At 37.2% G+C, this 72089-nt stretch overlaps 1 long non-coding RNA gene across 1 annotated transcript; it reads right to left on the reverse strand.

The window, feature by feature from the left end:
- Positions 1–25390: 25390 nt before the first annotated feature.
- LOC129033464 (uncharacterized) lies at positions 25391–56119 on the reverse strand. Its single transcript, XR_008501586.1, has 3 exons — positions 55697–56119; positions 27741–27801; positions 25391–25466 (listed from the first exon to the last, which is right to left on the reverse strand). It is a non-coding gene; the product is annotated as an uncharacterized LOC129033464 (long non-coding RNA).
- Between the last annotated feature and the right edge of the window lie 15970 nt (positions 56120–72089).

Raw genomic sequence — 72089 nt, forward strand, 5'->3', positions numbered from 1 at the left:
CACACACACTTATGTAACATAAGAAAAGCAACAGCACAAGGGCAGTGCTAATAGAGATGTGTAATTAACCACAGTATTCATGAAGCAATAGGGAGTGATGAGATCTGTAGTCAATCAGAGAGACCATTCACTTTTGTAAGAAAGGTAGTCGCTACTTGTCCCAAGTAATGGTTGACATGCAGAGTTAGAGAAACAGTGTGTAAGATGTCTTGATTAAAAAGGGGGGAAAAAATCAAACTCCAAATTTTTATATGAAATATCCTTATACCTAAAAATTGGTTGAAAACTTTTCTGAATATTACAGACCAATATCAGCATATCAGTGGCCCAGATATATCCCACATACCCTACAAATTACAACTTCCATAATACATTTTTATATAACCATGAAGTCTAGAAACTTGCTTAATAAATATAATTTGAAAACAAGGTGCTTTTGTTTCTGTGACTTTTGATACCCTCATCTTTATCATTCATTGAGCTCTGACTTTGTGTTGACTTTCATTGCTATTTATTTTTCATGTTTATTTTTAATCTTTTCAAAGAGATGAGACCTCCCGAATATCATAAATCATCACTTCAGCATCTTTCTCTCCCCATCCCACAGCATGGTTATTTTTCCTTTGTTTAGGCGCCGTAATAATTATAAAAACTAAAATTCATTAATTGTTTACTACAGGTAAACAATTCATATTATCTCATTTGTTTCCTAAAACAATATTATAAAATAGCTACTGATATTTTGATTCTTACTTACAGATGAAGAATTCAAAGATTGGAAAGATTAAACAATGTGTCCAGGCTTATGTAGTTAGGAAGTTATGGAGCTGGGACTCAAACATGGCAGGCTGGCCCTAGGAGGTACTATTTTACTACTAAAAATGCCAGATGATGGTAGAAGTGATGTTGATGATGTCAGAGAATTTGAAGCAGGTATTTCTTTTGGCTCACTCAAGCTCTATGATTCCTCAAGGCTATTCCTTGAATGTAAGTCATTTCAAATAACTTTCAATGCATAATGTCCCATACAAAAAAAGAAACTGGGGTAATCTTTTGATTTTATGATGACATTTGTCATGTGGTGATTTATAAACCTTGGAAAAGTAGTTTTCCAGCCATGGATTCACAAAGATGTGTCCTGATTCCCTTCATATTTGATTTGAATATAATGGCTTTCATATGCATTCAAATATTTCTAAAACATTAATTAAAAAAAAAAAAAGGCCGGGTGCGGTGGCTTACGCCTGTAATCCCAGCACTTTGGGAGGCCAAGACGGGCAGATCACGAGGTCAGGAGTTCGAGACCAGCCTGGCCAACATGATGAAACCCCGTCTCTACTAAAAATACAAAAATTAGCCGGGTGTGGTGGCATGCGCCTGTAGTCCCGGCTCCTTGGGAGGATGAGGCAGAAGAATCGCTTGAACCCAGGAGGCAGAGGTTGCAGTGAGCTGAGACAGCGCCACTGCACTCCAGCCTGGGTGACAGAGTGAGACCCCATCTCAAAAATAAAAAATAAAAAAAACCCCCAGCAAATTCAAGTGGCAATTCAACCCATTAGCAATCTCCAATGTGCTAACTAGTAGTGTCACTAACCATTTAATAAATACATATATATTTCAACATGAAGTGCATTTATACTAATAAAATACCACTTTTCTCTGCTTTGCATATTGGAGTTCTATGTCAGATTTTGTTTGCATAATGTATTCTGCTTTGTGAAAAAGTTGGAAAGCCTCTTCCCTAAATATAGCTTCTTACTAAGTCAGTCCCCACTCTCCCACCTAATTACACATGCTTGAGCAGTCAGTAGAGGCCGATTAGCATTGTATTATATTTATGGAGTCTAAGACGCAATGAATTGTAAGATGTACTATTATTTTATGTACCAAAAAGAGAGAAAAACACTCCTAATAAAAATATGGTATGCCATCAATTCAGAGATATTACGTTTTTAAAAAATAAGTTCTTGAATAAATAGAATATAGTAATTAAGAGCTTGAACTTTGAGCTCAGATTACCTAAATTTGAATTCCAGGGCATCTTATATTCTGTGACCTTTGGAAAACCATTAAGTACCTTCAGCTGCAAAATAGGAATATTATTACAATCTAACTTAGAGAGCTATTGTGAGAATTAAATAAAAAAGTAAGTGTAAGGTCAGAGGTTTGGGGTATAGTAGGTTCTTCATAAATGTTTGCTATTGTCATTATTATGAACCTTAAGAAAGCCCTTGCTAATGGGTTTTGTGTTCCTGCCAAGATTTATATGCTGAAACCTGATCCCCAACGTGATAATACTTGGAGAGGGAGTCTTTGGGAGGTGATTGGTCGTGAAGATGGAGCTCTCATAAATGGGATTAATGCCCTTATAAAACAGGCCCCAGCCTTGCCTCTTCCAGCCTGTGAGGACATGGTGAGGAGGTGTCATCCTTGATCCAGAAAGTAAGTCCTCACCAGATACTCAATCTGCTTGTGCCTTGATCTTGGAATCCTAGCCTCCAGAACTCTGAGAAATAAATTTATGTTGTTTATAAGGCACCCTGTTTATGGTATTTTGTCATAAACCAAGAAATTCCTTGATCCTATGACTTGACTGTATGAAGACTGTTATAGACTAAGAAATCCCTTAATCCTATGACCTGACTGTATAACGTTTTTCCCATTAGGGGCAGGGGCAGAGTGATCAGACTTGTGTGATACCCAAATAAATGCCGCCAGGAATCTATGCCTCTCCTTTTAATCTCCTTTTCAGAAGCTCTTTTCTCTTAGTCAGAAGGGTGAACACATATCTGATTGAACGGGCTTTTATCACTAGAGGAGGAGGTTTGCCTGATGATATAAAGCTCTGTTCAGATGCCAATTTAATCTTTTCTGATGGAGAGGTTTTAGAAGCTTTTAGCCCTCCTTGGTGACCTCCACATCACACAAATAGATTTCTCCTGATCTTACATCCTACCGTCCCAGAGTTGTAAGGACGGAGTAGATTTTCCTTCTAAAGTTTTGGTCTGGAGTGCAGTGGTGGGGCAGTTTATTTAGATAAATGATGAAATAATGGATATGTTAATTAACTTGATTGTGGTAATCATTTCAGAATACATTCTTACATCAAACCATCATGTTGTATACCTTAAATATATACATTATTTTTATTTATCAAGTATACCTCAATAAAGCTGGGGGTAAAAAAAATAAAAGTAAAACAGTAAAGGATTTTTAGAATATTTTTTAAAAGAATTCTAGTTTTGGAGCTAATTTCAGATGCAGTTTTTATTCAAAGTAAAAAAAAAGTTCTTGGTCCCTTTGAATTGTGCATACTAATTATTTATGTATGGAATTCTTATGTAGATAAATGTGGTGACAACTCTAGTCTTTTTTTTTTTTTTTTTTGAGGCAGGAGGTTGCTCTTTTGCCCAGGCTGGAACACACTGGCATGATCTCGGCTCACTGCAACCTTGACCTCCCAATCAAGGGTCAACCCAACTTAGCCTCTCGAGTTGCTTGGAATACAGGCATGCACCCCCATGCCCGGCTAACTTTTGTACTTTTTGTAGAGACGGGGTTTTACCACGTTGCCCAGGTTGGTCTTGAACTCCTGGACTCAAGCGATCTGCCCACCTTGACCTCCCAAAGAGCTGGGATTACCATCGTGAGCCACCATGCCTGGCCTGACAACTCTAGTCTTAACATATTCCTGAGCTTCAACATGCATTTCCAACTGCCTGATAGGTACTGCTAATGCCTCAGACTGTGGTTTCATCAACTCATCACACTGGAAACCAAACTCATAGACTTCTCCCAAAACAAGTGTATGAGCTAGGCTATGCTTTAGTAACAAATAAGACCAAAACCTCATGTCACAGTCCAGTGGAGTATCTGGGCTCATTCCATTGTGTGGGTACCCCATCTGGTAAGATTTCCAAGGTCATTTCAGAAGGGAAAAGAGGACTTGGAGGTTACCAATCATGTTTAAAAGACCAAGACCATCCGTGGTTTATCTCATTTCTATCCACATTACATTGGCCAGAACTGAGTCATCAGAAACCCCAAACCTGTTGATTCTATCTCAATGGCAACTAAAATTTTTTTCTCTTTTCCACCCCCATTGATATTGTTCTTTCTCAGATATTTTTAATATTTTATCTGTACCACCAAAATAGTTCCTGCAGAGGTATTCTTGACTAATATCTTCTTTCTTCCCACACCTGTAGATATATCCTCTACGCTGCTCCCAGCTTGCCTTTCACAGACCTTATTTATTCCCGTGATTGAAAAGGGTTTTCTTGGAAAGTCTGTGGGGTAGAGCTGTGTTCCTTGCATGATGTTCAGGTGCTGTCAGGTGCCAGTGCACCCCCTCATATATAACACTATTCAGCCTAACCAGATCTCTTGTTTTCCTAGAAATTTTCTTTTTCTATGCATGGTCTAACTAGTCAATATTTTTCTATTTTTTGAAAGCCTACCTATTATGCAAGACTCGACCTAGGTGTATTCCTTTCTCTTTCAAGTATGTCTTCATTCACCTGGTTGGAACGAAATGATAGCTTCAAAGGGGTCCTTAAGCACATTTTAAGAACTCTTTTTTTCAGACTTTTTTTTCCCATTCTGATGGAGACTTAAAGTTAATGACTTATGAACCATCTCCCTGATTTGACTGCTTGCTCCTTACAGGACTGCAGTAGATACTAATCTTCTTATATTTACAGCATTAACCTCAATGCATTAAATATCATAAATACTAAATAAATATTTAGTATATTGACTAACTTTCCAACACTTTTAGCAATTACTAGGACTAAAAGATACTACAAAATTTCAAGTATACGATTATTTGTTTTATTTTCTTCTATAACATGACACAACATTTTTGAAAGAGGAGTTTTGCTGCATTAATGCTTAAATTATGTTCTTTATATTAGATAACTTACACAAGTATGCTCAAGATGGAAAATAATGTAGGTCTTTGTCATTTCCTTTAAAGTCTGAAAGCCCTAATGACTGATGATATCTGGGGCTTTAGGTAAAAAAACATACCAATAGCTTTCACATACAGTGTTTAATCCTGCACCACTCTCTTCATCTACCTCTGCTCTTCTCAATACATTTTCTCTATTCTCTGTTTCTTACCAAAGAAAAACTCTGGTTTTCAAATCTATTGGTTACTTTTGGCTCCATTTATCTTACTCCATTCTTCCAAACTCGCGGCCTTCTCCTTGAGTCCTTAGCAAGATACTTTCTTGTATTTGTCTACCAACCACCTGGCTGTATTTCCTTAATAACTTACTTTTAATTTGGATGCAAATATGTTTTTTGGAACAAAATGAGAGAGAAATTATGGAATAAAGGTGTATCAGAATGTTTTGGCCTGTGACCAGCAGCAAGCTGTAGCTCAGACTGATATAAATAATATGGGGATTTATGAACTCTCATAATAAAAGTCCAAAGGTTAGGATAAGCTCTATAACTGCTTATTAGCAATTATCTTTGCTCAGTTCTTCTCTGTGTTTGCTTGTTTCTTGGGCCAGTAAGAAAATGGATGTGGTAATTCTAGGCATCAAACTAAGCAGAAGGAAACTGTTCTTGTGTTTTCTTTTCAAAGAAAGAAAACCTCTCACAGAAAGTCCCTATAAGACTTTAGTCATGGTTCATTGGCAGGATTGGGTCATATGCTATTTATAAAACCAACCATTGGCAAGGGAAATGGATTACCCTAACTGACTAAAACAAATCATTTGGAATAGGATGAATTATGAGGGGTTAGCCTCAATAAGTACTGCAAAAAGAGAAGGCAAGAAGGAGGGAGAAAAGGAAGGAAAGAGGAAGGAAGGAAGGAAGGAAAGAAGGAAAGAGGAAGGAAGGAAGGAAAGAAGGAAAAGGGAAGGGAAGGGAAGGGAGGGGCAAACTAGAATTAAAACTAGAATTAGTCTTCTCATTTTACAAGCTCACCCTTTGTAAATAATTGTAGTATTTCAAAGATTTCTGTTAGGTCTCTAGATTTCAGTGGATCTTAGTTGCAAAACTTAACTTCTAGGCCCTTCATCAGAGGGGATTATATCTCTGGAGGTTCATCTGGCACTTGAATGCACCAGTCTGTAAGGCATTCATGTCCTCTCTGCTCACAGGTCGTTGACTAGAGCTAGTCATAGGGCTCAACTTAACCATGGATATCAGATGGCAAGACGTTCAAATCTACCACATGCATGGAAGTCAGAAAGCTAAAAATATTTGATGAACAGCATTAATGACTACCATAGTCCACTAAATATTCAGCCCATTCAAACAATCCAAAAATCTTAGTGACTTATCACAACACAAGTTTATTTCTTACTCCAATTGAATGTCCATCATAAGTTGGCAGCAGAATTTTCCTCCTCTGAGTCATTCAAAGGCCAAGCTAACTAAGACATGTATCACAACACAATTTTTCACGATCATCATAGCAGTCGGAAGAGAATGTGCACTAGCTTTTAATGCTTCTGTCTGGAATGACTCTTGTCACTTCCACCCACATTTCATTGGCAAAGAAAGCCATATGATTATGCCAAAAGAGGAAGTGGAAGTGAAATTCTTCTCTGTGCCCAGAAAGCAGAGAACTGAACTCCAAACTCCACCTAGCTTAAAATCTCAGCACATACTCAGTTGTGTCCTGTGCTGGATTCAGAAGACTTCCAGGAGTATGCATATACAAGGGATGGGGGCGTGATTAGATTTTCTCTTTCTGGATAAACTTCCACTTCCACTCATTACTGAGTCATTCTTTGAACAAGTAGCTATTAAGCACCTATTCTACCAGACACTGATCTAGATGCTTGGGATATAGCAACAAACAAAATAGACAAGGGTTTCTATCTTCACTGAGCTTGCATTCTACTAGATAGATAAATTAAATATATGAGACAGATAAGCTCTAGAATAAAGAACATAGTAGGAAAAATGGATGGAAAATATCAGAGAGGTGCTATTTAGGTAGGTGTGTCCGGAGAAGGTAACAGTTAAGTAGAAATGAAGGTAAAGGAGTGGACAAATGGAGGAAGAGTTTCCAGGCCAGAGAATAATAAAAGTAAAAGCTCTAGAGCAGGATGTGGCCTGGCTTATTGAAAAACCGTAAGGAGGACAGTTTGTTTAGACAAGAGTGATAGGTGTGGTATGGGGGGAAGAGAGTAGAAAGACATGAGGCCAAAGAGAAAAGAAAGAGCTAAGATCTAGTGTGGGTTTATCAAGATTTACTGCGAGGCAAAGCACTATGGATTATTCTCTTTAAGCTCCACTCACTTTGAAGCGAAAAGGAAGCATGACTCTTCCCTATTAGTTGGGGGAAAAAGAAACTTGTAGCACATTGAAAATTTCATGAAAAAACGATTCTCCCTACTAACCTCTCCAAATTCTGGTTTATTCCTTGCCTTCTCTTATGCAGGCTGGAAGAGAGTGATGTGTTCATTCTGGAAGAACCCAAAGCTACTCCCGCAGAAATATTTCACTACTTAGCTTTGTGAGACAGACCACCCATCATTTATAACCAGAAACTCCAGGTATTCAGAAAAGTTGGATTTCATAACTTCTTATCATTGCAAGCACAAAGCTGGATCTCGAATAAAGTAAGTGAGGCACCTGGGGCACAAAATTTAAGGAGGCATTCACTTTCAGAGACGTGCAAGCACAAGTTTGAAACTTCGTGACAAAATAGTAAATAATGAGTGCCTTCTCAAATTTTGTGCCTATGTGTTTCAGTCTAGTCCCAATCTTGAAAAGCAAACATAAACCAATGAAAGTTAACTTAAGCAGAAAAGGTATTTGTTAAAAATGAAAATAAAAAGCATTTGTTTGCATAACCCATAGAATCACAAAGAGTGCTAAGAAAACAGGATTGGATAATACACAATGAGGAATAGGCCCTCATTCATGCCACAGATCCAGTGATTGCATCCCAGTTGCCACTGTTGAACAGACATATCCAGCCTTGAGCTTCTCACCACATTAAAACTGAACAGTGTACCAATTTCATCATAACCACAGGCTCTGCAGTTTCTGAAAAATGGATTTAACTGCTGTTGTTGCTGCTGCTGCCACCTCTCTCACCAAAATTCATAAGAACACTAGCTTCTAAGTCAAAGTTCGGGAAAAATGATCTGAATGGTATGGTCTAGGTCATGTGTCTAAGATGCAGAAGACTCTGAGAAAGTCAGTATTTGCATTTGTGACTTCTATATTGAGGATAGGCTTAGATTCATTATATGGGAGAATCTCTAAATATATGGGAATTTAGATCCTGGATGGTCAAAAACTAATGGCAATTGGCAATCGATACTATAAAATAATTGGAAGCTGTGATAAGTTCTGTGAAAAAATAAGGATTAATAAAGAATAAAAGAAGAGGAATCTACTCGAAATACAGTGGTCAGCAAGAGGTGTAAGCTGTGACCTAAGAAAGGGAAGGACCTAGCTATGCAAAGTCTGGTTACAAGTAGAGGAAAGAACAGAGTAAAAGTCCGTAGGATGGGAAGGAGCTTGGTTTGTTCCTGTAACTAATAAGAGCTGGAGCATAAGTGAGGCAATATGGACAGGAGTAAGATCATACTGGGTCTTGTAGGCTGTGGTTAGATATTTGTATTTTACCCCAAACACAATGGGAAGTCATTGTAAGCTTTTAGCAAGGAATACAATTATCTAATTTCAATGTTTTAAAGAAAATCACTTTGCCAATGTCTAGAGAAGGAATTGGTATGGAAAGAGTCAAATCAGAGATATTAGTTGGGAGGCTGTTGTGGTATTCTGGGGAGAGAAGATGGTCTGAAATAAGAAGGTGACAGCAGAGGTCAGGATAAAATTTTGGATCAGATGCATATGTTTGGAGGCAGAATCAATGACTTGAATTTGGTAAGTTGGGGGAAAAGACGAATCATGGACAATTGCTAGATTCCTGGCTTAAGTAATTGAATGAATAGTTGAAACTTTTACTGAAATGGAGAAGTGGAAACCAGGTATGGTAGTAAAAGTTCAAGAGTTCTATTTGGGACATGTTCAGTTGGTAAAGTTAGTATATCATCAAATAGGCAAGGCTTCCACTCAAGCTGTGAAAGTACCTCAAGACTTGTAACAAACCAATTTACAAATATTTCAAGTAAAACTAGTATTAAACATTCCATGACTCTTGGAGTCCAGAAATATTATGTTGGTTTTTCTCTTTTTTTTTCTTTATTTTTAAAAAAATAACCAAATGTTCAGACATACAGAAAAGTACAGGAATAAAAACTTGCAAGACACCTGTATATCCACCATCCAGATTTAACAAATGTTAACATTTTACTATATTCACTTCTGATCTTTTTCTAAATACATAACACAGTACACACACTCTACTCCCTCACCCCATTTCTCTTAACAGTATGATGTCATTTATATAAAATTCCAAAATACTCAAAACAATTCTATGTATTTTCAATGGACCACTGCACATCTAGCAAAATTATAAAAACAAGCATGTCAGGACACGCCAACAGCAAAATATAGTTTTTGTTTTTCTAATTTACATTAAATGTAGTGCATTACCCACACATAGGGGTTCTGAGAAATCACACCTCAGTCATTTTGGAGTGTGGCTTTTCCCCTCACTTGAAATCTTACAAGAAATCTACTGCTATGGCAACCCAGGGACATTGGAGGGAACCTCTAGCTTGCAGTTCATTGGAGTCACAACTGAAATGCTCTTTGCCTGAATTGACAAAGACCCTTTGGGAGCAGAAAGGCTGAATCTTTGCAGTATCTGCTCCCTTATGCCAAATGTGCCTCCAGAACTTGTCACAGCTCTCAGTGCCACCACCACTTGTGTTAAGGCCCGGCATCCACAGCGCCTCCTCATCAGAAGTCCCAGACCTTGGCACACACAATCTCCAACCTCCCAGTTCCAGGAAATGTAATTCTTCCTAAAGTTAGACCTCCCCTTTGCTCCTTCAACATTGCCAACCTCTAGCTTTGGAGCAATACAGTCCTCAGTCACCAGCTTAACAAACTAAAGGCGTCTTATTTCCTCTAGGGTAAGGGAAGCCAGCACTCAGAACAGTAAGCTCTGTCAACCTTCAAAGAAAAAATGCAAAACGATCTCTTTTTTTTTCCCCCCAATGAGCTTATAAGCCACACTTATGGCAAATGCCATTCATTTCTCAGACAAGTTATCTTCTCCCACTGAATGCACTTTCCTTTTTGCACATGGCCCTGCTGACCAGTCTCCAATGGAGCTTACCTAGAGTGTTTCCAGCAGTCACTTCAGTAGGTTCTTTTCTCTACTACTGTTCTTTTGCTCCCTTAGGAGATGGGGTGCAAACACTGGACATTTGACTATTTTCATCACTTACTACTCTGACTTCCTCCGTAGTTTCTTTCTTTCATCTTGATCTCTTAATTCCAATCATTTCCTATTCTTCTCAGAGAGGCTTTCTCTTTTTTCTTCATTTTTCTGCCTTTTATTTCATTGGTAAACCAAAAATATTACTTGATAAATAAAAGGGTATTTCTACCAACATAACAGAATAAAGTAAAGGAAAACAAAATACATTTAAGGTAGGAATCCTATTGTCCACTGATCCCTCACAAAAAGAATATGAAACAAACAAATGCTCTTATCTACTCAAGCCAGTAACAGGGCTGAAAAGTCCATTTCCAAATTTCTGCTGAATTCATATGCACTTATATCCTCATATACTTCCTAATTAAACTTGCTTTCCTCAAGTAACTGTTCACAAGTAACAGTTAAGTAAAAAAAAACACACACGCAAACACACACACACAATGTTTTTTACTTAACTTAAAAACATATCCATTTTGTGGGAAAAAAAAGTACTTAATACATTAAGAAGCTGTATTACAGGATTTTGTGGAATAGATTAGAGACCTAACTACCACTAATAACATTGTTTCTCAGACACAATGAGCTTCAAGTTCCACTTAGAAATTTTAGCAAAGTAACCCATTGGTGACTCTGTACACACACAGTCAGACAATGAAAACAATTCCTATTTTCAGTATAGAAATATTTAATTTTTTATAAATATTTTATTTATTTCAGCACAACTGTTTTATTTCAATTATTACAGAATTATCTAAATGTCTTTCTTTCCCATAAGGTTTTTAAGTATAGGACAAATACTTATTAAGTGCATACTAAGGGTGTCCAGAACTAAGTGAATAAGATAGGCGAAACTTCAGTTTTTTATAAACTGTGTCTTTTCCTTTGTTCCTATTTTCAGGTCCAAAGTTGCTAAATAATAAAAGTAGGGTATTTAATTACTCCTAGATTGAGTTCATAAACTACTGGAATTCTTACATATCTGAAAGCTTTCAAAAAATAGGATAAAATCATTTTTGTACCTCTCATGCTGAAAATATATAAGGCACACAATAGGCTTGCAATAAATATTTGAAAATGGAAAATTATCTATCTAGAATGCTATTAGATGTAGCCCTGCCCAAAGGGGAAAAAAGATAATTCACGATCTCTTTGAATCCTTAGATTGTATTTTCTCAGCATCATGGTGGTATTCCATGTTGCCTTTTTCTCACACTCTCCCAACCCTAAATCCCTAAATGGCTGAATTCAGGGAAGCAGGACTGGACAAATCAAATGCCTCATTAAAGATGCCTGCAGAAATATGCCTAAAGATGAAATTATAGCTCTTAGACCAGCACTCAAAACCCTGGAATAAAAGAAAAGAGAGGAGGAGGGGGTGGGGTAAAATTATGTGATTTGACCGTGGTTACTTATCCAGCAAATGTTTCTGAAAGCTACTAACTACTAATTGTGGTAAAGGTTTTTAAGCCTGGAAATGGTGAGTCTCTCTCTCTTTCCCTGATGCTCTGTAATTCATGTGCAGTTTGGGAATGGCATTATGTCTTAAATACAATAATATTTAAGAAAAATTTGAACACTCTAAGTTAATAGGTATACCAATTTGGAGCCATAAAAGAGATGCAACTCCAGAGATTTCAAATAATTTAATAAGGCGTTACCATTTTTCTAAAGTTCTGTGGTACTTTTTTTCACCAGCCTAGAAAGCTCTACCATGTTCCCTAATTCAAGGCTGCAAGCAGGAAAAATTACTGACTTCATTATGCCTGCCGGGCGCTCTCCAGTAAAAGTGTTAGGCATCAGGCGTTGTCATTCTAGGAGGCTCTGTAGAAAGCTTTTGCCCTGACAGATCTCCAGTGGCTTCTTATGAAAATCAATGGAGAGAAGGAGGTTATGTTCTATTGTGTACCAAGCTTAGAGGTTTTTGTCCCCCACCTTACAACTCCTCTGCCTTAGAAAAGGCCACAGAGGGGCCTAGTCACACCGGAGTCATAATGGCCCTTAGGCCACTGAGTGACATTTAGGGCCTGCTGAAGAGAGATTAATGTTTATTATTATTACCATTAATGGTATTACTGTTATTGTTGTTATTATCCATTGCTTATTGGAAATGAGCATTCCGTGGTCTTTTGAAACATTCCACTGCTTTCCCTGCAGTGCATAGAACAGCCAGTTGCTTATCTACCAGGGAACAAAGAGTCAAAGTAAAGCCATCGTTTTTCACTGTACTTCTTTTGGTGCCACTGGACTTATATTTTTCATTGCTAAGAAGAATAAGAAGGCAGGAAAAAATGCTGTATTAGCTAAGGTGAAGCTAGGTATTTCTAGGAAGCAGACAACATTCTTCCAAGCACTAACCAACAGACTCAAGTGCCTTCCATCTTGAAGCTACCAAGTCCAACTTGGTGACTGACTCCATTCCAGCCAGCTTAATGGAGGAAAGGGCATGCATGGGAGGTCTTAAAGTTGCACAGACTACTTCTACTCACATTAACTGGCCAAACTTAACCATAGGGAATCTGGAAAATGCAATATAGTAAGCAGTGAAGACAGGATTGGAACCTGAACAACTAGACTTCAGAGACTTGGTTTTCAAGTGTTGGAGTGTTGGGTCAAAACACATGGGGGGCCTCTAGATACCATTTCCCTGAGAAAGTGACATTTATGTGTAGATAGAGAGCACAGTGCAAGCAAATCAAACGACTCCTTGCAAGTTGGACCACACATGGAGGGTTGAGTTTTGTTTTTTCTTTTGGTGCTCCTTATTGTTTCAGGAAAGTCCGTATGAGCTCTCTTAAAGCAGCTTTTGAGTTTCTGGTAGTGAATCATAAAATGCTAGATGCAGAACAGGCAAGCAGATGCAAATATCTTTTATCTGGGACTATTGAGTTTAAAAAGCTCCAGTATCCAACCTGGAGATAAACAGCGGGCTACCTGGGATCTGCTTGCTGTAGTGGGAGGTAGGGAGGTTAGCTCTTCCAAATAGAGATTTCCATCAAATTTTCTCCTGTTTTTTCCTTTTTGTTGTTGTTTGTTTGTTTGTTTGTTTGAGACAGGGTCTTTCTCCCTATTGCCCAGGCTGGAGTGCAGAATGCTGTGATACAATCATGGCCTACTGCAGCCTTGCACTCCAAGGATCAAGTGATTTACCCACCTTAGCCTCCCAAGTAGCTGGAACTACAGGCACACATTACCTTCCCAAGCCAATTTTTGTCTTTTATCCATTGCTTATTGGAAATGAGCATTCTGTGGTCTTTTGAAACATTCCACGGCTTTCCCTGCAGTGCATAGAACAGCCAGTTGCTTATCTACCAGCGAACAAAGAGTCAAAGTAAAGCCATCGTTTTTCATGGTACTTCTTTTGGTGCCACTGGACTTATGTTTTTCATTGCTAAGATGAACAAGAAGACAGAAAAAAATGCTGTATTAGCTAAGGTGAAGCTAGGTATAAGCAGACAAGGTCTCACTATGTTGCCCAGGCTGGTCGCAAATTCCTGAACTCAAGTGACCCTCCTGCCTTGGCCTCCCAAAGTGGTGTAGTTATAGGTGTGAGCCACCATGCCCAGCCCATTTCCTCCTGTTTGTAGTCCCACAACTTGCTCTTGCTTGCCCACCTTATTGATGCATCTGAGCTTATAGCGAACTTCTTCTTCCTTCTTTTCTGTATCCCCTACTACAAAAAATACTAAGCTGTGTCTTCCTCCACTTTACCTTACCAATTCCCACCCTTCTATATGTTTTCTATCTGGAGAGTTTTTCTGTCTAAAGAATTAGCATCTTTTCAAGTACAATGGAACATTTTCCAGGATAGACTATATTCTAGGCCACACACAAGCTTCAATAAATTTTAAATGATTGAAATCATACGAATTATTTCCCCAATCTCAATGTAATAACATAGAAATTAATAACATAAATAAATATAGGAAAATCATAAATAAGTGGAAATGAAACATACTATTAAAAAATGGGTCAGGAAAGAAATCACAAAGGACATTAGAAAATACTTTGAGATGAACGAAAAATTAAGATACAATATACCAAAACTTAAGGAATACAGCTAAGGCAGTGCTTAGAGGAAAATTAATAGCTGTAAATGTTGTATTTAAAAAGAGGAAAAAATTATTTTCTATTTTTATTCTTTTTATTTTTAATTTTTGTGGGTACATAATAGGCATATAAATTTACAGGGTAAATAGTAGGTATATAAATTTATGGGGTTCATGAGATGTTTTGATACAGGCAGGCAATGTATTATAATCACATCATGGAGAATGGGGTATCCATCCCCCAAGCATTTATCCTTTGTATTAAAAACAATCCAGTTATACTCTGAGTTATTTTGAAATGTACAATTAAGTTATTATTAACTATAGTCACCCTGTTGTGTTATCAAGTAGTAGTTCTTATTCATTCTTTCTAACTATTTTTTTGTACCCATTAACCATCCTCCTCTCCTCTCCAGCACCCCACTACCCCTTCTTAGCCTCTGGTAAGCATCCTTCTATTCTCTGTCTCCATGATTTTAACTGTTTTGATTTTTAGATCCCAAAAGTAAGTCAGAATATGTGATGTTTGTACTTCTGTCCCTGGCTTATTTCACTTAACATAATGATCTTCAGTTCCATCCATGTTGTTGCAAATGACAGAATCTTATGCTTTTTTATGGCTGAATAATATTCCACTGTGTATAGGTATGAGTTAATCTGATGATAGGCCCTTATGTTGCTTCCAAATCTTAGGTATTGTTAACAGTGCTGCAACAGACATGGGAGTGCAAGTATCTCTTCAATATACTGATTTCCTTTCTTTTGGGTATATACCTGGCAGCAGTGGGATTTCTGGATCATATGGTAGCTCTATTTTTAGTTTTTTTCAGGAACCTCCAAACTGTTCTCCACAGTGGCTGTACTAATTTACATTCCCACCAACACGGTACCATGGTTTCCTTTTTGCCAGATCCTTGCCAGCATTTGTTATTACCTATCTTTTGGATAAAAGCCATTTTAGCTGGGGTGAGATGATATCTCATTGCAGTTTGATGCTCTTTTCTCTGATTATCAGTGATGTTGAGCACCTTTTCATATGCCTGTTTGCCATTTGTATGTCTTCTTTTGAGAAGTGTCTATTCAAATAGTTTTCCTATTTTTAATCTGATTATTATATTGTTTTCCTATAGAGTTGTTTGAGCTCCTTGTGTGCTGGTTATAAATGCATTGTCAGATGAATAGTTTGCAAATATTTCCCCCCATTTTGTGGTTTCTCTCTTCACTTTGTTGATTGTTTCTTTGCTATGCAAAAGCTTTTTAACTTGATGTGATCCCATTTGTCCATTTTTGCTTTGGTTGCCTATGCTTGCTTTGGTTGCCTATGTTTGTGGAGTGTTGCTCAAGACATTTTTGCCCGGACCAATGTCCTGGAGAGTTTCCCCAAAGTTTTCCTGTAGTAGTTTTATAGTTTGAGGTCTTAGATTTAAATCTTTCATCCATTTTGATTTGATTTTTGTATGTGGCAAGAGATGGGGCCTAGTTTCGTTCTTCTGCATATGGATATCCAGTTTTCCCAGTACCATTTATTGAAGATACTGTCTTTTCCCCAGTGTGTGTTCTTGGCACCTTTGTTGAAAATTAGTTCACTGTAGGTGTGTGGATTTGTTTCAGGGTTCTAGATTCTGTTCCTTGGTCTATGTGTCTGTTCTTATGCCAGTGCCATGCTGTTTTGGTTACTATAGCTCTGTAGTATAATTTGAAGTCAGGTAATGTGGTTCTTTTTGCTTAGAATAGCTTTGGCTATTTTGGGTCTTTTGTGGTTCCATATACATTTTAGGATTGTTTTTTCTATTTATGTGAGGAACTTCATTAAAATTTTGATAAAGATTGCATTGAATCTGTAGATTGTTTGGGGGAGTATGGGCATTTTAATAATAATTGATTCGTCCAGTTCATGAACAGGGATATTTTTGCATTTGTTGGTGTTCTCTTTAATTTCTTTTCTCGGTGTTTTATAGTTTTTCTTATAGAAATCTTTCACTTCTTTGGTTAAGTCAATTCCTAGATATTTAACTTTATTTATGTCTACTGTAAATAGGGTTACTTTTTAAATTTCTTTTTCAGATTGTTGACTCTCAGCATATGAAAATGCTACTGATTTTCATATGTTGATTTTTGGATACTGAAACTTTACTGAACTTGTGTATCTAATAGTTTTTTGTGGAGTCTTTAGGTTTTTCCAAACATGTTGTCATCTACAAACAAGGATAATTTGACTTCTTCCATTCCAATTTAGATGGTCTCTATTTCTTCTTTTTGTCTGATTGTTCTAGGTAGGACTTGCAGTACTATGTTGAATAACAGCGTAAAAATGGACATCCTTGTCTTGTTCCAGATCTTAGAGGGAAGGCTTTCAGTTTTTCCCCATTCAGTATGATACTATATGTGTTTCTGTCCTATATGGCTTTTATTATGTTGACTAAGTCTGATGCTTCCTTGTTGATTTTCTGTCTGGAAGATCTGTCCAATGCTGAAAATGAGTTGTTAAAGTTTCCAGGTATTATTGTATGAGGGTTGATCTCTGCTTTTAGCTCTAGTAATATTTGCTTTATATATCTGGGTACTCCAGGTTTAGATGCATATTTAAAATGTAAACAATTTAAAATTGTTATATCCTCTTGTTGAATTGACCCCTTTGTGATTATATAGTGACTTTATTTGTCTCTTCTTATAGTTTCTGTCTTGAAATCTATTTTGTCTGTACTTTCTACTGCTCTCTTTTGGTTTCCATTAGCATGGGATATCTTTTTCCATTCTTTTATTTTCAGTCAATGTGTGTCTTTATAGGTGAAGTGTGTTTCTTGGAGGGAAGAGATCAATGGGTCTTGTTTTTTCATCCATTCAGCCACTCCGTGTTTTTGGAATGGAGAGTTTAGTCCGCTTATGATCAATATTACTATTGATAAGTAAGGACTTATTCCTGCCATTTTGTTATTTGTCTTCTGGTTGTTTTGTGGTCTTCTCTTCCTTCTTTCTTTCCTTCCTGTCTTCCTTTATTGTTCTCTGGTGATATGACTTAGTTTCTTGCTTTGTATTTTTGTCTGTCCATTGTATATTTTTTGGTTTGAGGTTACCATGATGCTTGCAAATACTATTCTGTAACCCATTATTTTAACCTGATAACTACATAACATTGTTTGCATAAACAAACAAACAAGCAAAAAGAAAACTAATCAATACTCTACACCTTAACTTTGTCTCCCTGGTTTTTAACTTTTTATTGTTTCTATTTATATCTTATTGTACTGTCTATGGCTTGAAAAGTGGTTGTTATTATTTTTCACTGGTCATCATTTATCCTTCATACTTAGGATAAGATTAGTTTACACATCACAGTTACAATGTTATCATATTCTGTGTTTTTCTGTATATTTACTATTACCAGTGAGTTTTGTACCTTCAGGTCATTATTTATTACTCATTAGTGTCCTTTTTTTTCTCATTGAAATACTCCCTTTAGCATTGCTTATAGGAAAGCTCTGGTGGTAATGAAATCCCTCAGCTTTTGTTTGTTTGGAAAAGTCTTTATTTCTCCTTCATGTTTGAAGGATATTTTCACCAGATATACTATTCTTAGGTAAAAGTTTTTTCCTTTCAGCCCTTTAAATATGTCATGCCATTCTCTCCTGGCCTGTAAGGTTCCCACTGAAAAGCCTGTTGCCAGACATATTGGAGCACCACTGTGTGTTATTTGTTTCTTTTTTTCTTGCTGCTTTTAGGATCCTTTCTTTATCCTTGATCTTTGGGAGCTTGATTATTAAATGCCTTGAGGTAGTCTTTTTGTGTTAAATCTGCTTGATGTTCTATAACCTTCTTGTACTTGGATGTTAATATCTTTCTCTAGGTTTGGGAAGTTCTCTGTTATTATCCCTTTCCATAAATTTTCTGCCCCATCTCTTCCTCTACCTACTCCAATAACTCAGACTTGCCCTTTTAAGGCTATTTTTTAGATCCTATGGTGTGTTTCATTATTTTTTATTATTTTTCCTTTTGTCTCCTCTGACTGTGTATTTTCAAATACCCTGTCTTCAAGCTTACTAATTCTTTCTTCTGCTTGGTCAATTCTGCTATTGGAAGACTCTGGTGCATTATTCAATATAACAGTTGCATTTTTCAGCTCCAGAATTTCTGCTTGATTCTTTTAAATTATTTCAATCTCTTCATTTAATTTACTAATTTATTTAATTTAATCATTCAGATATAATTTCATTTAATAACACATTTAATTTAATAATTCAGATATAATTCTGAATTATTTCTTTATGCTATCTTGAATTTCATAGATTTTTCTCAACACAGCTATTTTAAATTCTTTGTCTGAAAGGTAACATGTCTGTTTCTCCAGCATTGGTCTCTGGTGCCTTTTTTAGTTCATCTGGTGTGAGGTCATATTTTCCTGGATGTTCTTGGTGTCTGGGCATTGAGAACATATCCATCCTTTAGCAATGCATGACTATACCTAAAGCAATGAGACTTTGAAGGTTAAAACATAAATAATAAGTGTAAAAGTAATAAAAACTCAAAAAATTCAAACAAAAAATATCTCTGAGAAACTGACAAAACTGCATGCATAGTTAACACAGTTAACTCTTCCCTTAGTTTGTGACAAATTTGATATATAAAAATAAATAACAATTAAAAAAAAGAATTAGCTATTTAATGTGGTCTTCACTCTCTGGACTTATTTGCACCCATCATTCTTGAGAAGGCTTTCCACATATTTGAAAAGGCTTGGGTGTTGTGATCTATGCTGTATTTGCTTTAGGGGGCACCCCAAGCTCAGTAACACTGTGGTTCTTGCAGACTCACAGAGGTAACACTTTGATGGTCTTGGACAAGATCTGGTAGAATTCTCTGGATTACCAGGCAGAGACTCTTGTTCTCTTACCTTACTTTCTCTCAAACAAATGGAGTCTCTATCTGTTCTGAGCCACCCAAAGCTGGGGGTGGAGTGACACATGCACTACTGTAGCCACCACCACCACTATGACTGAAATGGATCAGATCTGAAATGACTAAAACATGGGGTCTTACCCAAGGTCTACTGTAACAACTCCCTAGTTGCTGCCTATGTTCACTCAATGCCCTGGGGATCTACAATCAGCAAGTGGCAAAGCCAGCCAGGCCTGTGTCCTTCCCTTTAAGGCTGTGAGGTTCCCCAGTCCCTGGGTGGGTCCAGAGGTGCCATCAGGACTAAGGTCAAAAACCTTAGAAGTCTATGTGGTATGCTATTGTACTGCAGTTGATCTGGCACTCAAACCACAGACACAGTCCTTCCCACTCTTCCCTCCACTTTCCAAAGGCAGAGGAGCCTCACCCCATAGCTACCATTACCAGTAGGCCATGGGGAGTACCGCCAGACTACTGCTGATGTTCTCTTAAGGCCCAAGGACTCTTAGGTCATCTTGTGAATGCTACCTGTCCTGGGAATTATCCTTCAGGGCAGTGGGCTCCCTTCTGGTCCAGGGCAGGTCTAGAGATGCCATTCAAGAGTCAAGTCCTGGAATCAGGGACCCCAAGAGTCCACTTAGTAGTCTATCCCTCTGTGGCCATTCTGTACCTGAGATACAAGATAAAGTCCCCTTTACTTTTCCCTCTGCTTTTCTCAAGCAGTAGAAGTTTTGCCCCACAGCCACAACAGCTAGTAATAGGCTGAGTCTCACCCAAAGCTGGCAAGTCTCAGAGGCTCACTCACGGCCCTCGATGTAGTACCTGAGTATTTCTGCTGGTTATTCAGGGCTCAAGCACTCTTCAGGTAGCAGGTGATGAATGATGCCAGGAATAGATCCTTCCCTTCAAGGAATTGGGTTTCCTTCTCACCAAGGGTGTATGTAGAAATGTCATCCAGGTGCTAGGGCCTGGAACAGGAGCCTGTTGACTCTGACTGGTGCCCTATCCTGCTGCGGCTGAGCTGGTATCCAAGTTGCAAGATAAAATCTTCCATATTCTTCCCTTTCCTCTCCTCAAATGGAAGAAAGGGGTCTCTTTTGGAGACATGAGCTGTGCAGCCTTGGGAGAGGTGATGCCAGCACTTTTAGCTGCCCTAGCTTGTGTCTCAATAGGTTGCGTGCTTCCCAAGTCCACTGTCTCTAGGCTTAGTTCAGCACTAGGACTCACATATGAGTTGCAGTCCTTATGGCCTAGATTGCCTTTCAAGTTTACTTACAGACTCTGAGAACTTTAGCTCATAATGACAAGGTTTGGAGGAATTTAAATTTGGGACTGGAGATTCCCCTCCAGCTACAGCTGGTTTAAATGCTACCTCCGTGGGCAGGCATCAGCTGAGTTTGTTCTGGTTTTCCTTTTTGCCCTGATAGAACATCACTGAGTTTCATGCCTCACAATTGACAGGTTCTTCCGCACCCAGGGCCGAGCAATGCTTTCCACACCATGCAGGCACCACTGCTGGATGTGGGGCAAGGGTGTCATCAATGATTTAAGACAGTTTTTTCTCTCTCTTCTGTGCCTCTTTCAGTGACGCTGAGTTAAAACAAGGTACTACAGGGATTACCTGATTTTTTTATTCCTATCAAGGAGTGTTTTATGTGTAGATTGGTGTTAAACTGGTGTGCTGGTGGTGGGGAGACAACTGGTGGAACCTTCTATTCCAGCATCTTGCTGACCAAGATATTCCTTATTCCCTAATGAATCACCATATTCCTGATAGAATCAGAGGAAAGTTTTAAATCATAACCCAACCTCTCACTTTAAGGCACCAGTAAAAGAAAAGGGAAGTAAACTTAATGCAAGGATACAAAATGAAATAATAAAGATTCAAGTGGAAATTAATGAAATAGAGAATAGAAAAAAGTAGAAAATCAATGAAACAAAAAATTGGCTGTTTGAAGAAAATCAACAAAATTGACAAAACTTTAGCTACAAGTCCAAAAGTAAACGAGCAAAGATTTAAATTATTAAAAGCAGGATTGAAAGAGGGGACATCACTACACACCTTACATAAATAATAAAGATCATAAAGGTATGCTGTAAATAATTGTATGGAAAAAATAGATTATGATAAAATAGGAAAATTCCTAAAAAGACAGAAACTGCTGAAACTGATTCAAGATGACATAGAATATCTGAATAGGTTAATAACAAATAAAGAGGTGGAATTAGTAACAAAAAATTGCCACAAAGAAAAGCACAGGCCCACATTGTTTCACTAGTGAATTATACCAAATGTTTGAAGAAAAGTTTGATAACAGTATTAATGTTATTTTTCCTGAACGACAATAAGGTTATGTAAGAGAATGTTTTTTGTTCATGGGATATACACACTGAAGTATTTAAGGGTAAAGAGACATAATATAATACTCTGAAATGGTTCCCGAAACTGTGTGTGTGTGTGTGTGTGTGTGACAGAGAGAGAGAGAGAGAGAGAGTTGGTTTGTGTGGGTAAACAACTTTATGTGTGTGTGTACAGAAAGAAAGAGGGACAGAAATGAACATAAACAGAGAGAATGATACAAGAATGCAGTAACATCTTAACAAATTGAAAAGCTTAATTAGAAGTAGAAAGATGTTTTGCACATTATTTTTTACAACAATAAAAAGTAAATTTGAAGTTATTTTCTGATAAAAAGGTTTTTTTTTTAAAAAAAAGAACAAACAAACAAACAAAACAATACATATGAACAAGTGAGAATTTCATTCTAGGAATACAAGGATTGTCAAATATTAGGAAATCTCTAAAATAATGTATTACAGTAATAGAATTGAGGAAAGCAATTATATGATCATATTCACATGTGGAAAGGCATTTGACAAAATTTAAGTCAATCTTGCTTAAAGGTTTACTGAAATAAGAGCCACTGGATATTTCTTTAATACAAAAAGAAGCAGTATAGGACTACCAGCTCTGCCAGATATTAAAACTTAAAAGTAAATTTTTAAACATCTATATTTAAAACAGTATAGTAAATATTGTTGCATCAATATATGGAAAGACAAATAGAGAAAAAGATACAAATAATAGTGGGAATGAAGTGTTTTCTAAAGATGTCAACATAAATCAGTGCAAGAAAGATGGGAATGTTTATAAATAATATTAGGTTAATTGAATAGTCATTTTGAAAATAAGCAAATATAAAGTAGATGTTATCTCAAATATACATAATGCATACATTCAGACTACAGTACTAAACAAAAATTTTGAAACTGTACCAACAATAGAAGAGGATTTTATGATTTAGGAATGGGGAAATTATTTCTATGACTCAAATCTATAAATAACTGAAGATAGGTAAATTTTATTACATAAAATGTTTCTAAAGGCAAAAAATAAAGACAGCAAATATAAAAAACAAAAAGCACTAAAGAAAATTTAGTATGCCATGGACTCCTAAAACCTGAGGAAGGGAATGAACAACTTAATAAATAAATGAGGAAAGACATGACAGACAGCTTACAGAATAAGAAGTAAAATCACCTCCTCAAACATATGAAAAGATACTCAACCTCACCTATTCAGGGAAGTTAAAATAAAACTACACGAGGTTCTCCTTCTCACCTACCAGACCGACAAAAAAAAAAAAAAATAAATAAATAAATAAGATAATAATTGACAACTTACTCCCCTTAGAAAGCTGTGCAAAAATAGCAGTTTTTTATCTTGTTGATGGGAATATAAAATGGTAAAAGCCCAATGGAGGGAGAAAAATTACATATAAATTACCTTTCTGATCTTGTAACTCCACTTCTAAAAATCTGTCCCTAAGGTAAGCTGGCAAAAACAAGCCTATTTATGCACAAAGTCATTCCTTACAGAAAATTTTATAGTAGCAAAAGATTGTAAACAACCCAGATGTCCATCTTTAGGAGACATCTATGCAATAAAGTACTAGGCAGCCTTTAAAAAGAATGAGAAAAATAACTATACGTTGAATGATCTTCAGGACATATTTTTAGACTAAAAAAAATTAAATATTCCACTTTTGATGTAAAAAATTGGGCTATATGAATATAACAAACAGAACAAATATAATAAGGAAGAACGGACATCTTTATCATACAAAAGGAAGGTAAGATGTGACTTCCAGTTAAATCAAAACTATGTAAAACATAAATACATACATAGACTTATATTTTCAGGTGGTCCCCCAATGGCTTGACTTATAATTTTTTGACTTTACAATGGTGCAAAAGTGATAGGCATTCAGTATGTTTTTCAAATTGTATCGAAGTTACGTCCCAACAAAACCATCGTAAGTTGACAATATTGTAAGTTATTTGGTTTTATTGGGATGTAACCCTATCATAAGTAAAGAAACATCTAAAAGAGAGAAGAAACGGAGAGAGACTTAAGGCATTGGCTCATACACTTCTGGAAACTGGAGGATACTCTGGCAGGCTGGAGACTCACAAATGAACCAAGGTTGCAGTTTGAGCCTGAAGGCAGTCTACTGGCAGAATTCCTTCCTGAGGGAAGGTCAATCTTTTTTCTTAGGCCTTTAACTACTTGGATGAGGCCCACGTACTTTACAGAGGGTAATCTACTTAACTCAAAGCCTGCTGACTTAAATGTTAATCTTCTAAAAATACTTTCACAGAAACCTCAGAAACCTAGAAAACATTTCTGGGTACCATGGCCTGGACAAGTTGACAAAATTAACCATAACAATATTTATTTCTGCTCCCTCCAAATAAGTACCACATAAAATAATAGTAAAGGAGAAAAATAAAGTCTATAAACTCCAAGTAACAAAAAAATCTTAAAAGAAAGCAACAATAAATAGAGACAGCACCACATAGAAACAACCAATGGAAAGTACATGGGAGGAGTTGTGTATTAGTCTGCTCGGGCAGACATAACAAAATATTATCCATGTAATATAGTTTGGATATTTGTCCCCTCTAAATCTCATGTTGAAATTTGATCCCCAATGTTGAAGATGGGGCCTGGTGGGAAGTATTTGGGTCACAGGGGTGAGTCCTTCATGAATGGCTTAGTGTCCTCCCTTGAGGTAGTGAGTGAGTTCTTGCTCTATTCATTCACAAAAGAGTTAGTTGTTTAACAGTGTGATACCCCTCCTCCTCACTCTTGCTTTCTCTCTTGCCATGTGACATGCCTGCTCTCCCTTCCCTTTCCATCATGATTGAAAGCTTACTGAGGCTCTCGCCAGAACAATATGCCAGTGTCATGCTTCTTGTACAGCCTGCAGAACCATGAGCCAAATAAACCTCCTTTATTTATAAATTACCCAGTTTCAGGTATCCCTTTTTAGCAATGCACAATGGACTAAAACAGACTGGGTGGCTTAAACAACAGAAATTTATTTTCTCACATTTCAGAAGGCTAGAAGTCCAAGATTAAGGTTCTAGGAGATTTGGTTTCTGGTAAGGGCTCTCTTCCTAACTTATAGGTAGGGGTTTTCTCACTGCATCCTTACATGGTTTTTCCTAAGTGTGTGTGCTCTCTAGTGTCTCCTCTTACAAGGACACTAATTCTACTGGATTAACCCTGTGACTTCTTCTAATTTTAATTACTTCCTTAGAGGCTATATCTTCAAATAAATTTTGGGGGTGTACAGATAGTCAGTCTACAGCAAGTTGTTATTAATTTAGCAGAGAAAAGAAAAATGAATCCTTCAGGTATAGGAGAATACCAAAGAGGAGCAAACAGTTTTGCCTTGCAGAATCCAAGAAAACTCAGATTTGGAGGTATAGGTGAAAGGAAGGTGAAGTACAAAACTGAAAATAAGAGAACTGATCCAAAGTCTCAATACTATTCAACGAGATCCCTGGTCCCTCTCTCCCCACCTCATATAACCAGATGAACACTGTGCAGGAGAACAGAAATTTAATCTGTGAAAAAATTGAGACTGAGAATTTCCAGATTCAAAAACCTGTGGGTGAAGCTTAAGAATAAAAATAAGGAGATTAAGATAAACCATAGGCACAAAATCCATCCACTAGCTCCCTTCTCCTACCAGGCACCAGGGTAAAAACACCTACCCACTACCCAATGCAATGAACGAAAAGTGATCCAAAGCAAGGTACTCACCATAAGGTTCTAGCAAGAACAAGTCACATATCAAATACTGAAAATCATGATGATTCTGGACTTCTCATTAACAATACTGGAAGCAGAAAGACAATGAAACAATACCTTTAAAAATCTGGAGAATAATAACTTCTAACATAAATTTTGTGCTCTGTCAATCATCAATCATGTCTCAGAGTAGAATAAGCATGTCATCAGAAATAGAAAAAGTTGTAAAATATACTTTCTATATTTCCTTTATACTTCCTCTATTTTCTTCTCCATCAAAACCAAGAGAACACTTGAAAATAGTGCTACATCTAAAACAGAGCATCACACTCAAGAAAGAAAAAAATTTTCATTGGATGAGAGTGAAGGGAAGTCCCAGGATGAGTGTGTTTGTCCTAAAGAAAAATATATCAGAATTAGAGAAACATGATGAAAGGTTCCCAGAGAGAGCTAAATACTATATAAACACAGTAAGAAAATTTTTAAAAAATTAAAAATAGATACAAACACCTGATTCATTTAACTAATGGAAAAAAGTATTGAGAGTAGTTGTACGTTTCCATTGGCATGTTGAAAAAGAATTACCGATAGGTACAAGCAAAGCAAGAATGCAAGCATATTATACAATTATTTGCTTGAGAAAATAAACCTGATAAAAGTAAGAAAATTGAATTATGTGATACCTTTTGGTCTTGTAGTGAAAACTATTTGAAAAACACTAAAATGTAAATAATGATGAACATTGATTTGATGCCTCAATAAGGGAGAAAGGAAGTACAGGACATAAATCCTCATCTATCACAGTATAAACTCAGTAAAAAATGTCCAAAACTGAAAAATCAGGAAATACATGTAAAGACATGTTATCTGAAAATATGGAATTAAATGTAAAATAACAACTATTAAGGGGTGAAAGTGGTTGCCTTTGAGAGCAGCTGTATTGGAAGAGATGAGATAAAAGACTGTTGGCTTTTGTTATGAGCTTTATGGTTTAATTTATCTTTAAAAATTATATGTAAATGTAACAAATAAAATTTAAGCAGCAATTTAAAAACTGATTCAGTGGCCTCAACCCTGACTATGAGGAAACTACACTAAGAGGTTCTTTTCTGCTTGCAGTGACAACAAATGGAGTCTGAGAAAACTAGGAACATAAGAAATTGCTCCCTTGAATGGAACCACTTTGAAAATATTTAGTGCAGGCAGTGGGGTTATCAGGTCTTTGAAAAGGGCACGTCCAGCATGACTTAGAGAAGAGGAGAGTGAAGCAAGATCAAGACAGAGCCATGAGTCCACTGGATTTAGGAAGACCATTTGGTGGTCTTGGTGGCAGAGGACTTTAATGTGGTGGTAGAGGTGGGAAGCTGATCACTGTGGATAGGCATACAAATAAGAAGTAAGACAATAAGGATATACTCATTTAGAATAAGTTATAGGAAAGATCAAGCATGAAATAGAAGAGAATTTAAGGTCAAGTGACATAGTTTTGCTTGCTTGTTTGCTTATATATCTTTAATATGGAAGAGGCTTGAGCTTATTTCCATGCTGAAAGGCAGGAAAGATAAAAGGAGATTCTGGAGAGAAGATAACAGAAGGGGCTATTTTACAAGGTAAGAAGTGGTAAATTCCAGAGCTGGGGGAAACAATTCCTTTTTAAGTAGTTTATAGCCATGGAAGGGTTTGATCACCTCTCTCACACACACATTTTTTTTCTCTCTCTCTCTCATATTTTCTCCTTTAATTTTGATTGTATCTTCAGTTTCCTAATCTGAATTTACCAATAATTTCCGTATCAGTATTGAATAGACTCAGCTAACAAAAGTGTCTATTCATACTAGTTATAAAGACTTTTGCTTCTGTCCTACCACAATGGAAAAATCTTAATTTAAAAAAAAAATCTTTTTGCTAATGTTGAAATAAGGAAAAGTCCTGTATTTTCTTTGCTATGCAATCAGCAAAGATTCCGAAACAATTCCAGACCTATGTTAGGTACTTACTAATATTATTAGATTATGAGAAGGTTGTTAGTAACACAGCCATTTAAAAACAGAAAAGTCTCATCAGAAACAGGAGCTCTATTTGTACTAAGATCTCCAGATGACAAGCCATTTGATTTTGAAATGTGATGAATCAATTTTTGACAAAGATAAGGTAGACATATCCTGGTCGAATACTGGTTGATTTCTACTGTAGATAATCAAGTTGACAACACCTAAGTCAATGACACTCAAACTTTTCCTTTTCTGATTGCCCACTACCATCACCTTCATTTTCCTGTAAATCTTTCCTTAGCCTTTCTCCCAATCATGGTTAATAGCATCTCCCAAAAATGTAACCACACAAAAATTTTACTAGATATTACCTCCAAAAGTCCATGGATAACTTCAAAATCCTTATTTATTTTTCATAGCAGGTCTTAAGAACTGAAAAGAAGAAAATATAGAAGACAAATGGAATCAGATTGTACTATCCGTGCATGGCACCATCTAAAACATTATGTGGCTGCTTTACCCTTGATCTGATGGCCCACTGAAATTCCCTGATAGGCTCCTTAATTTTTTCCCTTTAATTTTTAAATCTATTCAAATACTAAAACCTTGCAAGCTTCAAATAAAATGTGTCAGGAAGACTCTGCTACTCACCGAGTCTGGAACTCAGAATCAAGAACAACATAGGAACAGTCCAATGACTATTCTCTGGAAGCTTCAAAAGAATCAGGAATTGGGTTGTGGATGAACAAAACACTGCATATATGCCACTTCGATCCTCACTTTCCACATTAGCCCAGTCCAACACATCACAAAAAAAAGTATAGCATTCTTATCCTCTGAGTCTGAACAAGGAGTCAGAACCCTTCTCAACTAAAGACTGTAGTCAACTTCTTCCAATTAACTGGAGTTAGTACTTAGGATAAAACTCATTTGCCATCACTCGTCTGGAATTTGAAAAGAAATGATTTATTATTTCCATTTTCAGGTACAGAGAAAACTGGGAAAAAGGACTGGCGCATCTGCTGAAAACAACTAAAGTACGATGAATGAAGTGTAGAAAAGCATCCATGATCTAGCAAAAGCGTGAACATTCCTGGCTTAAAACTGACAGAAGGGAGACCCTAGAGAGGTAAGAAAGGCACCAAAACCAATTTTCTCTTCAAAATCATTTACCAAACCAGACACACTTAACCATTGGCTTTTCACAAGGTAGGATGACTTCAGGGGGAGAAAACGAAGCCTAGAGCCTACCCAGGATGAGGGGTCCACAAAAAGATTCCCATACTAATTCCACCGAGGCTTAAACACTTAATGTAATAAAATCCCATCTACTTCAAAGCATCCAAAATATTGCCTGTCTTAAATCTTGGTGCTAGGCAGAAAGGGAAAATATATTTCCTGAGAATTCATAATCACAAGTCAGCTGCTAAAAGTTTATAGCCTAAATTCTTACTAACTGGGTAATCTGAACATTTTCAACTGAAGATTCAGCTTAAAGTGGTCCTGGACTGGTAATGGCTTCAAGCACCTAACAAAAATAAATACAAGCTCTTTACATAAGATACTATTTTCATCCGAGACCTCAAAACATTTCCAAAGATAAAGTTCCAAGGGAAATGAGCAACTTTCAGTTAAAATTTACTAACCCTGCAAGGAAACCAGGCCCATAGCATGAGACTGATAAAAAAGCTAAACAATTTTAGAAATACAGAAGCTATAGAAGTATAGCATTAGACATAAAATGTACAATAAATATATTTAATAAGGTTCAAAATAAAAGGAGGCTTATAATATGATAAAAATATAATGGGAAGTAGATTTGTAAAGAGCCAAATAGAACTTCAATAAACTGAAAATAAAATTGAAATTATATTTTTAATGGATACATTTAATAGTAGAACCAATAGACCCTGCAGGTGTGTCAAGAGACAAAAACTAAAAGATAAGACAAAATAGATTATCCAGAATGCAAGCAGAGAGAAAAATATGCAAAAAAAAAATGCAAACCAGAGAGAAAAATATGGAGGAAAAAAAAGACATTGGCATAAGTGGAAAACAGAGTAATTAATTACATTAATATCAGATGAAACAGACTTCAAAGTAAAAAGTATTACTAGATTTTAAAAGGGTCAGATCATAATTTTAAAAAGTTTCATTTCACCAAGGCATAGGATGTTAAATCTGAAAGGATCTAATACATCACTTAAATAAAAAATTGATAAAGTAAATCCACCCTCATAGAGAGATATTTCTATACTCCCCTCAGTAAATATAAAGCCATACAAGCAAAAAAGTAGTAATTTTGATGAAATAAGCATATATTAAGCTCTGCAACCAGCATATGTACTGACTACATCATTTTTTACCCTATATGACATTTATAAAATTTGATCATATACTGAACCATAAAGCAGGTATCAACATAGTTCAAAGGACTGAAATAAAACAGAATACATTCTCTCACCAATATGCAATTCATCTAGATATCAATAATCAAAAGATAACTATGAAAATTCCATAAGTTGAAATGTTAAGGAACATACTTCTAAGTAAACCAAGAATCAAAGAAGAAATTACAGTATACATTATAAATTATTAGAAATAAAGAATTTTAAAATACTACCTAATAAAAATTGTGAGATGCAGCAAAAGTAGTATTTAGAGGGACTTGTAGTGTCTTAAATGCTTATGTTAGAAAATAAGAAAAGTTACAAATTAGCAAGATAAGATTTATTTCAAGAAGTTGACAAACACAAATAAATTAAAAGAAAAAAGATAAGGTGGAAAATAACAAATCAGAAAACAAGTGAATTCTAGAATGGAATGGATCAAAGCAACCAAAAAAGTAGTTACATATAAATCTTAATACAATGTGAAAATCTCTTTTCAGATTTATTAATAAGAGAAGGCACAAATAAGCACTCAGAAATGAAAAGGAACACATAACTACGTATTCCGCAAATATTACATAATTTATGTCAAAAAGTTAAAAAACAGGCCAAATTCCTAGAAAAAACATTAGAAGAATTTAAAAGCCTGAATAATCCCATAATTAGAAATATTAAATTAGTAGTTAAAAAATATTCCTGTAAAGTAACCGCAGTCCTGGGGTTGTTTTTTATTGGATGTATTAAGATATAATTTGTATAGAGTAAAATCCATACTTTCTCGGTATGAGCTCAATATGTTTTGGTATGCACAGGCAGTCATGTAACTATTACCACAATCAAAATACAAATATTTCCATCATCCCCCACAAGTTCCCTTACATGCCTTTGTAGTACACTCCCTTCTCCCTACTCCAGCTCCTGGTAACCACTGACTTGATTTCTGAACCTATAACTTTGTCTTTTTCAGAATTTCATACAAATGGAATCAGACAACACGTAGCCATTAGACTGGCTTTTTGTCATTTAGCATAAAGGTTTGGAGATTCTTCATGTCATTGTGTATATCACTGGTCCATTCCTTTTTAATGCTGAATATGCCACTGTAGGGATGCACAATTTGTTTATGCACCAGTGGATGAACAATTGGATTGTTTCCAGTTTTTTTTTGTCAATTATGAATAAAGTTTCAATAAACATTCTTATACAGCTCTTTGTGTGAACATATGTTTACATTTCTCTTGGGTAAGTACTTAGAAGTGGGATTTCTGGGTTACATGGGAAGTGTAAGTTTAACTTTGTAAGAATTTGCCAAAGTGTTCCTCCAAGTGGCTGTATCAATTTGAACCCCCGCTAGCAGTCCCGTTGCTCCACATTCTTGTCAGTGCTTAGCATGTCATTTTGTCAAAAAAAAAAAAAAAGTTATACCTATTCTAATAGGTATGTAGTGGTATGATTTTATTGGTGAATTCTACCAAACAGTCAAGGAACAAGTAATTTCAACAATAAACAAAATCTTCTAGAGAAGCAATAAATGAAGACACACTCTTCATTTTATGAAGCTAACATGATCTTGATGCCCAAACATGGCGAGCACAGAACAAGGAAGGAAAATTGCATTACAAACTTTCTCATGATGTTAGACGAAACTACTCTATACCAAATATTAGCAAACTAAATCCAGCAGTACATAAAAGGATAAAACAGATGACTAAGTTACATTTATCTCAAGCTTATAAAGGTGCTTTAATATTAGAAAATAAGCTCACATAAATTAATACAATAACCCAATTTAAAAAAAATAAATTCTGGAAAAACCTTGCTAAAATTAACATTAATTTATATTTAAAAAAGAAACTTGGCAAAATAAGTATAGAAACAATCTTTTTGTTTTTTAACCAGATAAAAGGTTGTACAAACAAGGTACAGTGAACATCACACTTAATGGTGAGTGATTATTTGGAACAAGAAAAGGTGAGCTATCATTATTTCTGTTTGACATTTTACTGGGGTCCTAGCTATTAAAGAAAAGAAAAGGAAAAAAAATAAGGATCAGGAAAGAAAAGTGATAATTCTTAATTATCACTTAAATAGTAAATTTTAATTGATTCATTAGTGTGCAAATGGAATGCTTAATCTCTCGCTGTCCATGATTTTGCACAAAAAGAATGTGTACTCATGTATGCTTCTGACACTAGCAGTTGCACCACGATGAAATAGTGATAAATGATGAATAATACCAGGTTGTGGGATTCTCTGTTCTCTTTTATTCCCTGTAACCATTGCAGCCTGACTTTGCTGCACCGTTATTTATTATGAGGCATTCAACAGGTTGCTGGAGGAAATTCATAAATCAGACCATAAAAGTAACATAATAAAGACAAAAGAGGAAATCTTGCATGTAAAAGGTTAACAGAGGAGGTTTTCTTGTTGTTGTTGGCTGTTACAGGTTGAGAATCCCTTATCTGAAATGCTTGGGACCAAGAAGTGTTTCAGTTTTCAGATTTTTTTGGATTACTGGTTGAGCACCCCCAATCCAAATATCCGAAATTAAAAATGATCCTATGAGCATTTCCTTTGAGCATCATGTCAGTACTCAAAAAGTCTAAAATTCTGGATTGCATTTCAGGTTTGGGATACTCAACCTGTATTTGTTTGCTTATTTGCTGTACTTGGGAATTCTTGAATGTCTTAGAAAATACTAAAGTACAAGGAAGTTTATAAAATCTTTAAAAATCATCAATTATTTAATAAACCACAGAAATTGCCTCTTTGCTAATCTGCCCAATTTCAATATCCATGTTAGGATGTTAGGAAGATTCTCAACCTCTAAAATGACTATAGTTTCCAGCCAGAATTCAGGTTTCCAGGGTCTAACAAATAAAAAATTGGCTATAAGTACAACCAACTATTCAGCCTTTCATATTTTCTGAATGTGTAGCTATGATTATTTTAACATATATGGTATTCAGTATCCAAATCTATTCACTTGATTATTCAACAAATATAGACTGAATGCTTCCTATGTGCTTTAGAAACATAGGTGTGAATAAAACAGACAAAAATCCTTGTCCTCATAGAGCTTACTTCTTGATTAGGGAGACAGACAGTAACAAAATAAAAGAACAACATAGAAAATGTCCACTGCAAACAAGTTCTATGAATGAAAATGAAATGGGGAGTAGAGAGGACTGAGGATGGTTTGGAATTTAAAATTCTGAAGGTGTTTTCGGAAAAAGTTTCACTAACAAGATCAAATTTGAGCAAAGACCTAAAGAAGACTTTAAGTCATGCATGCATTTCAGAAACCAGTCAAAATCAGAGAAACTAGACACCAGTCAGTCATGCAAAGTTAACAATGTAACTGTGCTTTTGACACACCCTGTAATTCAATAATTTGTGCCTCTAAAGTATTTAAATTGAAATTACTCTACCCACTGGTCCTCTCAGCCATAAGGGCACAGATCAAGGGGAAGGTCTTGGGACCAGCAACAGGACGTGGGGTGAGACTGGTAAAGTGTATAGTACAATCAAGTTTGGGGGGTAGGTAAGGTGTGCTGAAATTGAAACTATGCTTATTATTAGATCTTGTCTTGGATTGAAGATGCTTTATGCATCTCCTTCAGCTTTTTGACAGCAAACTGCTGTTAGAAATATATAAAAGAAAAGTATTTAAGAGACCAAAAAGACAGAAGCTAACACTGAAGTCTTAATGTCTATGCATGGACACACCTGTGTACATGTCTTCACTCACTGGCTTGACTCATTCGGGTTCTTTCTATGAAGCAAACTCTCTTAGTTTGGATTTTCCTTCAGAAGATATTGAGACATGGATTCAAGTCCAAATAATTTATTAGGGCGATGATTCCAGGAAAGTACAGAAGGGAAACGGGGAAAGAGACAAAAGTTAGAGAGCCAATAGAGGGTTACGGAACAAGTTCCTGCTGGGTCAGTTGGAGCTTAATTCCACTGGGGAAGTCTGGGAGCCAATGTGGGACATATCCTCAGAGTTATCCACCAACCTTTGTTGAAGGATGCTCAGAGGGGCATTAATTTCCAAGCACCTGACACTCAAGGGGAATGATCTCAACTAAAGAAAGAAAGTACTCACGCAAATAGTTGCAGCTGCTGGAATTTGGATGTCAGATAGTGGGTCTAGAAATGTGCTGAGGGAATATGTGTACAAACAGCAACTGATAAACTGTTTAAGAGAAAAGACTCTAGGATTGAAATATTATTGGTCACCCTAATTCTTTAACTGATAATCTAATAAATATGAGAAGAGTAACCATTATTCATAAGGCACTGAGTTTTATTTATTTTAAATTGTTTTATTTTATTTTATTTTATTTATTTTTTCAGACGGAGTTTCACTCTGTTGCTAGGCTGGAGTGCAGTGGCACGATCTTGGCTCACTGCAACCTCCACCTCCCAAGGTTCAAGCAATTCTCCTGCCTCAACCTCCTGAGTAGCTGGGACAACAGGCACCAGCCACCACGCCCAGTTAATTTTTTCTATTTTTAGTAGAGGCAGGGTTCCACCGTATTAGCCAGGATGGTCTCGATCTCCTGATCTCATGATCCACCCGCCTCAGCCTCCCAAAGTGTTGGGATTACAAGCATGAGCCACCGGGCTGGGCCTATTTTATTTTTTTAAGTTCTGGGGACATGTGCAGGATGTGCAGGTTTGTTAAATAGGTAATCATGTGCCATGGTGGTTTGCTGCACCTATCAACCCATCACCTAGGTATTAAGCCCAGCATGCATTAGCTCTTTTCCCTAGTGCTCTCACCCACCCGGCCCTCCCCTGACAGGCCCCAGTGAGTGTTGTTCCCCTCCCTGTGTCCATGTGTTCTCATTGTTCAACTCCCACTTAAAAGTGAGAATATATGTCCTTTGGTTTTCTCTTCCTGCATTAGTTTCCTGAGGATAATGACTTCCAGGTTCATCCATGTCCCTCCAAATGACATGATCTCGTTCCTTTTTATGGTTGCACAGTATTCCATGGTGTATATGTACCACATTTTCTTTATCCAGTCTATCATTGATGGGCATTTGGGTTGATTCCATGTCTTTGCTATTGTGAATAGTGCTGCAATGAACATATACATGCATGTTTCTTTATAATAGAATAATTTATATTCCTTTGGGTATATACCCCAGTAATGGGATTGCTGGGTCAAACGGTATTTTTCATTCTAAATCTTTGAGGAATCACCACACTGTCTTCCACAGTGGGTTGAACTAATTTACATTCCCAACAACAGTGTGAGTTTTATAATGAGACTAAGAAGAGTTGGCCCCAGTACTCACTGAGATACTGCATATTGGGAAGGCAGATACATAAATGATCTCAGAAATAAATAATTGCAACTGGTGGGTGCTAAATAGAGTAAGACACTAAGAGGATGTATTGTAATATGGCCTCTAGGCTTAGAGAATCAAGGAAAGTAGTCATAAAAAGTAATTTGTGGAGAGAGATAGAATAATTAGGAGTTCATTAAGTAATGGGAGAAGAGGGTAATGAGTGGATGGCAAAGAGCAATTTCTATCTATACCCAGCCAATGGAAAAGAACAAGGCATTAATTTTGACAAATGGTAAAAATATAACACAGTTTTGTTTGGTTTGTTCATTCACCTTTTAACAGGGATGAAGAATTCCTCTTATCTAATTCCAGTGGTCACCTAAAAATCTTATATCTGCATATAATTATCCACCTGTCAACTTCAGCAGACCAGCAGAAAGCAAACATAGGCACTGTCTTTCCCACCATCTGCCTATCTTGCCAACAACATGCATCTTTGAAGCATCACTTCCTCTACTTGCCTGGGACAATCCTTCCAATTTCTGCTCCTCTAGCATTCCCTCAATCTACTGGTATCACTGACATCCTATCTTCCACCAGTAGAGTCTTCATCATTATTTCCCTGGCAATCTTTGATCAGGCTCACTTATTTGACCTATGATATCTTTGTTTAAAAGTTGAGACCCCTGGCAGTTTCCCAAACATCTGCTCCTTCTGCTTTTTCCCTTAAACCATACAGGGTCTTTCTAAAAATGGAGACAGAAATGTGCTGTACTCTTTGCAAATGATAACCTTTAACCTCAAACCACTCCTCAGAAAACTCTCTTAATATAACCTGAAAGATAAAAGGCATAAACATTCAATTTCCTACTAAATGTAAGATCATTTGAGGCACTACCACCACATTGCCCTAATAATCTCTGTATTAGGGACTGTTGTTAATTGGGTCCTCTATATATTTCAGTTGATAAAACAGATATAAATTACTTATATTTAGGGATATGTGCCTCCCATCTTTCATTCAGCAGCAAATTTCCCCAGGCATCTGGGAGTAAACCTAGTAATTTAAATTTCATTTAATTGTTTTGAGTGAAAAATAGTTGTTACTATAAATGTTTGATAAATCTACCAGAAGTACTTTTAGTATTTGGATGAGTATTATATCTGATTTATTAAAATATTACTGATATACATATACAATGGAATGCTAGTCAGCCATAAAAATAATGAAATTCTATGGTAACATGAATGAGTCTAGAGGACATCTTGTTAAGTGAAATAAGCCAAGTGCAGAAAGACCAACACCACATAATGCCACTCACTTGTGGAAGCTAAGCAAGTTGATCTCATAGAACTACAGAATAGTGGTGACCAGAGACTGGGGAGGCTATGGGAGAGAGAGGGATGAAAAAAGATACGTCAACGGGTACAACATTACAATTGGATAGCAGGAATAAGTTCTGGTGTTCTATTGTACAGTAGGGTGACTATAGCAAATAATATTATAGTGTATATTTCAAAATAACTAGAAGAGAGGATTCTGAATCTTCTTGCCACAAATAAATGACAAATATTTGAGGTAATGGATTTGCTAAATATCCTGATTTGATAATTACACAATGTATACATGTATCAAAACATCACACTGTTCCCCACAAATATGTACAATTATCCTGTGTCAATTAAAATTAAAAATTTAAATAAAATGATGACAAATGTAAATGACAAATGTTACTGAGAACTCTGATTCTTGAGCAGTCATTATATCAATTTTTAATGTCCTATTTTAATGACTATAGTTCATATATCATACAATTATTATTTTTGTTAGATTTTAGTCTATTAATAACAATATATTATCAATAATACAACTTCTCTTTTATATATCATCTTTGAGTTTTAATACCAGAGAGGTAAAAACTACTCAGCAGCATTCTAACAATTTTTAACTATTATTTTGTTAGTTTTGCTTGTGTTTTTAAGGTATACTAGTAAAATGGACTCTCAACAATGCTGTATATTTTAACTTAAAATTTGCCATAAGTGATCAATATAAAGCAGAAAATCAGTGAATATGAAAATGTCTAGGGCATAAATGGGCATTTTTCCTTAGTCTTCATAAGATTCAGGAATCATGGCAGAAAAAATAAGTGGAATATATAACACTAAAATTTGGGGACCACTCTTCTATATAAAATGGCTGCCTACCCAACACCTGGATAAATCTTACCTGAAAAGCAGTTAGCAAAGGCATGCAGATAATTGATTCAGTCCCCTAAATTACAAGAAGTGGAGACCCACCTTGCCATTGCTTATAACTTTGAATGATCTAAGTTGTCAAAGCACTCAGCCCCTTATCTGACAAGGGACTAACATCCAGAATATACAAGGAACTCAAACAACTCAACAAATAAATAGATACATAAATAAATAAGCCCATTAAGAAGTGGGCTAAGGACATGAATAGACATTTCTCAAAAGGAGACATACAAATGGCCAACAGGTGTATGAAAAGTGCTCAACGTCACTGAATATCAGGGAAATGTATGTCAAAATCACAGTGAGATATCATTTTACCCCATTTAGAATGGCTACTATTAAAAAGACAAAAAGCAACAGATGTTGGTGAAGACAGGGAGAAAAGGGAACTCTTATACACTGTTGGTGGGAATGTCAATTAGTACAACCACTATGGAAAGCAGCATGAAAGTTTCTCAAAAACCTAAAAATAGAACTACCATATGATCCAGCAATCCCACTATTGGGTATTTACCCAAAGGGAAATAAATCTGCATATCAAAGGAATACCTGCACTTGCATGTTTATCACTGCACTATTCACAATAGCAAAGATATGGAATCAACCTAGGTGTCTATAAACAGATGAACGGATAAAGAAAATGTGGTATATATGCACAATGGAATACTATTTGGCCATAAAAATAATGAAGTCATATTATTTGCAGCAACATAGATGGAACTGAAGGTTGTTAAGTGAAATGAGCCAAGCACAGAAAGACAGACACCATATGTTCTCACTCATATGTGGGAGCTAAAAAAATTGATTTCATAGATATGTAGACATATTAGAGGCTAAGAAGGGTGTGTGGTGGTAGGGTGGGGGATAAAGAGATGTTGGTTGGCGAGTACAAGCATACAGGTATACAGAACAAATTAGCCCCAGTATTCGATAGCAAACTAGGGTGACTATAGTTGGCAACAGCCTATAGTATGTTTCCAAGTAGCTAGAAGAGAGGACTTGAAATGATACCTACACATACTAATGATAAATACTCAAGGTGATGGATACCCCAAATATTCTGACTTGATCCTTACACATTCTATGCATGTAGCAAATATTCGCATGTACCCTATAAATACGTAAAATATTTAATATCAATAAAAACACACTCTGCCTGCATTTGAATTCACCATCTCATTCAGGGCAGCTGTGAGCTCATCTGGACATGCTATCTTTTCGCCTCAGTTTCACTCTCCAGTCCCCTCTACCCTGCTCTGCATCCCAAGAGGCTGACCTGTATAGATTACATCAACTAATTCCCTTGTCTCCTGGCTTCAAGTTGAGTTTGACCAATAGGAGGCACCACTGGGAGACTGGAGGGCACAAGAGGAGATTGGAGTCCCTTGACTTGTGGGTCACCACAGGTTTGTTGCATCCTTTTGTGAAAAGCCACAGTTTCTCTCATGTAGACTTCTTAGACAGCTACAGTTGCTCTCTCTGGATCCCACTAACCATTTCCTCCATTTGTCTCTTTAGATCAAGGGGTGGCAATGTCTCTCTGGTGTTGCTAGCCCTTGTATACTCTACCCCTTATTGGTTGCCTTTAAACTTGCCCGTGTCTCAGTAAAGAGTCCTTTTATTAAATGATTCTTAATTACCATGCTTGAGTATGCTATTTCTTTCTTGCCCAGACCCTGATTGAAACATTGCTGTTTCTGTCACTCAAAGATTGAGGTCTCAGCCTTAGGTCCAATCCTGCAAGGAAGGGAAGGAAGTCTAATTGGGCAAGGAAGTCTAATGTATTCACTGCCATAGTCCATTACACAATGCTGCCTCCCATCCTGGGCATCACAGTACAAATTATTTACTTTTCATGTTATTATTGTAGGGATATATACTTCTCGAAGTGCTGATTGAAGCCATGACTGGCTACAGATTATGACTGTGAACAGGTCACCATAAGCCTCCTGAGGTTCATTTATGAGCCTGTATTTTAAGATTGCAAATTTCTCTCATGTTTTTAGGACCCAAGAAGCATCCCACTCACCAACACCCATTTTCTCTGCATTTGTATTTTAGACCTTGTCAGCCCTATACTAAAAGAAAAGACATGTTTGTCAAGGTAACACTGAGATCCAAAAATGAAGACATTTTAGGCAGCAAATTAATATTCACTGCCCATACTCAGTTAAATTTCTTACAATTACTTAACACTACATATGGTACTTAAGAATAAGCATTGATAAGAGAAGTTCCCTAATCCTTTCCACACAGGCCAGAAGAGAAAGATATTAAACACTTCAGTGAGTCAATGAAGATAAATATTAATACAGGCATACCTCACTTTATTGCACTTTGCTTTATTGTGCCTTGCAGTTACTGCACTTTTCACAAATTGAAGGTTTGTGGCCATGCTGCATTGAGTAAGTCTATAGCACCACTTTTCCAATAGTATGTGCTCACTTCCTGTCTCCACGTCACTTGTTGGTAATTCTAGCAATATTTCAAGCATTTGTATATTATTATTATATCTATGGTGGTGATCTGTCATCAGTGATCTTTGATGTTACTGTTGTGATTGTTTTGAGGCACCATGAACCATGCCTATATAAGACAGGGGACTTAATTGAAAATTTGTTTGTGTTCTGACTGCTCCACTGACTGGCTATTCTCTCATCTCTCTCCCTCTACTCAAGCCTTCCTATTTTCTAAAACACAACAATATTGAAATTTGGCCAATTAATAACCCTACATTGTCCTCTAAGTGTTCAAGTAATAGGAAGGGTCATTCATCTCTCATGTTATATCAAAAGCTAGAAAAAATTAAACTTGGTAGGGAAAGATTGTCAAAATTGAGATAACTAGACCTCATGGCCAAATAGTTAGACAACTTGTGAATGCAAATAAAATACTCTTGAAGGAAATTAAAATCACTGCTTTAGTGAACACATGAATCATAAGGAAGCAAAAACATCCTTATTGCTAATCTGGAGAAAGTTTTAGTGGTCTTGACAGAAGATTAAACCAACCACAACATTCCCTTCAGCCAAGGCCTAATCCTGAGCAAAGCTCTAATCCTCTTCAATTATGTTAAGGCTGAGAGAGGTAAAGAAACTGCAGAAGAAAAGTTAAAGCTGGCAGAGGTTGGTTCATGAGGTTTAAGGAAAGAAGCTGCCTCCATAACATAAAAGTGCAGGGTGAAGCAGCAAGTGCTGATGGAGAAGCTGTAGCATGTTATCCAAAAGATATAGCTAAGATAATTGATGAAAGTGGCTACACTAAGCAACATATTTTCAATGTAGATGAAACAGCCTTCTAGTTAAAGAAGATGCCATTTAGGACTTTCATAGCTATAAAGGAAAATTCAATGCCTGGCTTCAAAACTTCAAAGGACAGGCTGACTCTCTTGTCAGGGCCTAATGCAGCTGGTTACTTCAAGTTGAATCCAGTGTTCATTTGAAATTCCTAAAATCCTAGAGCCCTTAAGAATTATGCCAAATTAACTCTGCCTGTGCTCTATAAATGGAACACTAAAGTCTTAATGATAGCACATCTGCTTATAGCGCGATTTACTGAATATTTTAAGTCCACTGTTGAGATCTACTACTAGAAAAAAGAGACTCCTTCAAAATATTACTGCTCATTGACAATGCACCTAGTCACTCAAGAGCTCTGATGGAAATGTACAAAAATATTAATGTTGTTTTTCTGCCTACTAACACAATATTTATTCTATAGTCCATGGATCAATGAGTAATTTCAACTTTCCAGTCTTATTATCAAGTAAATACGTTTCATAAGGTTATAACTGCCATAGATTGTGATTTCTCTGATCCATCCAAGCAAAGTAAATTTAAAACCTTTTGGAAAGGACTCACCATTCTAGATGCCATTAAGAACATTTGTGGCTGGGCGTGGTGGCTCACATCTGTAATCCCAGCACTTTGGGAGGCTGAGGTGGGCAGATTATGAGGTCAGGAGATCGAGACCATCCTGGCTAACATGGTGAAACCCCATCTCTACCAAAAAAAATTAAAACTAAAATTAAAACTAAAAAATTAAAACAAAAAAAAAAATTAGCCAGGTGTGGTGGCAGGCACCTATAGTCCCAGCTACTCAGGAGGCTGAGGCAGGAGAATGGTGTGAACCCAGGAGGTGGAGCATGCAGTGAGCCGAGATCGTGCCACTGCACTCCAGCCTGGATGACAGAGCAAGACTCCATCTCAAAAAAAAAAAAAAAAATTGTGATTCATTGAAGGAGGTGAAAATGTCAATATTAACAAGAATTTGGAAAGTTAATTACAACCATCATGGATGACTTGGAGGGATTCAAGACTTTGGTGGAAAATTAAGTGCAGATGAGGTAGAAATTGCAAGAGAGCTAGAATTAGAAATTGTATTAGTCCTTTCTCACACTGCTATAAAGAACTACTTGAGACTGGGTAATTCATGAAGAAAATATATTTAACTGACTTACAGTTCCACAGACTGTGCAGAATGCATGGCTGGGAGGCCTCAGGAGACTGATAATCATGGTGGAAGGCAAAGGGGAAGCAGGTACATCTTACATGGCAGAGCAGGAGAGACAGAGAGCATGGGAGGAAGTGCCACAGCCACACGCTTTTAAACCATCAGATCTCATGAGAACTCACTGCCACAAGAGGACAGCATAGGGGAAATCTGCCCACATGATCCAACCACTTCCTAGCAGGTTCCTCCGCCAACATTGAGAATTACAATTCAACATGAGATTTGGGTGGGGACACAGAGCCAACCATATCATTGCTCCTCTGACTCCTCAAAAATCTCATGTCCTTCTCACATTTCAAAACCAATCATACCTTCCCAACAGTCCCCCAAAGTCTCAACTTATTCCATTATTAGCTCAAAAGTCCAAGTCCAAAGTCGCATCTGAGACAAGGTAAGTCCCTTCTGCCTATTACCTGTAAAATCAGAAACAAGTTAGTTACGTCCAAGATGCAATGGGGGTACAGGCATTGGATAAATGCTTCCATTCTAAAATGGAACAATCAGCCAACAGAAAGGGGCTAAAGGCCCCATGCAAGTCCAAAACCCAGCTGGGTAGTCATTAAATCTTAAAGTACCAAAACAATCTCCTTTGACTCCATGTCTCATATCCAGGGAATTCTGATGCAAGGAGTGGGATTCCTAGGCCTTGGGCAGCTCTGCCCCTGTGACTCTGCAGGGTAGAGACCCCTTGGCTGCTTTCGTGGGCTAGCATTCAGTGCCTGTGGATTATTTATGAACATGGTGCGAGCTGTTTGTGAATCTACCATTCTCGGGCCTGAAGGATGGTGGCCCTCTTCTCACGGCTCCACTAGCCGGGGCCTTAGTGGGGACTATGTGTGTGGGCTCCAACCCCACCTTTCCCCTGCATACTACCACAGTAGAGGTTCTCCATGAGGCTCTGCCCCTGCGGCAGACTTTTGCCTGGACATTCAGGCAATTCTATTCATCCTCTGAAATCTAGGCAGAGCACTTCCCAAACCTCAAATCTTGCCTTCTGCACACCTGCAGGCCCAACACCATGTGGAAGCTACCAAGGCTTGGGGCTTGCACTCTCTGAAGTCATGGCCTGAGACATACCTTGGTCTCTTTTAGTCACAGCTGGAGCTAGTGCAGCTGGGATGCAAGGTGCCATGTCCTAAAGCTTCACAGAGCAGCTGAGCCCTGGGCCTGGCCCATGAAACCATTTTTCCCTCCTAGGCCTCTGGGCATGTGGTGGGAGGGGCTACTATGAAGGTCTCTGAAATGCTCTGTAAACAGTTTTCTCATTTTCTTGGCTATTAACATTAGGCTCCTCTTCACTTATGCAAATTTCTGCAGCAGGCTTGACTTTCTTCCCAGAAAATGGGTTTTTCTTTTCTACCACATGGCTGAGCTGCAAATTTTCCAAGCTTTTATGTTCTGTTTCTTTTTAAGATGTAAATTCTAGTTTCAGATAATCTGTTTGTTCACACATATAAGCATATACTTTCAGAAACAGCTAGGTCACATGCTGCTTAGCAATTTCTTCTATCAGATACCCTAAATCATCTCTCTCAAGTTCCAAGTTCCATAGATCTGTAGGGCAGGTTCACAGTGCCACCAATCTCTTTGCTAAAGTGTAGCAAGAGTGACCTTTACTCCAGTTCCCAATAAGTTATTCATCCCCATCAGAGACCACCTCAGCCTGAACTTCATTGTCCATATCACTATCAGCATTTTGGTCAAAACCATTCAACAAGTCTCTAGGAAGTTCCAAACTTTCCCACATCTTTCTGTCTTTTGAGCTGTCCAAACTGTTCCAACCTCTTCCAGTTACCCAGTTTCAAAGTCACTTCCACATTTTCAGGTGTCTTTATAGCAATGCCCCACTTTCCTGGTACCAATTTTCTGTACTACTCTATTTTCGTACTGCTATGAAGAACTACCTGAGACTGGGTAATTCATGAAGAAAACAGATTTAATTCTCCACAGGCCGTACAGGAAGCATGGCTGGGAGGCCTTAGGAAACTAACAATCATGATGGAAAGCAAAGGGGAAGCAAGCACGTTTTACCATGATGGAGAAGGATAGAGAGAAAAAGTGTGGGAGAAAGGGCCACATATCTTTATACCATCACATTTCGTGAGACCTCACTATCATGAGAGAACAGCATGGGAGAAATCTGCCCCCACGATCCAGTCACCTCCCACCAGTTCCCTCCCTCAACACTGGGAATTACAATTCGACGTGAGATTTGGGTAGGAACAGAGAGGCAAACTATATCTGAAGTGGAGCCTGAAGATGTGGCTGAATTGCTGCAATCTCATGATAAAACTTGAACAGATGAAGAGTCACTTCTTATGGATGAGCAAATAAAGTGGTTTCTTGAGATGAAATCTACTCCTGGTGAAGATGTTGTGTACCTTGTTGAAATGACAGCAAAGGAGTTAGAATGCTACAAAAACTTAACAGATAAAGCAGCAGGAGGGTTTGAGAAGACCGACTCCAATTTTGAAAGAAGTTGTACTGTGAGTAAAAACCTATCAAACAGCACCACATGCTACAGAGAAGTCTTGCATGAAAGGAAGAGTCAATCGATATGACACATTTTATTATTGTCTTATTTTAAGGAATTGCAACAGCCAAGCCAAGCTTCAGCTACTACCATCCTCATCATTCAGCAGCCATCAATATTGAGGCAAGACTCTTCACCAGCAAAAAGATTACAACTCGCTGAAGGCTCAGATGTTTGTTAGCAATTTTTAGCTGCTAAGTGTTTTTTTAATTAAGAGACATACATTGTTTCTGTAGGTATAATGCTATGGTAAACATAATGGATTACAGGATAGTTTAAATATAGTTTTATATGCACTGGAAAGCAAAAAAATTCATGTGATTTGATTCATTTCAATATTCATTTTATTGTGGTGGTCTTGAACCAAACCCTCTATTTCTCTGAGGTGCATGCCTGTAGTTCCAAACATGGGTTCAAAACTTTAACCAATAGAAATTTGGAGCTGGGAATTTGGTTTGTCACAAAGTTATATAGAATTAAGTATTAGCATTATTATATAATTGCTGTTGTTATGCTTTGGACATCTACACGGTTCTTGGTGATGAATGAAATGTCTAGAAAGGTGTGATATCTGATTACAAAGAACTACCATTCTAAAAAGCCACAGACCAAATAAGAAGGGAAACAGAAGAAAAAAATATTATTTTCACTGTTCATTTTCTCATTTCCTTTTATCCTTTCTTATTATGAAGAACAGAGGTGGTGGGCAAAGAGCGGGTAACTGGCATGTGCACACACAAATCCAAAGTGTCAACAATTCTTCAGTGTCTACTGAGATCTGCATCCGTCTAAAATGGTATCTCCAAATATGATGAAAACAGATAATATATCCTGCTCAGAAATGCAACTGAACTGAGAAACAAAAATCTCAACAGAGACGTTCATTCGAGAAATTTTGCTATAGCAAAAATTACCAGTAGTCAGAATAATTCCTCTAGGTCATTGTCTAAACAATGCCTAAAAGCTAGTGAGAGAAAAACAAAAACAGCACTATTGTTTTTCTCCTTCCAATCTTTGGGCTTCCTTCTTGAAAAAACTGAAGGATTCAGAATTGATTTTTAATTGCAAATTTAATAAAGGAGAAACTTTAAAAATATATCTAGTGAACTTAGGTAGTATAGAGTTGAATGCCTGGGGATTGTAGGCTCACATGAGGATGTGAGTTTTGGTTTTACTAAGAAATGCAGGCACAAATAAAAGAGAGAGAATAAAGCATCATAATATGGAGCAATTTATAGTGTTTGTGAAACATACACTTATCTATAAACTATAATGTCAAATTACATACCATTAAAGAAGAATGGCTAAACATGATGGAAGGTAGAGGGATAACATTTGTTCTTTTTCTAATTTTTAAAAATAAGCCATGAAGAAGAAATATTATATCCCAGGAACAGTTAGTGTAGCTGAACAGGCATTGAATTTTGTTCCTAGGTTTATCAAGAATTAGTTGGAAGGACTTTCCCTGAGGCCTTATTTTCTTCAACCTAGAATTTGGGGGAAGGGCGGTGAGGGGGTGGACCAGATGATCTTTAAGATCGCTTACTGTGCCAGAATCAAATGTATTCTAAATCTATCATAAGTTCCATTTTATACACATACGAACACACAAAAGAGATAAAAATGCCAGTTGTTATCTTTTTCCCAAGGCTTTGGTTTTGTTTCAGACCTTATTTTGGAAGGGGAAAAAATCACAGATGAATCACTGCAAATTATGATACCAGTCATGGATCTTATCAAAATTGACGACTCATCCATTTTCAGCAGTTTTGCTAGCCATAGGAAAAATGCAGTTTTTTTCTCTTCCTCCTCCAAAGGCCAAAGGAACATGATTGCATCTTTTCTCTAATCTGTAAAAAAATGGCTATGATCATTTTTTAAATTGTTTTGTACACTTTAATGTTTAATTCATAGAAAGCAAATTGTTTAAGTTCATTTTGAAGCCAGTCTTTTCAAAAGACTAATGTTAATGTTTTGATTTTCTGGCTTGTAGTCATAATATTTAATATAATGATTATTAATATCTATTCTAATTTGTTATCATTATTCATTTAAAGTTGTTTGATTTTAGTTTATAAGTCCTAATATTATGTAATAGTAAGAGAATTTAATTTGAGTCAAGGGCATATATATTTGTGTATATCTTTTCTACTTACACAGTTGTGACTTTTAGGTTTTTTTATTTACTCATTTATTCTTAATTTCCTCACTGGTAAAATGAAGAAACTGATAAAAACATGTCAAATTTACTATCTAAGGATATTGAAAAATCAAGTAAAAAAATTATATGAAACCATTTAAAAATTGCTGAGCATGATGCAACTAATATTTATCCTAATTATTATTCTCCTACTTATTTTTGTACTCTACACAGTAATGGAATTCTGCACATATTTCAAGTTGGGATTCACAATTAATTTTATAATTTCTATGTACTTTTGAATTTATGGTTGTCCAGTTCTGCATACATAAATTCTTAAAAATTCAAAACATGTCTGGCTAATCCAGAACCACTATTAACATAAAATGTGAAGAAGTATTCCAACTGGCTCAGACAGCATGCTGATAGCTCCAGTGTATTCAGCACAACTAAATGTTCACGACTGGTGGTTTGTTCAAATATACAATATGGAAATATCCTCATAGACTAAAATCTTACCCAGCCAGAAGTACTACAGCTGTGGTGGCAAAATTTAAAGACAGGGCAAATTTTCAAATGTAACCTTTCACTCAATTCTGTCTAAAATGTAAATTATTTCCATTCAGCAAAGTGACTATTTTTGCAGTTTTCCTGGGCTTCCACAATGGAAGGAGTTTTGGATTATTGAGGTCACTATCAGGAAAATAAACTAAGAGTTGTGATTGCCATACACAGACCTATGGAGATCCTGAGAGTTCATAAAGATGGAAGATACTATAAAGTGTCCATTCTATGTGCAGAAACATGGTGAGAAGGTTTATTTTGGATTTCTCAAAGAAAATCATTATAGCAACCTGGAAATTTAGTGTGGTTCCTTGAATTTAAACAGTCTGGGGAATTATTGGTTTTGAATTACTGGCAATAGTGAAGAGGGCTAAATACAGTTTCAGAATGAAAATTAGTATTATGTTGTCAGGAAGTGAATGAGCAAAAAGGTGCAAAGGCAAAAAAAAAAAAAAAGAGAGAGAGAGAGAGAAAGAGAGAAGATCACTGGGGCTGATACCAAAAAGTGCAACATAAATTCAGAGATGACAGAGCAGGTGAAGATTTTCAGTGTGGCCACGACAATGTCATCTACAGCTGAGAATCAGAGAAAGAAAGAGAGAGACAAAGCAAGGAAGCCACAGTGCAAATGTGAAGCAAGTTCACTTTACTACGTTACCGCTTGAGGTCTAAATGAGATCTGATATTTTCTCTCCTGTCCCCTTTAATGCCGTCATTAGAAATAGTTGAAAGCGTTAGAACCTACAAAATTTCTGGAGAAAACATAGCTGCAGTTCAGTTTTTTAATAAAAAGAATTAACTCCAAACTGCCTTGCCTGCAACATTGAAGCTTGGCTTTCAAACAACAAATTGCAACATAACTTCTTTGATTTTGTTTTTTATTAAGCTTATGTCCACCCTCCAGCCAGGGCTCACATTTTTCCCTCTGGCCCAATAGAAGCTTCAGGGAGAAGGCTTTACATTTTTCATTTCTTGAAGTATTTCTCATTCCTTGCAATTCAGATATCCTGTCCCACAATTTTATTTTACAAGTTCATAAATTGGAAATGTCCCATGATAGAGTGTTGGAATCAAAATCCTGAACTCAAAATGCTGTGCCATTAATAGAGTGGCATTATACAGGTCATTTAATTGTTTAAGTTCTTTGAACTTTAGATTTGTATCTGCAAATAGGAATAAGTTCATAATTTGAAGAGATATTTTGGGGATTAACTGAGATATAATAATTAAATTTAAGAAAAGATACTAGACTAAATGTTGGCTAGCTTCACCTCTGCCTACTCCTTCTTAAACAATCCTTGGAGAGAACTAAGTCAAAAAGTGAGTAAAAGAAAATCTTTCTGAATAAAAGCAAGGACTTTAGAGATACATAAACCTGTTAAGAATCCCAGTTCCACACTTACTAGCACTGTGAACTTTCTTGATTCTTAATCTCTCTGAATCTAAATCTCCTCTTTTGTAAAAGGAGGATAGTACTTCATGTCCACTAGGATTTCTTTAAGTTGAAATCATTTGTTCGATGTATTTGTTTTATTCATGCAACGAAATATTTTTGGATAGTCCCAGGCACCATTCTAGGCACATGGGAATACATTAGTGAACAAAACAAATAGAAATCTCTGCCTCATGGAGGAGTTGTGGTGGGAGAAGACAAATGATAGATAATAAATAAAATAAATAATTTGAATGGCACACTAAATGGTTATAAATGCTGTAGCAAAAAAGAAAAAGAAAGGGGTTTGAAAGTTTGGCAGGAAGTTTTTTGAGTTGAAAGGAAAGAAGACCATGCTTCAGTGTGAAATGTGATTATCAGGGTGGGGCTCACTGAGACATGAGATTAGTGCAAAATCCTGAGGAGGGTCAGTAAGTCAGTCAAGTGGGAATAGGAGGGGAAGCATCAAGATCAGATAAGTAAAAACTCTAACAGCAAGGAGGCCAGTGTGGCTGGAAATAAATGAGTATTGAAGAAACTAGTAGGGAAAAGATGAGAAGGGCAATAGGAACCAGATAACATAGGGCCTTAAAGGCCATTGTGAGGACTTCGATTCTGAAGGAAACAGAGACCCTTTTGTAGGGTTTTAAGCAAGGCAGTGTTGTAATCCAATTGATGCTTTTGGAAAATCCTTTGACTGCTGTATTGAAATTTTTTCAACTGGGAGGACACAGGATAGTAGTGGAACAACCGGTTTAGAGGCAGAATATAGAAGAGGAGTAAAGCAAGCAAAAAATGGTAGAATGATGAGAAGCTGTAAAAATGTAGATCTAAGTTAAAAGTAAAGCTCATAAGATTTCCTGATGTATTGAATATTACATGTAAAAGACAGGGGAGTGAATGAAGACCTCTAGATTTTGTGGCTGGGCAACTGGAAGAATGGAATTGCCATTAGCTTGAATGAAGAAGACTATGGGTTAAGCAAGTTTCAGGGCAGATAGATTAGGAACTAAGTTAGGCATAACCAGTTTCAGAGGTCTATTAAACACTCAAGAAAAGATGTCCAAGGTCCAATTGGATCTATGAGACTAGGGCTCAAAAAAGAGATCTGAATTGGGTATTTCAACTCTGGAGTCATCAGCATTCAGAAATATCTAAAGCCATGGGACTGGATAAAATCAACAGGCAAGTGAGTAGAGCTAGAGAGAGAAGAGGACCACAGATCAGGAGAACAGATAAGTAACCAGTGAAGCAGGAAAGAATTCAAGGGAACACCCCTGGAAGCCAAATCAAGAAAGCATATCTGTAAGAAAGGAGGGAGCAGTGACTACAAATGCTGCCAGTAGGTTGTATAGGAAGAAAAGGACTGAGAACTGATTTGGATACATAAAGATCATTGTTAATTTGATAACAGCAGTTTTGGTGGAATGGTGATGGGGGCGGAGGATGCCTAATTATGCCAAGTTTAAAAGGCAATAATAAGATAAATTTTTGAGAAAAGAATAGATGCCTTTATCAAGAAGTTTTGCTGAAAATGAAAAAAAAAATGAAGTGATAAATGCTGTGAAAAGTAGAGTCAAATGAAGGCTTTTTGAGGTGGACGAAATTAAAGCAGATTCAGTGTTGACATTATATATGTCAAGCCCCTGTAAAAAGGCTTGCCCCATGGCAGCTAGTATTATCTATATTCCCTATGTACCAGTTCTTTTTTTTTTTTTTTTTTTAGAGTTTCTCTCTGTCACCCAGGCTGGAGTGCAGTGGCACTTATCTCAGCTCACTGCAAGCTCTGCCTCCCGGGCTCACACCATTCTCCTGCCTCAGCCTCCTGATTAGCTGGGACTACAGGCACCCGCCACCACACCTGGCTAATTTTTTTTTTTTAATATTTTTTAGTAGAGATGGGGTTTCACCGTGTTAGCCAGGATGGTCTTGATCTCCTGACCTCGTAATCTGCCCGCCTCGGCCTCCCAAAGTGCTGGGATTACAGGCGTGAGCCACCGCACCCGGCCTGTACCAGTTCTTAAATTGAATAACCCTGGCTATCAAAAAATATTTATGTATTGATACTTTCCAACATACAAGTACCTATGAATATAAGTGACAAGATTGGCCTATGCTTGAAAGAAGTGGGAAAACTCAACTGGAAAGAAAAGTCTTTCCCTGATTTGGAAATCTCTACACTACATTCAAGACAATCACACGATTTCAAGGAAAAATACTAAGAAGAGTTACCATGTTTTTTTGTAACCTTTTTGGAGCCATCACTTTTGCATCAAGAGACACATGATCTTCCTGAAACACCTCATTCTGTTATTTATAAAACAAAACACATTTTCTCAGAGATATAATGTCATAGTGATGCTTATATCCTTAGCTTAAGACTTCTAGCACTCTTCAAATCTGTTCAGTTCACAGTACAGTTGGAATACTATGGAAAGAAGAAGAAGGGAAAGACTAGAAGAAAGGTTAGATCAAGAGGAAAAATAATGTGATTAAGTAAGGAGAAGAGTTCCATACAGGTGACAGTAGATGATTCAGCTAAATGGGAAAGATCAAGTAATTTCCATTACAATTATTGAAGTTTATATAGGATTTGGTGGTGTTTGTTTTGTCCAATCTCAGTTTTCTGATAGTTGCACCTCGATTTTTCCCTTGAAAACTATCTTTCCATTATCACCAACAGATTTGGTGAAATGTAGATCTAGTTGCCGTGCCCTCTCCTTGACAAGCTGTAAGCAAAAACCCAAGCTGAAATAATGAACTCTTCATCTTGAAGGAAGTGGCAACAGGAAAGAAGAGTTGTCATTGTCTCTTTTCCATGAGAATTCCCTTAAGAGATAGTCTATTGGGTCCAACTTCCCAAATGCAGGGCTCATCTTGAGTCAATATGCTCTGCTATGACTGTACTCATTGTTCACATAGGTATCCATTCCATTTGGTCAGTATCTGCACCGTACCTGTTGTTAAGTATTTCGTGTATGACATCTACATTGCCCTGGCCTCTGTCCATTTCAAGGCTCAGTTCTTCAGCTCTTCCTTTATATCTGTGAGTTATCACACATCTTAAAAATGAATTTCCTTCCACTCCTTTTTTCCTTTTGAAGTCAGGTACAGCTACTTGCAACCAAAGAATGCTAGAAATAGAGTGGACTAGTCTGGAAACCTGACTGTTACTGAAGACTTTCAAAATGACCTATTTTTAACACACCCTTTCCTAGGCTGAGACCTGTCCTTGCGTGCAACTTTACTCCTTTCACTACTTTTACACACTGACTTGATAAGATCTCTCACTATTTGATAACAACTGGAATTTCTGCTTCTCCTACTCACCAAATCCTCAATGGCACAAGAACAGATTAATGCTTAAAACTCTGTTCACTTATTTTCACTTGGAATCAAGTAATTATAAAATAAATAAAACTGAAACAGCTAATGTGAACATAGAAGAATTCTTGAAATCATTTGTGTATTCTAGACCACCATTTTGGGAAAAAACAAGATCCTATGTCTATTAAAAATTCTTTTAAATATATAAAATGAAAATTAGTTATCTAATTTCATTAGATGTCACTCTCAAAAGCCTTTTGCTCCTGGCTATGAAACCTTCATTTGAAAGCCTTTTCCTTTGAATTCTCTGGCACAGTTTTATGGGATGCTCAATGTAAACAGATGCCTCATATAAATTTCATTTTTATAGGTAGCTAATATACTAATATCCTACAGGGATAATTTAAACTCCCAGGTGTCCAGGTTTTAACTAGGCTACAAAGAAAATTTAGCCAAGGACAACAGGACAAACCACCTAAGCTGGAAATGTCATGGCTCTTTCATGAGGCATAAGGATTTTAGCAAACTTTAAAATAATGTCACACAAAGAACAATCTGGATAGGGAAGAGACTCATTAACTGAGGTGAATCAAATTTAGAGATTTTGTTGGAGCCATTTAGAAGCATGAAATCCTTGTATATATTATTTATATACATAGTTCCACATTGGAACTTGGAGTAGTAAAATATCTCATAATGAGATGGCATCAAAACATCAACTCTCCCTACCAGGCTGACTATTCGGTGATGATAGAAAAGGATCTATGTTATTGGAGATTGTAAAATGCAAAAATATAAAGTAGCTCAATAATATTCATCACATATATACTTATGTGTCTGCATGGAGTAAAGTTCCTGTTGAGATGAAATTTAAACCTCTGCGGGCACAGCTACCAGTCAAGCTTTGTATTGAGAAGTTAGCTGGAAGCAGATCTTTGTCTTTTCCCTAAATACAAAAGTGGTCTTTGTTATTACTCAAATATAAGTTTGGGAGTCATTCTTTGCCCTGTTGTAACATCCTTTTGTAGCTTCCTCCTCAATATGACATGGAATACTGAGTTCAGAACTGGAAAGGAAGCTGGTACTCTGGCTTGAAGGGCAAGAAGCTTATTGGAGGACAGCAATCCCTTCCCTTTGAAGAGTAGATATTCTAAGAAGCTCTGGAAATTGTTAGCTTAGTAACAGCTGAGTTTTACAGAAAGAAAAGTAATGGAAATGGGATGCTGAACTAAGGGACAACATAATACCTGGGATTTGCTGGTCCGTGGGGTTTCATGCAGCATCTGTCCAGAGCCGCAGATTCCTTAGGCATAAAGGTGATGCCTTTGGGCAATGGTCCAGTATAAGAGTGTGAATGAACTAAAAGAGCTGTAATGCTAGTATGCAAGCATAACATAATCATGCTACCTGTGCAGCAGCTGGACGTCTGCACTGCAGTGGGGAGCCAGTGAGTGAGAAGTGTTCAACCAGCTGACCAAAAGGCTGCAACAGAATGAGCAGCTGCTTAAAAGTGGACTGGATAAGTCCAACAGTCCTCTCCAGTATCCTCAAAGGTGCACTTGGGAAGCAAGATGAATTCTTTCAGGAATGGAAATCCCTGGAGGTCTTAACAATTTGGGGATAGAGTTGGCCTGAACAAACAATTGCTGAATTTTCTCCTAATCTAATACGATGGTTAATTTTAGGTGTCAACTTGGCTAGACTATGCTGCCCAGTTGTTTAGTCAAACACCAGTGTAGATGTTGCTATAAAGTTATTTTGTAGTTGTGATTAACATGCATAATCAGTTGACTTTAAGTAAATGAGATTATCCTCAATAATATGTGTGTGGTCTCCTCCAATTAGTTGAAGGCCTTAGGGAAAAAAATGGGTTTGAAGAAGAAAAAATGTTGCCTCAAGACTGTAACACAGTACTCCTGCCTGAGTTTCCAGGATGCCAGCCTATGGATTTCAGACTTGCAAGTCCCCACTATTGCATGAGCTGATTCCTTAAAATAAATTCTTTCTCTCTCCCCCAACCCCTATAGACAGACATATAGATGATACATACATACATACATATATTTTTATATATGCATATATACATATATAAATATACATGCATTTATAATATGTGTATATTCATATGTGCATGCACACACACATATATATATCTGGAAAAGTGAGTGTTTGAATCACTATTTGGAAAAATGCAAAATATATGACCTTGGGTGCACCTCCAGGCTGGTAAGGCAGTCTATTTTGTTTACATACATATACACAGTTTATAAACATGGATTTATATTGTTCTATCACTATAATGCTCAAACCCTTACATGGAGTTAAAATGATTTATTTAGAGTTGCACATTTTGCCAATATAAGAATCACTCCTCTTTTGAAACATCCTTCATCTCTTCCTTTTAAAGTACATTTTCTGTAAATTATCTTTCTAACATTATACTCTACTCGAAATGAAACTACAAGAAAGGGGAATCCCAGGCAGGCTCTTTTTGTACCAGAAATTCAAATAACCCCAGAGCTTTGGCAGAATTCCTAAGTTCTCTTTAGGTTTCAGAGACAGATAGGCAGAGACTGAACAAATTCTGGGGAAGAAGAGACCTAGTGCAGAAACTGAGAACACTAAGATGAAAAGAGAAAAGACAGAGGGCCATTCACCTGAAGAAACGGAAAAGCCAAAGTCCAAACCTAAATAGAGCAGAGACCTTAACTCAAATTCATTCATTCATTTACTCATTCGTTCATAATGTATTAATCAGTTACTATAGACAAGACTACATGCTTGGTATTATGGAGTGGTTGGGGGAAGGATAGTACATGGGCTATGCCCTCGAGGGCTGTAAAGTCTGCATTCTGGTCCCAGTTTATACATGAAGAAACTGAGTATGAGAAAGTTGAAGAAATTTGGTCTTCCTAGAATGTATCCTTTAAAGTAAGACAAATGTAACAATAACTGTAATACAAGATAGAAGCTATGAGGTCTCATTGGTGCAGAAGGGAGGGAGTTGATGAGAGTCTATAGAGAAGCAATAATGAGGTGCACTAGGATCGCAAGTTGTAATGATGCCTTGCAAACAGAAGGTGGGTATCCAGAATTCAGAGCCAGGTTAAGATCTTTAGAGGCCCTAATCACCAAAGAGATTTATGGTGTTACCTATCTTCCTTCATCACCGCCACATGTAGTTCTAAACAAAATAGTACTTAATGATTTTTAAATTAAAGAATTCCAGCCATGTCCAGATTTTTTCTCCAAGGTGATCACTTTATTGCTTTTCTTTCAACAACACATTCTTGCAAAAAAAAATTTGGGGGGTGCTTCTATTTTGCTGTTCAACAAATTCATTCTTAGTCTGTCGATACCAGGATGCATAAAGTTTTATTGCTACACAGTCATGCCCATTAATTTATGTATTATCTATGGCTGCTTTCCACTATAATTGCAGAGTTGAGTAGTTGCAACAGAGACTGATGACCTGCAAAGCCTAAAGTGTTTACCATTTACCATCTGGACATGCACAGAAAAAGTCTGCCGACTCTTTTGATTCATACAGCAATTCAACACAGGTAGAAATGCAAAAAGGTATGCAAGCAGTATTCATTTACCTGGGAAAATAGGCTAGCAACCTTATAAGAAGTCTCACAGCATGGTAATTAGGTAGTTAGTTAGGGAGGTAGTTTACCTTTATGGACAGAACCTCCCAATTCAGTCTACTCCTGGGAGTAGATCATCCAAGGTTGGACTGAAAATTGATTAAACATCATGAAATTAATGTGTATGCAAAGTATATCACATTTATCAGACCATTGTGACCACATGACTATCCCATCCTCACTTAACCCCGATAAAGGCAATCAAAGTCAAACTCACATTCAGAAGATCGCTTGATCACCACAGATTCAGAGGGAAGGGCCGAACTGAATTGTAATGGAGCCACAATTCTAGAGCCCACAGGTTCCTCCACAGTGTGTGGATAGGCATTGCTAGGGTTTGCCTTTGTAATCTTCCTTTTACTACATTGTCATCCTCCCTTCCTGTGAACACAATCTTTCTTTGGAAATCTAAGTCTATTTAATAAGGCTGTATTCGAGTTTTGCAAGCCTCGTCTCCAGTCCATTCAATCCATTTAGGCCAAGATTTGCTCTCATCTATTGCTTTTCTTTCTTAATTTTCAAGGGCACCTCAATGTAGATGTGAAGTTCAACTCAGAGGAATTGATGGCTTTTTTTCTCTTCATTCACACAAGTTTAGAGGCGATTCAGTCATTCTCATTGTCATGCACCTCACTATGTGAGTAATAACTTCCTCAGCAACTCATTTGATGCCACGAGCATGTGTTCACCTATTCAAGAATGTAGACAAAGAGCTCATTTAAGACCCTAAAACCTTATCAAATCCTGATTTATACAGGTAACCACATCAATAAACACATCAAAATCCTGCTGGGTAAGTGACAGCCACTAAATAAAACTGAATGTGTCTTTCCTGACTCTGATTCCAAAGATACAGTTCTCTCTCTCTCTCCAACCCCTTTTGGACTGTAGCACCTCTGCACTGGTGGAAAAGTCCTGCTGACCACACTGTTCTACTCTGTAAGGCATATGACACCAGGGCTATTTGGAGTTTTTATTCATTTCATTGTCCATGTGGTCAATAACTTAGGATAACACTTAATTATCATTTATCAATTGCCTACTTTTAATTATGTTGACATGGACTGGTCTAGACTAGCAGTTGCTCATTGAAGAAATGTTTGAAAGGAAAAAACGTTAACCTTCTTTAACCCTTTGAAAGATGGAGAAAAAAGAGAAATGATATTTTTAAAGTCATTCTCTGTGTTAGATAATTTCCACATAAAGTATTTACTTCAAAGCTCAAATCACATACCCATTTCATAGACTAAATCTGAGGGTCAGATAAATTAAGTGACTCACCTAAGTTCTCATCGCTAGTAAGTGGTAAATCCAGGAATACAAACCAAAATTTTGCTTCAAGGTCTAACCTCATTCCATCGATGTGCTGCCTTTTTCCAACATCAATTAGCTGGTAGAATTGGTAGCTCTTGAAGCCACCAATGCATTGTTATGAAAAGCATCTGGTTTAGAACTCATTCTTGGTTTTAGATTTCACAAGCTTACCATCACACTCACAGCTCTGTCAATTACTTTCTGGAATAAGGTGGAGATCAACAACATAAATAAAATGATATCTGCATTATCTTCCCACAATATGAACTTCCTAATAGCCACCAAGGAACATCAGCTACCATCAATAGTCATTTAAATAGCTCAGCAGATATTTATCTAGTACCTACTGTGGACCAGCCACTTGTACAGAGCTTTTAAACAGATGCTTGCCACAGATAGACCTAATGGCTGAACATAAAAATTAAGAAAGAACAAGGAGCCCCATATAGGCTGGAACAAACTAGAGTTCTGAAGATGTTGAAAAAGAAACATGTTTTTAAATCACTGAGATCTTTTAAATGTATAGAAACAGCAGCAAGGTACCAGGGTATGATTAAAACTCTGTTAACTGCACAGTTAATCTGCCCTTTACTCAGAGCAGCTGACACCAAACCTGCCCAATCAAGAGATCCTGTTTGGTAGTGAATGTTCATGTTTACTAAATCACAGTCAACCATTTCCAGTCAAAAGAGTCAAGCAGACCCTGGCAATGACATCAGCACTTGATGATATCTCAGCTGCCCTGCTTGGAAGCTTGCTTTCTGTCTTTTGACATGCTTGGGGTGTGGTAGCTAGTACCACCTACAACATACCAGAATATTAAACAAATTAGATATGAAAGCAGGTGGAGGTGGGGGACATGCACTGACTAGGAAGAAACTAGAAAGTTATTTGCTCTTTGAACCTCAGTATGTTCTTCTATAAAATGAGATGGTACTCTTGTCTCACAAGGGCATTGAAACATAATAAAATAATGTTTATTCATTTAATAAAAAATATCCAGACACTTACTATATACTAAATACTGTGCCAGGCACTGGGGATACAAGAGTAAACAAAACAGACACTGCTATGTGCTCATAGGTTTTTGTGTGTAGACAGACATTAAACGAGTAGTCACAGAATGAGCTAAGTAACATTTATCAAATAATATAAAGAATATAAAGTTCAGAATGCTATAGAAGTATATAATAAACTCACCCTATAATAGACTGAATAACAGCCATCCCAAAAATATCCATGCCCTAATCCCCAGAACCTGTAAATGTGTTACCTTACGTGGCAAAAGAGACTTTGCAGATGTGATCAGGTTAAGGATCTGGAGATGGGAAGATTAGCCTGAATATCTAGGTGAACTCAGTATAATTACAAGAGTCCTTAAAAGTGGAAGAGGAAGACAGAAGGAGATTTGACTACAGGAAGAAGAGGTTGGAGGGATGATATAAGGAGGACTCAACCTACCATTGCTGATTTTGAAGATGAGGGGAGAGGGCTACAAGCCAAGAAATGCAGGTGGCTTCTAGAAGCTGAAAAAAGAAAGAAAATGCTCCACTAGAGCCTCCAGAAACGAAAGCAGACTGCAGACACTTTGATTTTAACCCAGTGAAACCCACATCTGATTTCTTACCTACAGAACTGTAAGATAATAGATTTCTGTTATTTTAAGGTACTCAGTTTGTGATAATTTATTAATAATATGGCAGCCGTAGAAAACTCACACAGTCCTAAACTTAGTGGGGCAAGAAGAGGAGAGGGACAGAAAAAGCCTCTGAGGAATTTAACTGAAACTTAACTGGTGAGTTGGAGTTAGTTAAACAGAGTGCCATACCCATGAATTCCCGTCCCTCCCTCCTCACTTGATACCCCACAGCCCAGCATCAAGGTCCATGGCTTCCTCACAGATGGCTGCTGTAGATTTTCCTGAAATAGCTGGTCCAGGAGGTCATATTCCTGACAGTGTCCATGGGGCTAGGTAGTTCTGAGACTGAGACCACTTGCCACCATACTCCCACAGTAAATGCCAGTATACGCTTTATTCTTTCAACAGGTTATTTATTGAGCACCTACTCTGTACCAATATCTGTCTAGATGCTGGGGGTATAGCAGTGAACAAAATAAAAAGTTAATGTTCCTGTTGGTGAAATATAACTGAAGTTCATCTTCATGCAAAAGATTAACTCGATTTGATCATAATTTTTTTTGAAAAGCAGAACCACACATGGAAAAATGGGTGTAATCTTAGAAAGTGCTATAGTTTGGAAAGTGCCAAGATAAAATAAGTTTAGTTCAATAGAGACCCCATAAAAAAATGCAAGCCCTGGTAATTTAGTCTTGACAGCCAGAAGAATCAATTGATTTCGCTGTTTCCCAGTTTTTACCTGATTGTTTGAGCAATGTGAACTGCAGCGAGCCACAACTCTGGCTCTTGGAAGTGCCAACGTTTACACAGGATCAGCCTCTGGATTTACAATTGGAGTAGGCTCCTCCTGAAATCCTAGTGGTAAGACTTAAGAATAGGTTTTATCTTAAATCTTCAAAGTGTGAAACTCACAGATAGTTGAAGAGATAACAGAAACAAATGGCACCACACAAATGAGCTTGGCATAAACACTATTAAGGTTCTGTGGAAACACCTACAAGAATTTCTTTTGGGGGGACGGAGTCTTGCTCTGTCACCCAGGCTGGAGTGCAGTAGCGTGATCTCGGCTCACTGCAACCTCAACCTTCCGGATTCAAGTGATTCTCCTGCCTCAGCCTCCTGAGTAGCTGAGACTACAGCTGCATGCCACCACGCCTGGCTAATTTTTGTATTTTTAGTAGAGACGGGGTTTCACCATGTTGGTCAGGCTGGTCTCGAACTCCTGACCTCATGATCCACCCGCCTTGGCCTCCCAAAGTGCTGGGATTACAGGCGTGAACCACCGCACCTGGCCAATAATTTTTTAATTCAATTATTTTGTAGCCAAAAAAATCAAAGGAATTTTCAATACCTAACAATATTGAAGGGCAAGGTTGTTTTGATTTTTATTAACTTGTTTTGTGTTTAAATCATTAATATAACACTGGTCTAGCATAGTTGTGTGTCCTACGAAATGGACTCCCCAAATGCCTACACAAAATTGAAGACAGCGTCCCACCCCAGTCAAGAAAACCGAGGAAACTGACTGAGATCTTGGTGAAGCGTGTCCTCGTCAGACAGTTTAAAGCATATTGCAATCATGCATAATGAAAGAAAATTCTGAAGTAGCTTCAACTGCCTACTGGTTTGAGAAGGTGACCTGCCAGTCCCTGGATACTTGGGTGGGAGACATTAATCAAGCATTCCTTTGTCAGTGTTCGTTAAATATATTTAAATGATCCTATCTACCTGGGCTGTTTAGACCTGTCAGAAGTAATCTGCCCCTTCCTGAGGACTGCCAAACAGGTTTTCATCCCAAGTGACTCAGTCATTTATTCCTGTTTAAATACAAGTCATACTTACCTATGTAAGTCCTGGCTCACCATTAAAAATGCCACATGTGCTTTATATGCCACACCATATAAAGTGGCTAGCATTGTTACAGATTCTTCTCATTTCTTTGAATACTACAAAGAATGTGGCCAAATTTTTCTCCAGGGATTGGGGAAAAGTAGAAAGTAAATTGGGGGCAAACCACAGAGGCAGTAAATGGGAATTCTCAAGCATGACTTGGAAGGATGAACTTGAATGATTTTATCCTTGTTGACCCAGAACCTAGATCAGGAAAGCAGGTGCTATCCAAGCAATGTACAAATAACAGGTAAAAAAGCATAGTTAGGAAATTTCTGTTTGTACCACACAATGAAGATTTACAATATGAAAGAAAAAAATGAAATTCTTCTTCACCAGGACAAGTACTCTCAATATTGGAACAACGAACGGAGAGCTGTTCCCTTCATTCTTACAGGGGTACTGTTTTGTTTTGTTAAAGCCACCAAAGAGGTTTATATTTCTTCCTCTTTGGAGCCAGGATATTTGCACAATGGGGCTGCAGCAAGAGATATCATGGTTCAAGAAGCAGGCATAGACAATTCTCTACCCAGAACTGGCTTCTGGATATAAGAGCCTTAGCAAAGTTCATATCCTTTCACCTCATAATTCCTCTTCTAGGAATCTCTTCTAATGGACTGTTTGTCAATACATAGAAAAATTTATGTGCAAAGATGTTCATCTTAGTTTTATATGTAATTGAAAGAAAAACAAAATATAAAATAAACGGACATAACTACATAATTAACAAAAAGTTATTGGTTTAATTATGCAGCGTCCAAAGAAGAGGAATATTCTGTGGACATCAAAAAATATTTATAATAAGTTTTAAAAACAGAAAATCAATTTGTTTTTACCCATTCACACGTTTCTGTACTTCTTTCCAATTTTTCTATAAAGATCATGATTGGTCCTGGTTAACGGGAGACAAAAAACACGAAGATAACTGTGAGAGTTCTGATGTATAACACGATGGACAATTCTGAACAAGGCTTCTCTTAAAAGCAGTTATGTGCAAGACTCAGTGTTTATTCTTAGCCAACCAATTCTTGTTTTTTTTTGTTTGTTTGTTTTTTGGTTTTTGGTTTTTTTTTTGGCAGGGATCTCTCTCTGTTGCATAGGCTGGAACGCAGTGGCGTGATCTCAGCCCACTGCAACCTCTGCCTCCCAGTTTCAAGTCATCCTCCAGCCTCAGCCTACCAAGTAGCTGGGATTACAAGCATGCACCACCATGCCTGGCTAATTTTTGTATTTTTAGTAGAGATGGGGTTTCACCACATTGGCCAGGCTGGTCTCGAACTCCTGGCCTTAAGTGATCTGCCCACCTTGGCCTCCCAAAGTGCTGGGATTACAGGCGTGAGCCACTGTGCCTAGCCTAGCCAACCAATTCTTAATCGCTCAATCATCTTTTATATGTGGCCGTATTTAAGAGCCACCAACTGATTTTGCCTCTGCCATTCTTCTACTTGTTTTCTGTTGGAAAAGGCTGATTGACAATTTATGTTATCCTCTTGGGGAAAAAAAAAGTTGAAGGTATGATCTTCCATAATTATTTTGTTAAACAAGTCCTTTACTTCATGTGATACATTTTAAGAGGTCTTTTTATTAGTTGCTACTTAAATAAAAGGAAAATTTGCATTTATATATCCACAAGAGTGGACTGAACTGAGAATCTTCAGATAAATACACTTTCTCTTCACTATAGTGGTTTTCATGCCTTTCTTAGTAGATTATAAACTTATATTTGAACTGCTTATATTGCAGAACAAGATTTTGAATTCTTATGTTTCAACAAATCCTGCTAAACAAATAAATGAAGCCCCTATATCAGTGGGCGTCCATATTTTGGGGGGCTTCAAAAGGCATTGTTTAAATTGTATGCCAAATTCTCAATATTGTATGTAAGTCAAAGAGAAATTCATGTGACTGAAGTGGAGGTGGGGGAGGACAGAAACTGAGGGCGACCATACAACTTATCATGCAAGCTAGGATACTCTTGGGAGGCAATATAAACAATTGCTTTGGGGCAACATATTTACAAATCATTCCTTTGTGCTCTAGGAAGACCACAAGTTCAAACTGACCAGAGGTAGTAATGGAAATAATTGAGAATTGGCTACGTAAAATAAACATCTCAATGTTGGGGGCAGAGGATGAGCAGAGATACAGTAACTGAACTGCAGAACCAAACAGGAAATTGAACAAAAGTTATACCTGCAATACAGAGATAGAAGGTGAATTTGGTCAATTTAGAAAGTGCTTGAACAAAACAATGGGGAAAAAAATGAACCGCCCCAAAATTAGCAAAGGATAGCTGCATAGGCAGCTTATAGGGGAGGAAAATACAAACGGCAATGGTCAATAAAAACACAAAAAGATGTGCAATTTTACTCATAATTAAACAAATCTAAATCAAAACAAGAAATTATTTTTCACCTAAATAGATGGGCAAATGTTAAAGTGTGAAGATATCTGATATTAGTTAGCCTGCAGAAAAACAGTCTTTCTTAATACTGATGATAAGAATATCCACAAGTTTAAATTTTTTAGATGGCCATTAGGCAACAGGTATTAAAATAAAAACATATTGTCTTTGACCTCACATTAACACAGCTAGAAATTGACCTGATAGATTCACGTGTAAAAGCAAATATATGTATACAAGAAATATGAACCATAGATTTTCACAGCAGAAAGAAACATGGAAACAACCTAAATGGTTACTATTTGGGGAAGGATTAAATATATTATAGAATAGAATGTCCATATGGTAAAATAATGTGCAGCCAATAAAATAAAAACTGAGGAAGTTTTGTGTGTGCTGGCATGGAAAAATCTCAGACATCAGTAAGACAAAAATAAAACAAAACAAACAAACAAACAAAAGCGGGGTCAGAATATTGTGTTTACCATGGTTTTTATTCTGCATATTATTAAGAAGGTACTAGCAGGTATTATGTATGGGTTTTTAAGATCACACCAGAGAGCATTACCAGTGGTTGTCTTTGTCAGAGGGATTGGGTGAAGGAGTGGGGGAACTGGGGGTGGGGGAGACTTTTACTCTCTGTTTTGTACCTTTCTGCCTTGTTTGAATTTTTTAAATATGTTCACGTGCTCCTATCATAAATTTTTAAAATGTCAACAAAGGTTATCTGTGCAGTGGGATTACTGTAATAAATATTATAAAAGGTAGAGAAAGCTATGTGTGGAGAAAACAAAATGTTAAGCCCAAGTCAAGACAAATTCCATACTTTGAAAACCATACTGCCTCCATTAACTATGAAAGAGTTTGAAACATAAATCCCTTCCTTTGCCAAGTATTTAGCACTTGAGCCATCCATTGGCCCAAATGTTTATTACAATACTGAAGTTACAAAGATGCCATTTGTTGCCCTTTACTGAAAGAATGACAGAAATATGTGTAAGGGGTTGTGGAAGCAGAGAACATTCCATGATGGATGTCAACATATTCAAAAAAGAGCCTGGACTATCCATTCCACCTCTATCTTTAGACCTGGCCCTCAGTAAACAGAAGAGGCCCCTATTTCTATGGAGACTTTCCTAGTATCATTCCTTTAAAGCATAAAAGCCACAGTTATGCCTAAGACCAAATTATTTGATCTATAGTACCTTTCTGAAAAGGTGGCCGCGAGAGGTTGAAGTTAGAACTGGCAAATAGAGGCCTTCCCCAGTGACACAGTGAAGATCTTCTAGAAATCTACTGAAAGGATAGCTCTCTCACAGAAGCCAGCCAGTGTAAATCACCAGCAGAACTAAGGATATTCTGTTCTTAACTAGGTCAAGAATCAAATGTGGGAGTGAGGGGAGGTCTAAATATGTTCACTTTTCCTTTGCTGAGAGAAGGGCATCTCCTCCTCTTTCGCTCCAACCCTTCATACTGGGCTGGGGCTACAAAGGAGGAGATACCCCAAGCACTAAAGGGTAAAAATAAAGGGACTGCACCTTTTTAGATGTCCAGTTCTCCTTCATCTACCACAGGAGACGTATGACTTTTGACACCCTTCCATTTAATTTTTTTTCAACCTAACATTCCTATCAGAAGCAAAATACTTGTATTTATGATATTTTTCTACAAGTCTTATTCCCAATTCAGTATTTTTCAACAAACAACAGTTCCTCAGCAGTCCAGTGATGAGGCTTTGTCATTCCATGAAATGAATGTTTAAAATAATAATCTTTGGTCATCTACTATTACCCAGCACTGTGACAAGTGCTTTACATAAAATCACCCTGCATGCTCATGGATGGGAAGAATCAATATTGAGAAAATGGCCATACTGCCCAAAGTAATTTATTGATTCAATGCCATCCACATCAAGCTATCACATCACTGTCTTTCTTCACAGAATTAGAAAACTACTTTAAATTTTATATAGAACCAAAAAAGAGCCCATATAGCCAAGACAATCCTAAGCAAAAAGAACAAAGCTGGAGGCATCACACTACCTGACTTCAAACTATACTACAAGGCTGCAGTAACCAAAACAGCATGGTACTGTTACCAAAACAGATATGTAGACCAATGGAACAGAATAGAGGTCTCAGAAATAACATCACACATCTACAGCCATCTGATCTTTGACAAACCTGACGAAAACAAGCAATGAGGAAAAGGTTCCCTATTTAATAAGTGGTGTTGGGAAAACTGGCTAGCCATATGCAGAAAACTGAAACTGGACCCTTCCTTACACGTTATACAAAAATTAACTCAAGATGAATTAAAGACTTAAACGTAAAACCTAAAACCGTAAAGACCCTATAAGAAAACCTAGGCAATACTATTCAGGACGCAGGCATGGGCAAAGACTTCATGACTAAAACACCAAAAGCAATGGCAACAAAAGCCAAAATTGACAAATGGAATCTAATTAAACTAAAAGAGCTTCTGCATAGCAAAAGAAGCTATCATCAGAATGAACAAGCAACCTACAGAATGGGAGAACATTTTTGCAACCTATCTATCTGACAAAGGGCTCACAACCAGAATCTACAAAGACCTTAAACAAATTTACAAGAAAAAAAAAACATAAAAAGTGGGCAAAGGATATGAACAGACACTTCTCAAAAGAAGACATTTATGCAGCCAACAAACATGATAAAAAGCTCATCATCACTGTTCATTAGAGAAATGCAAATCAAAACCACAATGAGATACCATCTCACGCCAGTTAGAATGACAATCATTAAAAAGTCAGGAAACAACAGATGCTGGAGAGGATGTGGAGAAGTAGGAACGCTTTTACACTGTTGGTAGGAGTGTAAATTAGTTCAGCCATTGTGGGAAACCATGTGGCGATTCCTCAAGGATCCAGAACCAGAAATACCATTTGCCCCACCAATCCCATTACTAGGTATATACCCAAAGGATTATAAATCATTCTACTATAAAGACACATGCACATGTATGTTTACTGAGGCACTGTTCACAATAGCAAAGACTTGGAAACAACTGAAATGCCCAACAATGACAGACTGGATAAAGAAAATGTGGCACATATACACTATGGAATACTATGCAGGCATAAAAAAGGATGAGTTCATGTCCTTTGCAAGGACATGGATGAAGCTGGAAACTATCATTCTCAGCAAACTAACACAAGAACAGAAAACCAAACACCACATGTTCTCACTCATAGGTGGGAGTTGAACAATTAGAACACATGGACACGGGGAGAGGCACGTCACACACCAAGGCCTGTTGGGGAGTGGGAGATTAGGGGAAGGATAACATTAGGAGAAATACCTAATGTAGATGACAGGTTGATGGGTGCAGCAAACCACCATGGCACGTGTATACCTATGTAACAAACCTGCACGTTCTGCGCATGTATCCCAGAAGTTAAAGTATAATAATAATATTAAAAAACACCCTGCAGAATAGGTACTATTACACCTATTTTACTGGTAGAAAAACTGAGGCTCAGAAGGGCTGAACCATTTGCACAAGATTTTACAGCTAGTAAGCAGCTGAGTGTCTAGTTAAATGCCTTATGGATGTGACAGAATGTCTCTAAAATTAAACTGAATAAAGATGAATTTTCCATAAGAGTCTGGCTTCCCTTGTCATACATAAACAAAAGACTGGACATTACACAACCAAGCAAATGTGAAAATCTAAGAAAAGAGATGTTTCAGGTTCATTCAGCACATAGGATTTTCTGCATTGATCTAAATGTTCTACATCTGTGCTGTCCAATAAAATAACCATTAGTCACATGTGGCTACTGAGTGCTTGATATGTGACTAGTATGATTTAAAAACTGAATTTTTAATTTAATTTAATTTTAATTTTATTTAATTTTAAATAAACAAATGGCTATCATTCATATTAGACAATGCAGTTCTAACCAAAGTCATTCAAGAAGCATTTATTTTTGGTGAAATGGAATCAGAAGAAGAGGAAGTAGAGGGAGAAGTAATCATATAAAATCACAAAGTATTTAGAGCTGGAAAAAACCTTTATGAGACCATCTCATCCAGCCCACTCATTTACACAGATGAGTAAACTGAGACTCAGCAAGATTACACAATTTGGTAAGGTCACTCAAGTTAGTAAAGAGCCAGTTATAAATCTTGCCTTTTAATGAATTTTAAGCTATGCTGTTAAATTTCCAGCCATGGTGTTAATTGCATGGGATTGAGTTAAACTAAAAAAAAAAATGATAAAAGGATTTTCTCTTTACTCTTTTTGAAGTTTTTATGAAGTAAGGAACACATGATAAACAGAGTCTTGGGCAGAATGGCTTTCCTTGCCTCTTGCCAAATCTGTACCAGTAAAAAATAATTTAAGGTAAAATTCCCACAAGGCAGGGAAGCATAAGTAAGTATAAAACTAACCTGCTGCCTAATTCCATGGCCTTCTGTGAGGGAAACACCAAGCACTTTGGAATTGTATTTTGATGCCCCAATTCTGTTACAAAAAATCGGACTTCAAATTATAATATTCCCTAAACCGTGCCCTCCTTCCACCCTCTACCCACAAATGGGTAGGGTCCTGCATACCTTTCTCACTGAGAAGCTCTTCTATTTAATTAGGTTAATAGGTTACAGATAGGTTAATTGGGTTAAATCCTGGGCAGAGCAAAAGTGCTTTCTAATTGCTGCTGCCATTCCATTACCTGGAACTGAGATGGATCTTTAGCATACACTAGTCTATATTCCACTCACAGGAGGCCTATTTAAGCACAGTACATGGTGGAGACTTACAGGGCAGTATCACTCCCCTAAACTCCTGGCAAAGGCATTTTGAAAAGAGTGCTTTCTGCCTAATAAATTATTTCTTCCAGGTTTCCAGTGAAACAAGTCATTAAATTTTTTTCTTTTTTTTTTTTTTTTTTTTTTTGACGAATGAAACGGGGAAAAATGCCTTTTCAAATCCAGGGCACTTGAAAGTTTCATTTTCCTGTTTTAATTTGCTTCAGTGTTTCAAGGGAATAATAATAGTTTTTTAATGCCAAAGGTGGCTTTCATCACTCAAAGCCCTCTAATTTCCTCCCTTATTGCAAGTAATGTGTTAATAGTTCCAAAATGAAATATTACCTGAAACACAACTTGGTAATTTTCCTCACAGTTCAAAGTTATTTGAAAAAGAAGCATCACCTTTTACAAATATTTACTTTGCGACAACGGGAGACGCTGCAAATTATCTGCAATAGCTCCTATTCTCTTGTTTTTTTGTGCTGTCTTTGAATCTTTTGTTGGGAAGAAAGAAAGAAATGGGAAAAAGGAAAAGAAAATCTCTCCCTTCCCTTTCATGCTCTAATACCAGGTTCCACCTAAGGACCTAAATTCTACCTTTAGAATTAAATAATGTGTATATGTATGTGTGTGTGTATATATATATATATATATATATGAGAAAAGCTTGGTATTCATGGTCTCATTATAGAATATGCACACCAAAGAAAGGATGTACATAGAGGCCATAGAGAATTTAAAAGATTTATTTATGATGTATTACTGTAATTTTTAATTTAGACATGCAAATTTTTTAATTTGCACCGACTGCTTTGCCTTAATGGTTTTGATTAATACTTGGAGGTAGTGTTTGTGAAAGAGATTTATACTGTGATTCATCTGCAAAATAATCAAATCATTACCAGCTAATGACAAAGCTGTGAAAAATGATATAGATATTGTGTAACTTCCAGCTATGGCTGAGCACGTGGAGGTACCCAATCCTTCCAGCAAATGTGGACTTGTGTTAATAACTGCTGGGAAGTTCGCTCTAGGTCCACTCTAATTTGGCAACAAAAAACATTGATCTTAATAAAGCTGTCTGATAAAAGGAGCAGTGATTAACATCCCAAACCCTCCATTCTGCTACTCATGCCAAGGTCCCTTTTTTTTTTTTTTTTTCCAGGAATGAAATTCCACTGCACTTCCTGCTTATCGCTTCATCTCACCTCAGCCTTCTCTGACTCTCCAGATAAGGCTGCAGACAGCCCAAGGAGGGGGTGGGGAGTAGGGAGTACCAGTGGGAGCCCACACTGGTGGCTGCAGGTGCAGTTGCTGAGAAAGAAAAGCACAGCACAGTGAATTCCCAGAGTCTGAACCCCTTCCAAAGCCAACACCCATTCCTTCCAGAACTCAGAGGCATCTCTTCTTTTAGTGGGTCTTGAAAGACTGAGTGACTCTTGCTAATCCTGACAGCATCATCAAAGGTGTGGAGGAAGCTCCAGAGCATGCTCAAAGTCAGCAGAACCACTCTCAAATGTTATCAGGAAGCAGAAGAGGGCAGGAAGCAGAAACCCACAGATAATCCCCAAATCTTATGACAGCCGCTCCTTGTGACAAGCTGCTCCACCACATCCCTCACCCAAGCGACTAACAAGCAAATGGGCAGATTGGGATTTTACCTCCGTTCTGTCTTCTTCTACACCACTACCACCAAATGACAAAAATTAACATTTCTTGAGGTACTTTTTTAAAATGACGATTAAAAATTGTTTTTCATGTACAACACATTATTTTAAAATATGTATATATTGTAGAATGGCTAAATCAAGCTATCTTGAGGTCTTACTATGTGCCAGACATTAGAGCACTTCATAGCTACTTTTTCGTTAATCCTCACCACAAACCTATGAAGTAGGTATCATTATTGCCATTTTACAGTTAAATAGATCTCTTAATGTTAAATTTAAAAATTGCAATATGATGGAGGCAAGACTGATTTCTGGTACATTCTAACATCATACACCCTGCCCATTCAAACCATGTCATTATCTGTCTGAAGCTCTTAGTAAAGAATAAAAATACCCAAAATGAGGGCACTCAGAAGAGAGACGGAACGAGGTAGAATAAGAGGAAAAAGAAAAAAAAGGCATGTATCAGCCACAGTTAATACTGAAGCAATCATATTTTAACTCATTATCAAGAAATCTAGCTCCTTTTTTACTTCGATCTTCACAAACGAAAGCCCCAGTAAGTTGATAATCATTAATATTTCATTGAATACCAATCCATATTTTCCACAATCGTGACATGGACATTCCACTTCATCAAGAAGCCATTTGACAAAATTAGAAAAAGCAAGGCACCGTTCTGGAAAGCACAAGGCTAGACTACTTATCATTATTATTTATTACTTACTGGGTGCCAGCTGGGTCCCTACTGTAGAGAAAAAGTTATAAAAGCCTCATGCAGAGGCAAATGGTCCCTGTTCACTAGGTTCACAATTCGATTCTGATTTCTTGACTACAACGGGCCCTGCGTCTTTAATTACTGGTAACTGTGACTGCCCTGGAACCACAAAAGGAATATCAAAACTTTCTATCACTTTCTAGACACAAAGATAAATGAGAAGGGAAGCAATAAGTATAATTAATTTTAATCAGAGCTGGGAGAGGAAAACTTTCAGCTGTGGTACCATACATAGCGTTTTATCAGGAGAGCCACTCTCCTAGCAGAGCCCCTACCACTGATTCCCAGATATGAAATAGGCTGCCATTTCAAAAAGAATCAGGAGAGGAAAACCAATGTCACATGGTTTTCATGGCAATGGTTCAGCTCCAAGTGTCAGAAATAAGCATGTGATTTAACTGTACATGTGGCCCAGGAAAAGCAGGAAGAGTAAAGCTAGTAAGTTCAAAGCAAAGTTCAAATTGAAGCCATTCAGAGTGAGGCCTCCTCATAAGCCTTTGGACAGATGAGCATCTTGTATGATTCAAGCAAAAGATGTAGTGTAAGTAATGAGACTGAAGTGATGAAGGAAGGGGAAATACACTCTCAGAGGTAAACTTGCAGTCAAATCGTTGGGACTTAGCTGAATAATTCCCCCTAATGCTTAGACAAATAATGCTGCTAAATTCTTGGGAATCAGACCATGTCTCCACCCCTCAGCTTCCAGGAGCTTCTAAAAACTGGACTGAGATAGCTGTAGGAAAAAATTAAATCCAAAATATATTCTTCATGATCATTTCAGAGAAGGGAGATACTCCCTAACTGTCAATACTGTGAGAAAAGGGGCTATACTTGACTCAATTTTCCAAATGTGGACACAATCTCAGATATTTTTAAGGAAGGCCAGAGATCTTCCTTGTGAAAAGGTTTTACTGGCTTTGCTTCTGCCACCAACTAACAGCAAATATTCTGAAATCCAGTCCCTATCCTGGTTCCTCAGCCACACTCCTCCAATATCATCAGCAGTTGGAGCCTTTGCCATTGCCAAGAATTTCAGCTGTCTTTTATGTAATGTTTTCTACTTCTACCAACTCTTATGCAAGATTCTGCAAATCCTTGGCTTTAGCTAAAGAGTGCTGTCCAGCAGGACTTTTTGTGATGATGGAAATGTTCTGTATCAGCTCTGTCCTATATGGTAGCCACCTGCCACATGGGGCGAGTGCTACGGGATAAATAATGTGTTAAGTTTATTTAATTTTTAATGAATTTAAATTTAAATTGCCGCATGTGACTTTTGACTGCTATACTGTGCAGTACAGTTCTAAAGACACAATGTGGATTTTACCAAAGATGTAATAGCATAAATGGAAGAAGTTTATATTGCACATACCACAGAATTCTCTTCCCCAAGCTCCCTTGCAGCTAGTTGTGTCCATACAACACAATTCTGTCCAATACAAAGAGAGCTGAGGGTTACTGAGAGAGTTTATTTCTTATATGGAACCCAATTTCCTATTCGCCTCTTTTGCTTTTCTTCTTTATGGGTGTGTAAATGATAATCTGCACATGTAGCAACCACCTTGAATGCTAATGCCTTACATCAAGATTGGCAGGGCAGAAAGTTGGTAAAAGGGCTAGCACACCTGGAACCATTGCACTAATCCTGGACTGCCAACCTGTGAATTTTTGTGTCATGGGACAAATAAAGCTATTACTCATTTAAACTGCTCTTTGCCTGTTTTCCTGTACTTGTAGAAAAATGCACTAATCCTACTGGATATAACTAGGTCCCAGTATAAAGGTTTGCTACATAATGCCTTGATGTCTACAAAACTGGTATAAAGTTAAACTATAATAGCTGCCTTATCCACTGCACCTACTCATTATCCTCACTGCTGTCTTTAAGGCCAGCCCAGGGGAAGTACTGTGAAGTAATGGAGCAGATTTTGCCAAATTGCCCACCCCTCACTAGACTTCCCTCCCTTGTGTTCTGCTTCTCTCCTGTGTTTCTCTTCTTAACTAATTCTTTGTATTTTTCCTCTCTCCTTCCAGCAGTGAGTTTACTATTATTCATTACTCTTGTGATACCTCCCTAAAATTGGGGCATGGACGGAGGACAAGATAAGCTTGGTCAGAGACTAAA

This window comes from Pongo pygmaeus, chromosome 2 (genome assembly GCF_028885625.2).
Source record: "Pongo pygmaeus isolate AG05252 chromosome 2, NHGRI_mPonPyg2-v2.0_pri, whole genome shotgun sequence".
Classification (NCBI taxonomy): domain Eukaryota; kingdom Metazoa; phylum Chordata; class Mammalia; order Primates; family Hominidae; genus Pongo; species Pongo pygmaeus.